Here is a 72,089-nt window from a genome sequence, read left to right on the forward strand (position 1 = left end):
CAAGTGTCCCTATTTTCCAGGGACAGTCCTGGATTTACAAAAACCGTCCTGGTTTCTGATTTGATCCTGGAATGTCCTGCTTTTCCTTAGGACATCCCTGTTTTCCTTAGTGAAATGTTGGAGGGTATGGAAAAGGACACCCCTAATTTCATTGGAGAAATGTTGGAGGGTATGCACTCCCACCTTTAGGGCAAGTATATGAACCATGATGGGCAAATCTGTCAATTTTAGTTCCTACCAGTTTCTCATTTTTTCAATGTTAAGTTCGGTTCCCTGTATTTCTGTATCAGTTTGCGGACATTCTCTTTCCTCAGGAAAACTCATGAGCATTTTAGTGCATACATCTCCTGGCACACACATTTTAGCAAAACAATATAGTGCATTTTTGTATGTGATGGTCAGCAATAGGTGTGTTCATTTGCATGCTTCCTAGCTGGTGAGTTGAGGGACAGAAAATGAATTCCTTGAACTACCTCTAAAGTGTCTTCTTGTGTGATGCTGTAATACCAGAAGATAAGAGCCTTCTGGATCAGGCCAGTAGCACATCTAATTCAGCATTCTATTCTCTCAGAGGCCAATGAGATGTCGATGGGAAGCACACAAGCAAGACCTGAGCACAGTTTCTGGCAATTGATATGAGGTTCTTGGGGAAATAAGAGCCACAGAACATTTGTTGCTGTTCAAACCAGTGGTCAAAGGCCATGTTCACACCATACATTTGAAGTGCTACTACTTTAAATAGTCATGGCTTCCCCCAAAGAATCTTGGAAGCTGTGGTTTGTTAAGGGTGCTTGGAATTGTAAGGAGACTCCTGTATTCTCTTCCCAGAGCTACAATCTTCAGAGTGGTTTAACAGTCTCTCCCTCTTCACAGAGAACTACATTGTAGCTCTGGGCGAGGTGGGGCAGGAGCGAATCGGAGTCTCTTAAAAACTCTCAGCACCTTTAACAAACAGAGCCTCCCAGAATCCTCTGGGGGAAGCCGTGTCTGCTTGAAGTGCCATCATAGTGTGTTAATTTTATGTTGTGAATGTGGGTCCATTTCCTGTGTCTCCTATTGAAAGCGGTTGAGGTGCATTTCAGTCTGTTCTAAGAGGTGGAGTCTATGTTAGGAGCTGGGTAGGAAATATTTCTAACACAAATACACACACACACTATGGTGACTATGGGGTGTGGCACTCATCTCACTTTCAGGCCAAGGGAGCTGGCATTTGTCCACAGACAGCTTTCCGTGCCAGTGTGGTGTAGTGGTTAAGAGCGGTAGTCTCGTAATCTGGTGAACCGGGTTCGCATCTCCGCTCCTCCACATGCAGCTGCTGGGTGACCTTGGGCCAGTCACACTTCTTTGAAGTCTCTCAGCCCCACTCACCTCACAGAGTGTTTGTTGTGGGGGAGGAAGGGAAAGGAGAATGTTAGCCGCTTTGAGACTCCTTAAAGGGAGTGAAAGGCGGGATATCAAATCCAAACTCTTCTTCTTCCGTGTCATGTGACCAGCATGACTAAACCGCTTCTGGCACAACAGAACACTGTGACGGAAACCAGAGAGCACGGAAACACCGTTTATCTTCCCGCCATAGCGGTACCTATTTATCTACTTGCACTGGTGTGCTTTCGAACTGCTAGGTTGGCAGGAGCTGGGATAGAGGAACAGGAGCTCACCCCATCATGGGGATTTGAACCGCCGACCTTCCGATCAGCAAGCCCCAAAGACTCAGTGGTTTAGACCACAGTGCTGCACACACACACACACACACCCCACATACACCCTGTATATACTGAATATGATACCTGTGCCAGAGAACTAAAGTGGATTCTGCACTGTGCAGTATCCTAGTAGAAGAAGCAAAGCCTTCTGAAGACACACATCAGTGCAGACAATCCTAACAAGACTTACTGGCGCAATGCCTATAGCATTGAGGGGGGGGGACAATTACTGTGGGTGTTCTCTCCCTATGTTGGCAGAGCAGGTGAGAGCCGTCTGTGTGTGTGTGTGTGTTACCTGGCGTTTGATGCTATCCAGCTCATTGCTTCCCCGCTGCACCCACCTCGCACCTCTTCCAGCATGAACAATGGCTGTGCAGAAGCAAACTAATTGGACGCCAAGCAGGCTATTATCTCTGTGGCATGCCAGGGCTCTACATGGGTGACTCCCATTAGCGGTAACGGACGTTCCCCTCCTTCGCGTTGCCTTTCCCAGACTCTCCGCAGAGATTACATTACTCTAACACTTCACTTACAGCAAAGGTCAGAATGCCGGAGGGGATTCCCTGCCCCCCCGCCCCCCCAAACCGCTCCCGCCTTTTCCTTTCTTATTCTTCCGAACATGTTCCATGTATTCAATTAAAAATAAGTGGCATTTTCATCAGCATTAATGATCTTCGCAATCACCGTAATTAAATGGATGCTCTAGCAGAGATATTTTAAGCGGTGCTGTGGCATTCTAGCTCATGACTGGGAGCCAGAGCATTCTGCGCTCTTTCAAGGACACATTGTCCCCCTGGGAGCTCCCCCAGACCGATGCGTGTTTCTTTTTAAGAGCAGCGGTTGTCATGCTGTGTTCTGGGGCGCTCTGGGGTCTGCAAAGGTTCGCCAGGGATTCCTCATTCGGAAGCTCAGCAGCAGCAGCAGCAGCAAACAAGCTTCTCTGAAAGTCAGTTTGCCTGCCACTGCTGATCTTCCCATTCCTCCTTCAGGTGAGGATGTTTACCCAAAAGGATATTTACCTTAACTCCATATATGCCCACTCTGCTGCTTCAATCGGCAGACCTGCCACTGCTACAGATGCCACATAATACCCATTCTGCATTTGTAAGAGGCTGATCTTTTAGTCGGGCAGCATCTACAGTTCGGAACTCCCTGCCTATTGATATCCACCAGGCATCTTCACTGTAGTCTTTTCAGCACCTTCCAAAAACATTCTTCTTTAGCCTACCCAAACGCTTTGAAAGTCAATGCAAGTTTTGATTTGTTTTCAATCTATCGTTACTCTTAACTTTTTGAAAGTTTTTAGTAACTGCTCTTAATTTTTCTAATCGATTCTTTTATTGTTTTATCTTTTTTTGTAAACCACGTTGAGGTTTTTTTTAAAACAAATAAACATTCAAGGGGTGCACAAATTTTGGAAATAAAACAATGTTGATGATTTCCTACAGTGAATTTACTGTACATGGTAAGAATCAAGTGGCCTAGCCAGTTCCTTCATGAATGGACCATGCAATTGAAAATGTATTTATTTATTTATTTATAAGCATCAGATAGATGATAGACGGACAGATCAGTGCCGGATTTACATATAAGCTAAACAAGCTATAGCTTAGGGCCCCACTCTCTTGGGGGCCCCAAAAAACTTTAAAGGAAAAAAAAGCTGGATGTACATTTCCAAAATATAAGATAAAAAACAAATAAAATAAAACCTACATACAGTTAGAGCTTAGTAATTATTTCACTATTAATATACTTCTTGGGAAGATAGGCGAACTAATACCAGTGTATTGGAAGAAAGAAAGATCACTAGTGTTGAAGCAATGATTCTTCAACATCAACTTCGTTGGACTGGTCATGTTGTGCAGATGCCTGATTATCGTCTTCCAAAGCAACTACTCTATTCTGAACTTAAAAATGGACAGCGTAATGCAGGTGGTCAGCAAAAGAGGTTTAAAGACTGTCTCAAGGCAAATCTTTAAAAAAAAATATGTCGTATAAACACTGACAACTGGTAAACACTGGCCTGCGAGCGCTCCAGTTGGAGAACAGCCTTTACCAAAGGAGTCATGGGCTTTGAAGACACTCGAACTCAGGACGCAAGGGAGAAATGTGCTAAGTGGAAGGAATGCTTGGCAAATCCACATTGTGATCAACTCTTGCCTGGAAACCAATGTCCCCACTGTGGAAGGACGTGTGGATCCAGAATTGGCCTCCACAGTCACTTACGGACTCATTAAAACCAGGTTTATGGAAGATAATCTTATTTGGCTACGAGTGATCAAAGAAGAAGAAGAAGCATGTACTAATGTGTAATTTGTAATTTTAGTAATGGGTATAATGATAATTGCATTTATCATTAATATTATTTAACTTACATAATGGAAAAGTAAGAGAACAGCCTACTCAGATACTAGATCCCCAATGTAGTCTTTGCCAGCATGGCAAGATGTTTTGTATTTATATTAAAAATATACTATTTCTGAATTTGCATCTATACATACAACTTAACAAACATTATGCAAATCTAAGCTGCCTTTTTTTGGTTATGCCTAAGTGCCCTTCTGCAATGCAAAAGACTCATGTCCATATATTTATTTTATTTGTTTCATAAAATTTAGACCCCGCTTGATTGTAAAACAAACAAACAAAGAAACAAACAACATCAAAGCAGTTTACAAAAAAAGAAAGAGTTTTCAACAAGCAGAATTAGCAACACTAATTTAAGACTTTCGAAAAGTTAAAACAGCAACCAGCTAAAAGCAGATTAAAAGTTGCATCAACTTTCTAAATATCTGAGTAGGCTGTGAAAATTGTGAATTCCACTCTAGGGAGCACTAGGAATGGGACTGAAAATCAAATTACCAAGGTTGTAATGTCATTATCCAAATCTATGGTGCAACTTGGAATACTGTGTACAATTCTGCAGTTCTGTGGACAGTTCCGTGGACCATTCAGGAGTGAACGGATAACTACCAGGTTCAATCATCATCTTCTCCACCAACTGATGCCTGTAGGTCACTAGCCACCAAAGGCAAGGACACAGATGATTACAGGCATCTTTCCCAACATCCGATCAACAGTAAAGACATAAGCTAAACAGATCAGAGTGGTGTGATGGGCTCGGTAACCCATGATCTAATTTCTGTGGGGCTTAAGCAATTTGCATCCACCCACTCCAGTGTGAAAACATCTTCCAAACAATGAAGAGATGCCCCTCACAACAACAAGTAGCTGAAATTAAGTGAAGGGGTGGAAATAATTGCCTGAGGCAAAGCAACAGCTCTAATTATAGATGAGTGCAGACAATTGTTGGTGGTAAGCAATGACTCTCGTATGAACCGGGGCAGGGGGAGGGGGCAGAATGGAGAGCATAAAGAAAAGAAATCCATTAAACAATCACCATCTATCTTTTTTATGGTGGGTGTTTATGCTCTTCAGAAATCAGCTTGAGTGAGAAGGGCAGGCAGAAAGATGGGTGGGGAAAACAGTCAGGAAATAAAGGCGACTGTTATGGCGTGAGTGTATACCTTGCTGAGTGGGTCTTTATAAAAATGGCACTATGGGATTTTGATAGCACCGGTCTCGGTCTTTTCAGTTGGGATGTGCATGGCATAATGGGACCCGTTTGTTGGTAACTGTTGATGTCATGTAACTGAAATGGAGCAAATTCAGACTACTAGTTGTTGTGTATATATGACAGTTTGAAAGCCATAAATTTGCCTGTACACTTATCTTCTGTTTAACCAGAGAGCCAGATCAAGATGTTAGAATTCAAATTCCCACTCAGCCATGCAGCTCACTGGGTGACCTTGGGCCAGTCACTCACTCACGGTCTAACCTACCGCAAAGGGTTGTTGTGTGGAAAAAGTACAGAGAAGAAATATCTATGCTACCCTGAGCTCCTTGAAGGAATATATATATATATATATATATATATATATATGCTTTCGTAGATTTTCACGGGTACAGGAATGCAGGTTTTGGTGTCCTCGGGTATCTTCCCGTGTAAAAGTTGGGGTGTCTAGGCGACGTTTCGACGAGGTCTCACTCGTCATCTTCAGGCTGGTGCTTTCGGCTTCTTGTTACTGGAACAGAGCAGGATCTCAGTGTTTGAGTTCCTATAAATACTGTTGAGGAGGTTCTGGGCAGAGAGGAAGTTCCCAGGCTAGTGTGCCTTTTCTTCTTTTGTTCCTTAATTGCTTGAGGGATATCTTGAGTGATTTCTTGAGTGATATCCTGAGTACCACTTAGGTGGGTCATTAGGTGTGGATTAGTTGCTAAAGCCTTTGTGTCTTGACCTCTTGAACTTTGTGAAGAGTTTTTCTGAGAAGATGGGTGTACTACATTTAGTTGTGCTCTGGCTTGGCTTCGTGTATAGGGGCGAGCTGTGGTTTTGTGGCCTGTGCCAGCCAGATCTGTGTAGGGATTGCAGGGGGGTGCAGCATCCGGAGGTGCCACCATGGTTTGGCTACTGGATGGTGTCTGTAATTTATCTGTTAACCCCAAGGATAAAATCCAGTTGGAAAACCAAGGGGTCTATGAAATACCCTGCAAAGTCTGCCCAGCCACGTACATTGGACAAACAAACAGACGAATAAATGCACGTATCGCAGAACACAAGAATGCCGTCAAAAAAGAAGAAAAAACTTCCTCTCTCTTCCAACACATGAAAGAAACAGGACACGAAATTAATTTTGCAGATTCCAAATTGCTCTCTAACATGGAACATCACCACAAGAGAATAATCATGGAAGCCATCGAGATAGAGAAACACCCTCACAACATGAACAAGCGTGACGACACATCCCGCTTGCCAGACATCTGGAAATTAGCCCTCCCCACAAAAACTGACACCAGATCCAGAGGCACACAGAACGCCATCACCAATCAACCACACCAGACCCAAACCCAGACCCTCTCCACAGATAAATTACAGACACCATCCAGTAGCCAAACCATGGTGGCACCTCCGGATGCTGCACCCCCCTGCAATCCCTACACAGATCTGGCTGGCACAGGCCACAAAACCACAGCTCGCCCCTATACACGAAGCCAAGCCAGAGCACAACTAAATGTAGTACACCCATCTTCTCAGAAAAACTCTTCACAAAGTTCAAGAGGTCAAGACACAAAGGCTTTAGCAACTAATCCACACCTAATGACCCACCTAAGTGGTACTCAGGATATCACTCAAGAAATCACTCAAGATATCCCTCAAGCAATTAAGGAACAAAAGAAGAAAAGGCACACTAGCCTGGGAACTTCCTCTCTGCCCAGAACCTCCTCAACAGTATTTATAGGAACTCAAACACTGAGATCCTGCTCTGTTCCAGTAACAAGAAGCCGAAAGCACCAGCCTGAAGATGACGAGTGAGACCTCGTCGAAACGTCGCCTAGACACCCCAACTTTTACACGGGAAGATACCCGAGGACACCAAAACCTGCATATATATATATATATATATATATATATATATATATATATATGGGATGCGGGTGGCGCTGTGGGTAAAACCTCAGCGCCTAGGACTTGCCAATCGCATGGTCAGCGGTTCGAATCCCCGTGGCGGGGTGCGCTCCCGTCGTTCGGTCCCAGCGCCTGCCAACCTAGCAGTTCGAAAGCACCCCCGGGTGCAAGTAGATAAATAGGGACCGCTTACCAGCGGGAAGGTAAACGGTGTTTCCGTGTGCGGCTCTGGCTCGCCAGAGCAGCGATATCACGCTGGCCACGTGACCCGGAAGTGTCTCCGGACAGCGCTGGCCCCCGGCCTCTTGAGTGAGATGGGCGCACAACCCTAGAGTCTGTCAAGACTGGCCCGTACGGGCAGGGGTACCTTTACCTTTACCTTAACAATGTATTGGGGGAAAAGCTAGGCTGGAGCTCTTGTCCCTGACATTCCAAATTTCCACACATAAAAGGGATGGCTGTTTTCTCCATAGGATTGGGCAGATCTGTCAATTCCATTTTGTTTTGTTTTTTTTAAAAAATCACTTTTCCCATCTGAAATTCAGTTCTCACATCTGTTTGAAAGTATGTGTATTCCTCATGAAAATTTGCAAACATGATACAGTAGTGCAAATTTCTCCTAATATGCACGTTGGACGCAATTTTGCCTCATATTTAAATTTTTGCAAGGCAATTTCCCCTCATTTAGCACATTTAAAAAAATATGTTATTTTCACTAACACATGTGTTTCAAAGCACTATTTTATTCTAGTATACGCATCTCTGCACATATTGCTTTGTTGGAGAACTGCACTGAAAAATCTGGAGAAGTGCGAATGTCAAAGGACGGCTGTGTTTCGATTCAGGTATTGTTTTGGAAGGCGTGGATTAGGTAGGTTCGCCTATAAATTCAAACTGAATTGACTGAATTGACTTCCTCGAGCATCCCTAGTGGTAGGTGAGCTGCACAAGTGATTATGCACCTGTAGCTCTCCATGGCCTTAAACACAGCCCTCAATATTTACTGCATGCCTCCTGCAGCTTCCTTGCTGTCACATCTGCCTTGCAATGAGCATGCATTATTAAAAGATGCCTGCTCAGAGGAACCCCATGATTTGAAAATAGTTTTCATTACAACCCTGCCAGGATACTTCAGAAATCTCATTTAGTTTTTCTTCGGGCTTAGCCAGAGGGTGGATGCTGAATGCACTGATTTGTAGCCCAGGGTTTAATTTTACTAGGTGGAATTCTACACCGTGCTAAAGTGATTGTCCCATTAGCACAAGTATACCTGATGGAACCATCTCCCCCCCCCTCCACCTGTGCACTCTTTTGAGGGGTCTCTTGACACCCACCCCTGAGCCAATTTTGGGGGTGCAGGGAGCACACAGGGCATGTGAGAGAGGGAACCCTAAGTGAGAGGCAGAGAACTGAATTATCTCCAAAGGTGAGAGACTGGGAGAGGAAAGGGAAAGCACCCAGGTGAGAGGTGGGAGAGTCTGTCATTTTCTGTGGGGGCCTGGATGAAGAGCTACCTTTGGATAGGTAGAAAATTCTGTATTTGTGCACCGTTTTTGTATCTTAGATATCCTGCTGCTGATTTTCTCCTCCCCCTATTTTTAAAGCCATTATGAGAATCTAGATTTTAGTGTGTATTTCTGATTTTTATAATTGAATTAATATAAACCTTTGGATTGTTATATATCATAGAGATTATGTTGAGCATTGACATCTGTTTTCCACTTGTAGGCTGTCCTGTGGTCTTTGGATGAAGGGCAGTATAAATCTAATAAAACAATAATAAATGTAAGATTTGGGGCTGTCTTTCCTCTGCTCTGTATTTTACATTATTTTTGTTTAGATAGTAGACACTGGTCGCATAAATGTTCCTACAATGAGAGAGTTTCAGTTTCTATTGTGGTCAAAGCTGGTGGCCAGTAGCCAGAGTGGGTAATTGGATTAATAGCTATCCTTGTGCCTTGAAAGCATGCCAAGATTGTTATTATGCCTAGTTGAGGTTCTGTTATATGGAGGTAGCTGAGGTTGCCTGGGAGAGTATATGTCAGCTCCTAAGGACGTGTGGATCCAGAATTGGCCTCCACAGTCACTTCCGGACTCATTGTTAAAACTGTGTTTATGGAATTCAATCTTACTTAGCTACAAGTGATCGAAGAAGGAGAAGGAGAAGGAGAAGGAGAAGGAGAAAGAGGAGGAGGAGGAGGAGGAGGAGGAGGAGGAGGAGAAGAAGAAGAAGAAGAAGAAGAAGAAGAAGAAGAAGAAGAAGAAGAAGAAGAAGAAGAAGAAGCGGCATTTGCACAGTGACCTAATGCCCCAAAACGAATCACCTTCCCCAGACTGAAGCCATCACTACCAAAAGCAGCCATCCACGAATGGCATCGTTTCACTTTTTCGTCGCCCTACTCCTTGCCAGCACATGCTATAGAACCTCCTGCATTTAGTCCATTTCGTAAGGCTTTATGATGAGCAGATATGTAAGCATGCCTTGGGACATCTGCATTATGTATATAGGATTAACTTCAGGCCCTTACCGTCTCTGGTTTTAATTTCGCATGCAGCAGGGAGCCAGTTAGAGTTTGGACTGCAAGGTATGCAACTTCCTTTATATCTCCCCAGGCCTCAGGTTTTGCCTTTGAGGAAGATTATCCACTCTCAGTATATCATAGGATATACATTTCCCTACGGCACCAAAACTTTGGCATCCGTGCTGAGCTTCCACCACGCTCCTTGCATGGTGGCCTGGGACAGAGAAACACTCAGATGTTTCCATGGGTTCTTTTACACCAGGTGCATTTTTGTCTTAAGTGCACACAGCGAAGAGGATCTCTAGACCAGCACTTAAATAAAAAACTATTGGATGTGGAAGGATTACCTGGATTTATGGCACCGCAGCAATTTGTCTGCTCTCCAATGACCCCTGTCAGAAAAACATCACCCTGACAGATGCTGAAAGGCAATCTCCTCATCTCTCTCTGTCTCTCTTTCCTAAAAGCCCCCTTAGCAAAAGGAATGGCAGTTTTATACGATTTTCAGTGGTGGAGCCGTGCTAACTTGTTGCGACAAGACAACACCGGTGTAAAGAGTCTCACGGCGTCCTAAAGCCTAAACAGTGTGTTGTACCTTGGCTTCTACGTTCCCTGAGGGTAAAAAAGTGAGGAGATTGAAAGAAAGAAAAAAGCCACACAACGCAAGTGATGTACTTAACCAGAGGTATGTCACATACATACTATGGGGAGTACAAATGATGCTTAAAGGTCTCCTGCTCATATTCCCAGACCAATTTGAACCCTGTGGCACATCCAACGAGTTCACAATGGAGTCAGAACATCTCCCCCACCCCTGTCTACTAGGCTCCCAACCCTATAGTGGCAGAAGGACATAATCAACATAGCTTGTAGCCATTGATAGCGCTATCGTCCATGAATTTGTCTAACCCTCTTTTAAAGTCAGCAGAATTGGTGGCCAACACTGCCTCTTGTGGGGAGGACTTCCATAGGGTGTGTGTGTGTGTGTGTGTGTGTGTGTGTGTGTGTGTGTATACACAATAGTACCTCAGGTTACATACGCTTCAGGTTACATACGCTTCAGGTTACAGACTCCTCTAACCCAGAAATAGTGCTTCAGGTTAAGAACTTTGCTTCAGGATGAGAACAGAAATTGTGCTCCGGCGACACAGTGGCAGCAGGAGGCCCCATTAGCTAAAGTGGTGCTTCAGGTTAAGAACAGTTTCAGGTTAAGTATGGACCTCCGGAACGAATTGAGTACTTAACCTGAGGTACCACTGTATATGGTTCTAAGAAAAACAGTGCAACACAGAATCTGTGGCTGAAATTAAATGAACGCTGACTGTAAAGAGAAACAATACCAGTCATAACAGAATTAAAAAAAATCGACTTTTTCGGGGAGACATGAAATAGCCACTCCATTGGGTGGTGGGAGGTGCCAGGGGACCCAGGATTTGAATTCAACCTATTAATAAAGCTCACAAAGGGAAATCAAATGTTGTCACGTTCATCGTGTTTTGCTGTGTCTCTTATGGCCCTGCGTTGGCACATCAGATGTTCAGAGAGGGCAGAGTCCCACACCTTGACCACCAGTGTTCCTTACCAGGGTGCTCTGGGGTTTCCCCGCTTTGAGCAACTTCCAGGGCTTCGTTAAGAAAACCTTCCATTTGTATGACTCAAATCTTCCAATATCCAGCTCCGTTGGATGACCCCGGGTTCTAGGTGTTATCAGAGGAGGAGGAAAACATTCTCCATCCACTTCCTCCACGTCCTGAATAATTGTACACACCCCGTTTCTCTTGCACACATTTTCTCTAAACTAAAAAGCCACAAACGTAACTTTTCCTCAGAAGGGATTTGCACCATTCCCTTGATCACGTCTGTTAAGTTGGTGGGCGAACATATCAGACGACACAGCGATTCTTCAGACAGCTCTTGTTTATTCACAGGCCAGAACAGAACTGAATTGAAGGGTTCAGCCAACCTGCTTATATAGAGCTCAACTACAAAGCAACAGTAGCAACATTCTGTAACTATCCAATCACTGAACGTCACTTTCAATTCCTTATTTGCATATGCGGACCTGTGTGAAAACAATCTACAGTATCTCCCTGCTGGCCCAGGGTGAGAACTTCAGTACATAACAATTTCGGTTGCTCTTTTTGAACCTTTCCCAACTCTACAGTACAGTGGTACCTCGGGTTACATACGCTTCAGGTTACATACTCTTCAGGTTACAGACTCCTCTAACCCAGAAATATTACCTCGGGTTAAGAACTTTGCTTCAGGATGAGAACAGAAATCGTGCCCTGGAGGCACGGCAGCAGGAGGAGGCCCCATTAGCTAAAGTGGTGCTTCAGGTTAAGAACAGTTTCAGGTTAAGTACGGACCTCCAGAACGAATTAAGTACTTAACCTGAGGTACTGTATCCTTTTTGAGGCGAGGCAACCAGAACTGCACACAGTGCTTCAAGTGTAGCCGCACTGTAGGTTTGTATAGTGCTGTTTGTATCTTGCCAGCTTTATTTTCAGCCTCTTACCTAATGATCCCTAGCATGGAATTTGCCTTTTTGGAAGCCTCTGCACCCTGGGTCAAGATCTTCATTGACTATGGCCCAAAAGGGCTTTTTCTTGTCATTTACCACCAGTTCTGCCCCCACGTGTGCCTATGTGAGATTCATCCTTTTTTGTGGGTTCTTCTGCTCCAATGTGCACCACTTTAGCCTTGCTTACACTAAATCACAATTGCCATTTTTACTACCCATTCATTCTTTTTGGACAGATCCTTTCATAGCTTTTCACACCAGCTTTTCTTTCAACCACCCCGATCCATTTGGTATCATCCAGAGCGATTCACACCTTTGTATGCCATAGTCACATCCCCTGTAGGAAGGCATCGGCAAACTGGCCATGCGGAACAGACGTTTCTGAAAACCCGAATAGAAAAACATGAAAGAAGTAGATTCTTTGCTGAGTGTTTTTGTCAGAAATCTGGTACCATCACCACCACAGGCATATTAGATCAGTTGTAGCCAAGATTTTCCTTATTTTGTATCATTAGTATTCCTGCTACTAATGTATTCCTGCAAGGGATGTGGGTGGTGCTGTGGGTTAAACCATAGAGCCTAGGACTTGCCAATCAGAAGGTCAGCGGCTCGAATCCCCACGATGGAGTGATCTCCCATTGCTTGGTCCCTGCTCCTGCCAACCTAGCAGTTCGAAAGCACGTCAAGTGCAAGTAGATAAATAGATACCACTTTGGCGGGAAGGTAAACAGTGTTTCCGTGCGCTGCTCTGGTTCGCCAGAAGCGGCTTAGTCATGCTGGCCACATGACCCAGAAGCTGTACGCCGGCTCCCTCGGCCAATAAAGTGAGATGAGCGCCGCAACCCCAGAGTTGGCCACGACTGGACTTAATGGTCAGTGGTCCCTTTACCTTTACCTTTAGTATTCCTGCTAATCATAATCATAATGCTGTTATATGTTTAATACTTAAGGCGGCTAACGTAAAAATGCAATGCAATAAAGTTAGCAAAGTAACAATACAGCGGAAGCAGACTGAACAATCAGCAAGCCTCAACCGATTAAAATTGCTTTGAAGCCTACAGCAGCAGAAAAACAAATCAACTCAATAGGCCCAAATACTGCCTAAATAAAAAGGCAGAAGCGTTTCAGAGCAGTGCTTCCTTTGGAAGCGAGTTTTTCGGAGCCTGGGGATTGTCACCATGGAGGCCTTTTCCTAAGTTCCTGCCAAACAGAGATCAGATGTTGGTGGTCCAGAGACTATCCAGAAGATCTCAAAACCTGAATCAGTTTGGGGGAAGTTCTTCCCATTTAAACACTGATGCTACCTTTTAAAAAGCCAGATAAATAAATCTCGGATTTTCATACGGTTTGGGGCATTTCACTTATTCAGATTTGAAGCTTTTAGATTTAATCAGCGGAGCAGAAAGCAATCAACATTCCTATGCTAGTTGGCTGGTACATGTTTTTTAGGGGGATTTTTTATTTTTTTATTTTTTTGGCAGAGCAGCGCTTTCTGCTCTGATTTGCTGAACAAAAACCAAACTCCAAACTCCTTCTAATGTCATTACTTAGTCACAGATCTTATTAAAACATTTTTTTAAAGACAGCTGCATATGCAAACTGATTAAATTTTACATTTGCTTAAAATCAGTAATGTGATTTTAATTATAATGGATCAAGGAATATAAAGGCATTAGTCTGATGTAATCACGTGTGAGCTGATTGGATAACAACATTCCGCTCAATTGGTAGCAAGCTAAGCTCACATTAAAATGCAAATGAAGAGTTCCGGCGCATCCTAAAGACTAATATGACAGGCGAGGAGGAAACACATTGTTGATGAGGATTTAATTTCCAGTGGAGAGTTCAGCACCATTTTGTTAACACCTCCTCTGCGATGGGTCCCTCCTTGCATGATAGGTTACAGGGGAAAGAGAGGAAAGGAGTAAAGCAGCTTAAAGGTAATTCAATTGCGTGTTTGCAAGGGCACCGCGGTGCAGACACAAGGGGCCTGGCATGAAGCTCATTAACACCAATGGGAGTCCATCAAGTCACTCTAATTAAGTGCATTTCCTTTGGCTTCTCTATTCCACTGTAGCTCCATGTAAAAGTCTCTCATTAACATACCGTCCACACACCAGATGAAAGATTTGTACTATTTCTGGCTCATGTTATCCCAGTTAAGTGCTAGTCTTCTTAATGCCCTCTGCTGATGCTGGAACAATCCCAGGAAGGCCTACCAATTAGATCCTGTCTTCCTAGGAAAAGGATCACCTGCTGATACTTCATGATTTCTGGCACGACTCGCTTCCAGAAGTGTCTACCACTTCCTTGCTTCCCTCCTGCTGAATCTTGTAAACGATCCATTTCAGCGCATTTAATGCACGGGATATTATTACACAGATATTTTTGCTATTACCTCTTCGTGTTCTGCTCCTGTTGTTGGGATGTTACTTCTTCCAAGCACCAGGTGTGCTATCCTTTCTACCGCATCTGCTAAGGAACACTGACCAGTAAGCTGTGGAACCAGGGGTGGAGGAAGGGGGTGTGGTGGGGGCGGTCTACCCTGGGTGTCACCACTGAGGGGGGTGAAGAAATGCCGGGCAGCACTCACTGTGGGGCCTGCAGCGCACCTGAGCCACACGTCTCTGCTGGGAGTGATGTGGTGGCTTGGGCACCCGCAGGCTCTGTTGTTGTTTAGCTGTTTAGTCGTGTCTGACTCTTCATGACCCCATGGACCAGAGCACGCCAGGCACTTCTGTCTTCCACTGCCTCCCACAGTTTGGTCAAACTCATGCTGGTAGCTTCGACAACACTATCCAACCATCTCGTCCTCTGTCGTCCCCTTCTCCTTCAGATTTCCTGATTTCCTTCAGAATGGAGAGGTTTGATCTTCTTGCAGTCCATGGGACTCTCAAGAGTCTCCTCCAGACCATAATTCAAAAGCATCAATTCTTCAGCGATCAGCCTTCTTTATGGTCCAGCTCTCACTTCCATACATCACTACTGGGAAAACCATGGCTTTAACTATACGAAACTTTGTTGGCAAGGTGATGTCTCTGCTTTTTAAGATGCTGTCTAGGTTTGTCATTGCTTTTCTCCCAAGAAGCAGGCGTCTTTTAATTTCGTGGCTGCTGTCACCATCTGCAGTGATCATGGAGCCCAAGAAAGTAAAATCTCTCACTGCCTCCATTTCTTTCCCTTCTATTTGCCAGGAGGTGATGGGACCAGTGGCCATGATCTTCGTTTTTTTGATGTTGAGCTTCAAACCATATTTTGCGCTCTCCTCTTTCACCCGCAGGGTCTAGACTGCCCTAAACAGACGGCCCGCTGCCTCCCCCTCAGCTGTAGGGTGTCTGTGAGGGGGCGGAGGTAGGCAGACTCCTCAGAGGCCCCACGGAGAGTCCTGCCGCAGCTCGCCCCACCCCCGCAGACGGCTGGCCCTGCCCCTGGACACAGGGCATGCGTGCCACCGCAGACGCCCGATCAGCTTGCTCCACCGCTGCGTGGAACCCTTGTGCAAGGCAGAGTTTTCCAGCGCTATGTTTTAGGATGCACATTCATTTCACGCAGAGCGGCAGGCAGGCCTACAGAGAATCGTTGTCCCAACCCGTGTGAACTACAGGCAAGCTCTGCAATGCATCTGAACCTCCTCTGCATTCACACCTTGCGGGAAACAAATTGGTCGCAACGAGCAAGTTGCCATTCAAGAAAGCCCCCTCTCATCACTCCTGATTTTGATCATGGAGGAATTCTTGCAAAGCTTCTAGGGAACCAAAACACAATCTGAAAGCCACTGCCTGTGAGGAATTACCTGCTTTGTGGAGCCCACATTGATCGTTCTTCCACTTTCTACCTTCTCGGACAACAAAACAGCCTGACTCATTTTACCGAGGCAGGGTTACAAAGAAACTCTTTTGTTTCACTTTCCAGAGTACCAGAGTGTTGAAAATTCCGCCTCTTAATTTACTTACCGCTTTCAGTTGGTTATGGGCTATAATGGCACATATTTGTCATAGCTTGTTACAGCCTCGGTCAATAGAATAATGGAATAATCAATCACCTATATTTTAGGAGGAGGCATAATAAATAAAGTGCAGAATAGTCAATCAGGTTCCTTCTCAGGGAAAGTTGAACAAGTACAGGGGTTGTCAATTGTAAAGTGCCTTTGATAAGTATGCAAACATTGACCCCAAGTGTTACACTGGAGAACATGGAAATTAAAATCATCTATCTTATTTGTTCGGAAGCCCCTTGCATGGCATTTAAGGAAGAAGCTTGGGCTGGGCTCAAGATTGCATCTCCCAGTTAGCTCAAAATTAAATGAAGTCAAAAACTCGGGAAAATACGGGTTTAATTAAAGACACTCCGCCAGCTCATAAATTATACATTATCCCTCCCGTTGAAGAAAGGTCCAAGCAGGATATTAATTGTTAGAATTACAGAAAATCGCCCACCACCCCAATTTCTTCCTTTCCTTCGTCCCCCCCTTTTGTTTCTGCTACATGTGGCTTATGAAGCAGATGCAAGAAATGAACGGCTAATCACTAAGAGTTTTCATATTAATGCCTTACCTCATTTAGCGTGGCGGCAGTTTTTATTAAAAGAGCTGCCTCCTTCAGATTGGCAGAGTTAGATAACCAGTGGAGTTGCCTTGTTTCCTCATCTTCGCAAAAGCAGCCCAGTGGCAACAGGCAGATTTGCTGACCACAAAGGGGATTACGGGCCTTTTCTGAGACAACTGCAGTTAATTCCATTTCCCAGTTATACAGGGCTAAAGGTAAAGGGACCGCTGACCATTAGGTCCAATCGTGACCGACTCTGGGGTTGCGGTGTTCATCTCGCTTTTTTGGCTGAGGGAGCCGGCGTACAGCTTCTGGGTCATTTGGCCAGCATGACTAAGCCGCTTCTGGTGAACCAGAGCAGCACATGGAAACGCTGTTTACCTTCCTGCTGGAGTGGTACCTATTTATCTACTTGCACTTTGACGTGCTTTCGAACTGCTAGGTTGGCAGGAGCAGGGACCGAGCAACGGGAGCTCAACCCATCGTGGGGATTCGAACCACCGAACTTCTGATCAGCAAGCCCTAGGCTCTGTGGTTTAACCCACAGCGCCACCCTATATGTCCCTATTTGTCTACAGGGCTAGCCTGTGGCATTTAGCTGCCTGAGGTGAAGCACAAGGTGTCGCTGTTGTTATGTTCATTCATACCCCACCTTTCTCCCTGAAAGGGACTCTAGGCGGCTTACAGATAAAAATAAGAACAGTTAGAAGCATTAGAGACCCAGCCTTTGGGTCAAAGCCCTGGAGCAAAAGAGCCATTGGCAAATCCTATGAACAAAAAAGAAAGGAATTGTAGCATTTGAAGACCTGTCTATAAGTAGAAGACTGTGTTTCCCCAGCTGTACATTAAATAAAAGAGAGAAGGGAAGATCTATTTCCATCTGCTGAGCCCATAACATACCAGAAGCCAACCTTACGAAGCTGAGGACCTTTGAGGCATTCCATCTCTTCTTAATTGGACCAGCACTGTGGTGGTACCACCTTGATAGGACATCTTGCAGCCGGTGTACAGCTTATTGTCAACTCTCTTCTTCGGCTGAGCCTTTTGATCAGCACAGCTTTGCGACGTCGTGGCAGCAACTGTCACTCACGACTGAGCAACAGGGAGAAAGCCCAGCCAGCTGTTGCTGAAGGAAGAGATGCGTTTGGCTTTAAAATTAGAAGAGAGATAACTCTGGCTACAAAAAGATCAAGAGCTCTGAGAAGCACAGAGGGGGGAGAAACAGCACCCGTCTAAGAAGAGAGGGCTGGATTGCGTGAACTGAGGGTGGGGAGCCTAGGGGGTTGAAAAGGCAACATTTCCATTCAAGGCAGAAAATGGACAAGGCTCTGCATGCCCATACATGCTTCTGCAGAACAACCATGTCAAAGAAAGCAATCTTTAGAAGGAGAAAAGTTTTACCATGTAAAAATCAGAAACTACCGTGGTTCAAAGGCTGAAATATTCCCCAAGAAGGATTCAGAAGAAGAGCTCCAAGTGGGAATGCTTATAGAGAAAGCCACTTCCAAGCTAGGGAGGAGGTGGGGTTGCGGGCTTCACGCCCACCCCACGTGCGCGGGGGCTGACTCACAGCCCCCACGAGACTGGGGAATCCTCGGTCATGTCATATCCCCGGCCAGCCAATCGGCTGGCCCAGGAGGCGTGGCCCACCCTATTTAGGGCCGGCGCGGCCAAGGATTTCCCTCTTGCCGCGCTACAGCTGGTTAGGTTTTTTCTCTGTCACTACAGGATTTTTTCTCTACAGGATTTTTTCTAGGTTAGGTCTTTGCTTCCCGCCAGCCTCGTGTGCCGGATCAACGCGTCATAGCTTGCCACCGAATCGCTGCTTGCCTCCGGGAGGGCTGCCGCCTCTTTCCGCGAGCGCTCCCCCTACTGGCGGTTAACCCTTGCTGGTCTTCAAGCAATCAGGCTGAAGCCGGTTAATTGATAGTACCAATGCCTAAGCCAATACCGCTCAATTCCTGTAATCAATAAAGTTGTGGCCTATTTCACCCATTAACCTAAAATACTGGTGTCTTGTGTCTTTATTTCCAAGGGGGAGGCGGGAACTCGCCACGCAATACAAAAGGAAATGCTTATGATGGAGAAACAAAAATCAGGTTGGTTCAAGGAGCATAACCACCATCGGTTTTCTGTGTTGTTAGCAGCACTTTTCACAGGGAAACTTCCTTACATGGTTGAAATACCCATAAAGTACTATTACCCAGAGCCATAGAGCCATGGTGCCTGTTCTTGTGTAATATTTCCAGGAAGTGTTTCCTAACCACTGAATGGTGAAATAATGTTGATTTAACTCTGCTACGGGTGGCGCTGTGGGTTAAACCACAGAGCCTAGAGCTTGCCAATCAGAAGGTCAGCAGTTTGATTCCCCCGACGGGATGAGCTCCCATTGCTCAGTCCCAGCTCCTGCCAACCTAGCAGTTTGAAAGCACATCAAAGTGCAAGTAGATAAATAGGTACCGCTCCGGCGGGAAGGTAAACGGCATTTCTATGCGCTGCTCTGTATTCGCCAGAAGTGGCTTAGTCATGCTGGCCACATGACCCAGAAGCTGTACGCCGGCTCCCTCGGCCAATAAAGGATGCCACAAGCCTAGGCATCCTGAGCTGTGTTCTATCTCCTCATCTAGCGGAAGCTGGGTTAACCATTCCCACTTCATCCTTTTCTGTCCGACCATCCCTGAACACTCAGTTTTCACCACAGAGAGCCTTGCGGTAAACGTTGTTTATGCTTGCTGTGCCGGCATGCAGAGCTGGTTCCCCCAAGGTTATAAAACAGCTTCCCAGCCCTGTGGTTCTCCGGCAGGAGTCCTGTTAAGTTGGGCAATATATATCTGTGATAGGAGAGGGAATTTCTAAGTTAAAAGAGAGAGCAAGCCAATGAAGTTTTTAAATTCCTGTTGTAAAAAGGTCCCGCCGTGGTACAATTAATGGGCACAATCCAACTAAAGTGAAACATTCTCAAGTCCCATTGATTTTGGTAGGAGAGTTAAGCTGCCCGTGTTTGGCGGGGGAGACGGGGGACGACGACTTTGTGCATCTGGGTATTATTCCAGAAGCACTGTAGTGATGGGGAATGCAGGAGAGCATGTTGAGTTTCACACCCATAAAGCCCCTTAAGCCCATCTACTCACACTTCCCAGTAATGAAAAATCAGACTGCAAAGTTGCTGGGGTGTGTTGATGTTTTGATTTTTAGCTCAATCCTAATTTCAGCAGTGATAGCTTTTCCCATTGTGGACGCAGCTCCACCCCCACCCCCCAGTGCATCACTAACCTCTAAAAGCTCATGGCCAATTGCATGTGCCATTGCTACCTGATCATTGCCTCCTATCTTAGCCAGGTCGCACAATCCCATTCTCTGTGTGCTCCACCAAAGAGAGGTGTGGAGAGTAGCCACATGAGATGAGACCTTTTCAGAGGTGGCCCCATTCTGTGGAATGCTCTTCCTATGGAGACTTGCCTGGCACCACCTTTGTCAGGTTCTTAGGCAGCAGGCTAAGACCTTTCTGTTAAGGCCCTGGGTTAATTAATGTTACCTCCTATGGTGGTATTCATATTTTTGTGGGATGGTAGGACTTGACCTTAACAACAACAACATATTATTTATACTCCGCCCATCTGGCTGGGTTTCCCCAGCCACTCTGGGAGGCTTCCAACTGAATATTAAAAACAATACAGCACCAGACATTAAAAACTTCCCTAAACAGGGCCGCCTTCAGTTGTCTTTTAAAAGTAAAATAGTTTTTTATTACCTTGACATCTACTGGGAGGGCATTCCACAGGGCAGGTGCCACTACTGAAAAGGCCCTCTGCCTGGTTCCCTGTAACCTCACTTCTCACAGTGAGGGAACCACCAGAAGGCCCTCGGCGCTGGACCTCAGTGTCCGGGCTGGATGATGGGGGTGGAGACGCTCCTTCAGGTATACCGGACCGAGGCCATTTAGGGCTTTAAAGGTTAACACCAACACTTTGAATTGTGCTCGGAAATGTACTGGGAGCCAATGAAGATCTTTCTGGACCGGTGTTATATGGTCTCGGCGGCCACTCCCAGTCACCAGTCTAGCTGCTGCATTCTGGATTAATTGCAGTTTCTGAGTCACCTTCAAAGGTAGCCCCACGTAGAGCGCATTGCAGTAGTCCAAGCGGGAGATAACCAGAGCATGCACCACTCTGGTGAGACAGTCCACAGGCAGGTAGGGTCTCAGCCTGCATACCAGATGGAGCTGGTATACAGCTGCCCTGGACACAGAATTGACCTGCGCCTCCATGGACAGCTGTGAGGCCAAGATGTTGCTGGGTGAACATTTTATGTATTTTTTTTTTTTTTCTTTTTCAGTTTTTCTGGTTTTAAATTGATTTTATGTGGTGTGTTTCATTTTGTCAGGTTGCTCTGAGGCACTTTATTATATAAAGTGACTGATAAATGAAAATAATAATGATGGTGATGGTGATAAATAAGAGAAACCATATGTGGTGGTGAGCCTTTGGATGTTACAGCAGCCCCAGAGATTGAACTCACGGTGGGAGACAGTCCTGTGTCACGGTTGTAACTGTCTCTGAATGGGATCCTTTGACCCTGGGCACTTTTTTCCCTTATGACCATGCAGCAAACTGGTTTTATAAGATATACAGGTCTCTTGTTGGCATCTGTCTGTCCCAGACAGCAATGGAGGAGTGCGCCTTTGGGGGTGAAGTTCTAGCCCACAACAAACAGGTCTTTTCTTTTCATTTCTGGTGCAAGAAGGAAATTGTGCAGTGCAATCCTAAAGCAGGGCTGGCTTTTGATTTGAGCAGGGTGCCCTGCCCCATATTAGTGACCCCAGTGAGTTTTTCTACCAGTGGCAACCAATGGCAGCAGTGCGGTTTGTATCAGGCAGTCATTTTGAATTTCCCTAGTGCCACACGTCTCCATGGCATTGTGGGGAATTTAAAATGGCATCTCTCAGCTGATCGGCTGGGGAGGTAGGAGAGTATCCTGGTTGATGCCCAAGGATGTCATGTACTGACTCTAGACTTGATCCTGCGCATGTTTACTTTGATGGAAGTCCCAGCATGTACTGTATTTTTCCATGTATAAGACTAGGTTTTTTCCCTTTTAAAAAAGGCAAAAAATAGGGGGTGTCTTATACACGGATCGTGTCTCCCCCCATTTTCTTAAATCTGAGTCCCCCAAAATCGTCGTCGTTGTTTAGTCGTTTAGTCGTGTCCGACTCTTCGTGACCCCATGGACCAGAGCACGCCAGGCACTCCTGTCTTCCACCGCCTCCCCCAAAATAGGGGGTGTCTTATACATGGGGGCATCTTATAGACAGAAAAATAAGGTATGTTTAGGATGGCAGTCTTTACAACGGCAAAATAAAGTTACATTATTCAGCATGTGCACTTCATTCCTGTCAGTGAAGCTGGGGTTTCTGGTCACAGAATCTTTGATTCTATAAACATGTTGTAAATTCGAAGAGAGATGTCATTATTCACCCAGCCTCAGAAGCTTTCCTGACAAGAGTCCCATCAATCGGCGAGAATCTCCTGGCCCCTGAAATTTAGCTTGCACTCTTCTCTTGTGTTCAGATCTGTTTGTTCCTCAGCTGTTATATTTGGCTGATTCTTATCCAAATTGCTTGCTCCTGGTAATTTTTTAGGGAGGAAAAAAGACCAGCCAAGTGTACTGAGGCTTCCCAACTAGTTCTAGTGATTAATGGGTTGTTGTCACTGGCATGTTCGGTATTTCTCAAAACGAATGAAAGAAGAAAGTCACAATGCATGTTTATTCCCCAAGGAAAAGGGGGGGGGACCCCACATTTCAATGTCAATATGCTGTAAGTTTCAAATTATTCTTTGTGTGCACAAGTCATAAAGTGAAAAGAACCATTTCCATAAAGATGAATGGACTACTCACAGATGGAAACCCAGGGGGAGGCTGGGAAAGCCTGTTATGCCATAAATACTTATTAGGCTCTAATCAGTACAAAGCACAGCCCCGCTATCTCATATTTAAGGAAGCAAATGTACCTTCCCCCCCCCAGCCTTAGTTTGAATAGCTGTACAGGCCTCCCAGTTTAGCTCAAGGTCGCTCTTCCCAGATGGTATTGAAAGGTCTGCAACGGAAGGTTTGATTCAGGCAGTGACACTACCAGGGCAGGACTTGGGGGCAAATGTCCAGGCCTCACTCAGCAGGGTGAGGAGAAGGGCCCACAATGGCAGTAGGGATCGGGCTGCCATATTTCAAGACCCCCCTCTCAACCTCACTGATGTAGTCCAAATAGGGTTGCCATTTGTGGAGGTTTTTTTAAGGAAAATTGTTCAGCTTTTAAGGGAAAAACCGAAAGATGTTGGGCTTTTGTTTACTCAAAAACATGACTTTTTGATTGACATACCTAAGATCTGGTGCCACATTTTAGAAATTCCCCCCAGACATCAATTCTGCCTTTGAAATGCCAGTAACGTCCAATAAAATCCAGACGTATGACAGCCCTAAGTAGGGAAGGCTTACCATACACATGGCCACTAGGCTCGGAGTCTAAAAATGACCTAACTGCACCACTAGTTTCAGAATTCTCAATGGCACAGGCAGGATCTTACCAATATTTCTCCCAGTTGAAAGATCCATGTCCTTTAAGAACAATATGTACAAATCTATTCTGTGCACGATCCACCTCACTCATGCTGGTAACTTCAAGAACACTGTCCAACCATCTCGTCCTCTGTTGTCCCCTTCTCCTTGTGCCCTCAATCTTTCCCAACATCAGGGTCTTTTCTTCTCATGAGGTGGCCAAAGTATTGGAGCCTCAGCTTCACGATCTGTCCTTCCAGTGAGCACTCAGGGCTGATTTCCTTCAGAATGGATGCGTTTGATCTTCTTGCAGTCCATGGGACTCTCAAGAGTCTCCTCCAGCACCATAATTCAAAAGCATCAATTCTTCAGCGATCAGCCTTCTTTATGGTCCAGCTCTCACTTCCATACATCACTACTGGGAAAACCATGGCTTTAACTATACGGACCTTTGTTGGCAAGGTGATGTCTCTGCTTTTTAAGATGCTGTCTAGGTTTGTCATTGCTTTTCTCCCAAGAAGCAGGCATCTTGATCAAATTGCAACTGAACATTAAAAGCAGGAGTGGGTGGCAAAAATACCCCTCGATGGTTCCGCTTAAATTGGGACATCCTGTTTTTGAGGGGGGGGTGCCTCCACATGACAGCATGGCTCTCAAAAATGTGTGAGACCACAGAACCCAAAATTGTGCACGGTGCCTAAAGACGTGAGATCTTGTGAGAGAGCATGGTGCCCAAAGACGTGTGTCTTCTGTGACCATGCTCCTGAGTGAGGCATGTGACCCAGAGAAGAGCATGGCGCCCGAAAACATGTGAGATCGCATGATGTCCCAAAACACGTGTTTTGGGGTACCGTGCTCTTGCGCATGTGGTGTGACTCAGCTTGGTCCCAGAAGACATGTCTCTCAGTTTCCCACTGAAACATGTTAGAGGGGATGTGGTAATGGTGGAGAGTTAGTGCTCTTCCAACTTCTGAGTCACTGCTACCTATTGAGAGGGGAAATGTGAGGTGGCAGGGACACCGGCGCTGTGGAAATGCAATGGAGCAGTATATATGGTCCTCAGGCCAGTGCATTTGTTCCATGGCAACCTCCCTCCTGCATCTCCCTTCTCAGTCCCCCTCCCGGTAGACAGCAGTGACTCAGAAATCAGGCAGTGAGGAGAGCAACAAGGCCCCACGATACCATACACTGCTGATCGCAAATATCCTTAAAAAGAAGAACAGACTTAACCATTTATTATTTTAATAATTATTATGTATTTACTTATACCCTGCCTTTTCTCCTGACAGGACTCAATAAAGCTTACGGTTAAAAAGAAGAATTGCTAAAAATATAGAAAAAACAAATAATTAAAAAACAATTAAACGTTAATAGAATTTAAACGACACACACACACACACAGTCATATCTTGGATCCCCAGCACCTTGTGAGTCAAATGTTTTGGCTCCCGAGCGCCGCAAACCCTGCAGCCAATCGGAAGCCGCACCTTGGTTTCTGAACGCTTTGGAAGTTGAACGGACTCCTGGAACAGATCCATTCATCTTCTAAGGTACGACTCTGTGTGTGTGTGTAAAACATACAGATACAATAAAAACAGCACAGCACCAGCCCTTTCATTAAAGGCAGTCAATTCCCAAAAGCTGGTTGGAACAAGAAGGATCTCACCAGCAGGTGGAAGGACAGCAAGGAGGAAGGCAGTCTAGCTTCTCCAGGGAGGGAGTTCCAAAGTCAGGAAGCTGCCACTGAGAAGACCATGCAGTCCAACTCCTTACTCAAGGCACTGAATCCTGAGCTAAAGCATCGCCCAACAAATGGCTGTTGAGCCTCTGCTTGCACCCTACTGGTTAGTGTGTTTAAAGACTTTAGCTTTGCAAGCTCTTTGGGGGTCGGAATCTGTCCTCTTCTACTTGGTGAAGTGTCATAGAACCATAGAGTCGTAGAGTCGGAAGGGACCCCAAGTCCAACTCCCTGCAATACAGGAATGTCAACATGACAAGTGGCCATCCAACCTCTGCTTTGAAAGGAAGGAGAATACACCACCTCTCACGGGAGTCTGTTCCACCATTGAACAGCTCTTACTGTCAGAAAGTTCCAATCTCCTTTCTTCTAACTTGAATCCATTGATTCGGGTCCTACCCTCCAGAACAGAAGAAAACAACCTTGCTCTGTCTTCCATGTGACAGCCCTTTAGACAGTGTCATCTACAATGACGTCAATGTACAATGTACAGATGCTTCAGGTTACAGACTCCACTAACCCAGAAATAGTACCTCAGGTTAAGAACTTTGCTTCAGGATGAAAACAGAAATCGTGCGGTGGCAGCAGGAGGCCCCATTAGCTAAAGTGGTACCTCAGGTTAAGAACAGTTTCAGGTTACAACTGGACCTCCGGAACGAATTAAATTCTTAACCCGAGGTACCACTGTATATATTGAGCAGCCATACAAGTACAGTTAATATAGAAAATTATATACATGATTTTTGTTGTTGTTATAGCCACACAATTCTAATAATTATTTCTTCATTGCCATACCTGCCCTTCACCATAAGGTCTCAGGGCATACTGCAGCAATTTAAAAATACAATATTGGCATCAGTTTTTGAAAAATTACATTACTACCGAATGCACCCAGTATTAATGCAGATATAATTAGATCTAACTCTGGTCTTCTTAGGATATTGCTATATCAAATTCCAATTGAAATATGTTTTCCTAATACTTTTCGGTTCTGATCCATATTCCTAAAATTTCGCAGAAACGTCTACACTTTGGTTCAGAGCGGGGTTAACCCCCCCCCCCTTTAATGTCAGGTCTTAATTTAATATCAAGGATGGATCAACACTTCAGTCTGGGGAGCAGGAGTGCTGGAGCTTAAAAAGACTTTGCTTATACACATGCCTTTTGTGTCAGTGATGGAAATTCAGCATGAGCCTTCCGAAATTTACATAGAGGGATTAGAATGCCAAGAGTGTCAGGACAAGAGATTACCAAGGCTCTTAGGATGTGTGATTAAGAGACCAGCAGGAGTTTATGATTCAAGTCATGCAGTCCAAGGAATTTGGAGCCAATTCCCAGAATACTGATAGGACATATTTTAAGAAAAACAGAAGGGCCCATGTCTTCAGGCCTACTTTTAAACCATCCATTGGCATCTGTCAGGAGAAGGTATTTCTGAATCACCTGAATGGGAAGCAGTCAATAGTTTTCTAAAAACCAGGGGGTTACTTTAAGAATGGTAGCCTGTGTAACTGAAGTGGGAGGCTGAAGATGTTGTTTATGTGACATAACACAATGGGCCTGGTGCCAGAAGCCAGCTGCCCATAGAGCACATCCTTGGGGAACCTGCCATCTTCCATTCTGTGGACAAGACCAAGCCAGCATAGACGTCACTGAAACAGAAGTACGAACATGCTGGGAATATGGGCTTGGAAAGAGCACATCTTTGCTTGAGATTCTGTCCTACCATGTGATGCCCCAAACCTTCCTGACACAGAGCATGTAGAAGGTGTTGAGGCTGTAAACAATAAATAAAACATCCGAAATACGTAACAAAATCGAACAATTTCCACATTAATCATAATAAGAACTAAAATAAAGATATGAAAAATTATTGTCAATAACAGCAACACCACCATCACCCCTAAAAGACACATATCTTGCTAAACAATACCCTAGATCTCTTGATGAGCCTGTGGTCTTCAAATTTAGGGTACTTCCAGACTGTTGCTAAATTCCGACGACACAATGACAACAGATTTGGAGCTATTGCAGAAGAAACTCACTTCCTCAAAAGGTCGATTTCTTTTCCAGTATGGAAAGTGATGAGAAATCGCACTGAAAAGTGTGAGATAATACTTGCCTTTGATGCAACATGATCTAACTTTCCCGCAAACAAATCAGAGTGGATGCTTTTTAGGCCAAGTTCATCAAATCTCCCCGCAAACAAATCAAGGTGGATGAATAGACTCTCTGGAAGTGCCCTTAATCGGTGACACCCTTTACCCCTCTGGATATTGCTGGCCAAACAGGAAAACAATACTTCTGGAGGCACCCACTGTAGGTGTGTTCACCTAGGAATGTATTTAAAGGTGAAGGGACCCCTGACCATTAGGTCCAGTCATAACCGACTCTGGGGTTGCGGCGCTCATCTCGCTTTATTGGCCGAGGGAGCCGGTGTATAGCTTCTGGGTCATGTGGCCAGCATGACTAAGCTGCTTCTGGCGAACCAGAGCAGTGCACGGAAATGCCGTTTACCTTCCCGCCTGAGTGGTACCTATTTATCTACTTGCACTTCGTGCTTTCGAACTGCTAGGTTGGCAGGAGCAGGGACCGAGCAACAGGAGCTCACCCCGTCGCGGGGATTTGACCCGCCGACCTTCTAATCAGCAAGCCCTAGGCTCTGTGGTTTAACCCACAGTGCCACCCATGTCCCTAGGAATGTATTTACCAGGCTGTTAATACATCCCCTCCCCAACGATGTTGAGTGTCTGTTGGGGTAGGGGAACCCTGGAAAGACAGGGGTTTTAAAACAGTAGCTGTATCTGTATTTTGTACGGAAAAAAAGAAAATAATGCTTTGTACAATTATTTGGGAATAACCCCATCAAACCAAGTGATCTGAATAGATCTGCATAGGATTGAAAACATAAGAAGAGCCTACTGGATCGAGCCAATGGCCCATTTAGTCCAGCATCCTGTTCTGGCAGTGGCAACCAGATGCTTGTGGGAAATCTGTAAGCAGGACCCCAGTAGAAGAGCAATCTCCCCCTCAAAGAGCTACAGTGCCCAGAGTTCCCTGGGAAATACGGATTGATTGTTAAAGCACTCTGAAAATTGTAGCTCTGTGAGGTGAATAGGGTTCTCTCAACGATTCTCAGCACCCTTAGCAAACTACAGGTTCCATAATTATCTGGGGGAAGCCGTGACTATTTAAAGTGGTGTCAGAGTCGATGGTGACAGCAGTCACGAAATTAAAAGATGCCTGCTCCTTGGGAGAAAGGCAATGGCAAACCTAGACAGCATCTTAAAAAGCAGAGACATCACCTTGCCAACAAAGGTCCGCATAGTTAAAACTATGGTTTTCCCAGGACGAGATGGTTGGACGGTGTCCTCGAAGCTACAAACATGAGTCTGACCAAACTGCGGGAGGCAGCGCAAGACAGGAGTGCCTGGTGTGCTCTGATCCATGGGGTCACGAAGAGTCAGACACGACTAAACGACTAAACAACAACAACAGAGTGCTTAGCTGTATGGTGTCAATGTAGCCTGAGTCTGTACCATTCGAGCTGTGGATGGGAGATAACACCACTTAAGGCATCCCATTTTTAATGCAACCACTTCACACTTCGAAAACTAGCCTAGGTTGCTTTCATATCTCTGTTCATGTTCTGTGTGTGTATGTGTGGAGAATGTTTTATGTTGGAGAGAAGTCACTCATGCAGTTTCCCCCACCTGCATTCTGAAATGGTACAGCCCAATAACGGTTTCGCTCATGTGATGAACTGTTGGCCTAGAGCAGCCGTTCTCAATCTTGAGGCCCCAGATGTTGTTGGACTACAACTCCCATCACCCCTAACTAGCGTGACCAGCATTAAGCATGATGGGGCTTGTAGGCCAACAACAATGGAGGAACTAAGTTCAAGAAAGGATGGCTTAGAGTGATTCTACACCCCTGACTGAGATGGTATTTCTTTTGAAAATACCCACGCTAGTTGTTAGTGCCCAGGATTCCAATAATCAGCTGAATTAGATATTTCTTTTCGCTAAAGATGTCGGGCAAGCTGGAATAGCTATTCCAGCGCCGACTTGTAACGGCGCCAGCTTCCTGTTCTGCTGAAGCTGAATCACCACTGTTTCATTTACGGCTTTCCTAGAAAGAAACCCACAGTTGCTCCAGACAGAGCACATATACACAAACTCTGAGGTATTTTGCCAACCGAATGTCAGCTTCCCTCCTTTGTTCTTCGGGAAGCAATCATCTCCTGCTGGGACTTTATGTGCAGATTGCTAACCCGCCTGCACCTCCCTCCCCCCCCAATACACTAAATAAGCATTAGTAATTTGAATAACAAATGCTGGAATTGACGACTCATCGCTGAATCAAGAGGCATTTGTGGAATTTATGGCAGGGTGAACAAGCAGAACAATTTTCTTCTAAAGAGCCTTTGTTCAAATGCGCGGCGCGCTGTGCGATTGCCAAACCTTATCCCGAGAGTTTCAACTGATCATGAACTTAAGAATGAGCATCTTTGAATTGTGGGCCACAAGATGCAGGAGTGCATCCTTATCTTCTCAAGGGAGCACTCCTGCTCAGGGTTCCAGACAGCTACTCTATCCAAGCAGGGCCAGTGTGGTGTAGTGGTTAAGAGGGGTAGTCTCGTAATCTGGGGAACCGGGTTCACGTCTCCGCTCCTCCACATGCAGCTGCTGGGTGACCTTGGGCTAGTCACACTTCTTTGAAGTCTCTCAGCCCCACTCACCTCACAGAGTGTTTGTTGTGGGGGAGGAAGGGAAAGGAGATTGTTAGCCGCTTTGAGACTCCTGAAGGGGAGTGAAAGGTGGAATATCAAATCCAAACTCTTCTTCTTCTTCTTCAGGGCGAGAAAGCAATTAATTTATGAGCTATACACTCATTCTCTCACACATGCATGCATTTAAAGCACATGCATCCCCCCAATAATCCTGGGAACTGTAGTTTGCCCACCAGAGCTACAGTTCCCAGACCCTTTGCAAACTAGAGTTCCTAGAGGGTCCAGTGATCTGGCTCAGGATAAGGCAGCTTCTTATTAGGAAAAGTTCAGAGGAAGGTCACATTCCCAAAGCCCCTGGTTTAGTCCCCAGTTGACGTAGTAGAAGGCAGCTTCCTGTGTTCCTATAGGTGTGTGTTTTTGTCTGAAGATACATACCTCCTCTTCACATGTTGCGGTGTTTGTCATAAATGCTGAAACACCTCTTTTCTGCATCACATGAAGTCATAGCTGTCAACTTACAGATTTGAAAATAAGGGACCAGCAGCCTCGAAAATAAGGGCTCAGCAGCCAAAATAAGGGATCAACAATTACTTTGATAAAATACATATTTCGTTGCATGCAAATGGCTTTAGATACCTATAAGGTCCATAAATTACCATATTCAACACAAAAAAACAGCAACAATTTGTTGTTGACAAAGGACAGCTGGACATAGAAAGGGCCTCATTACCTCCAGTAGCTTATTTAAGGGACATCATCAATAAGGGACAGCAGTGGGACATGGCGCTGGGATAAGGGCCTGTCCCGCCAAATAAGGGACGCTTGACAGCTATGCATGAAGTGCACATTAAAATCACCAATGAGACTGCACAGCTTGAAAGAATTCAAAAGACAGGAATTCCAAATTCCTTTTGCTTGGGCAGGTTATGACTCCTCCCTCTCGCCTGCATCTTTGCATGCTGATTGGGCTTGGTGATTTTATGCCTCGTAAGAATATGTGTTGTCATGTTGATTGATGCCCCTGGAGCCCAATGACACACCGCCTTATCTTCTACCCATTTTATGCTTCTCCACGCCTGCTCCTCGGGGGAGAGGAGGAATGCAGTCAAATGGATTTGTGCATTAGCAGCAGGCCAAGAATAACTCCTGCTTCTAACTAACACGGTAATTTCCAAGATGCTGATGCATCCAAGAGAAGTCAATGGAGCTTCACCGCTCGGCAACAGGTTGCCATTTCCTGAGCTGCAGCTTGGCTCCTTTTCTCTGATCTATTTCCCCGAAACCATGGAAGGCAAAGGAATCCCGAGTTTCAGTCCTGCAACCTGGAGAGCCAGGGGTGAAACAATTATTTTTCTGTATTTTAATTATCTTTTAATTATGGCCCGTGTCATTAGTTCGGCGAGAGCCGCTGGCTGTGTTATTATTTCATCGTCAGGGGCAAAGTCAAAGAAAAGCTGTTTCCTTGCAAATCCCTCGTCCGCCGTCTTGTTGTGAACCCGGGAAGCATCTTTTAATCAATTGATTTGTGCATGAGAGGACAGGAGAGATTGCCCTTCCCCCAAGGGGCCCTTTCAGCCGAGCACAAGAGCTGGAGGCCTTGGAAAGAGATGGTAATTCAAAGCAAGCCCGACCCCCAAGTCTCAGCAGCCCTCTAGGCTTCCATGTATTTTTTAAAACAGCTGCCGCTCCCTTGATTTCTCCCCACCTCTCGCCCTCCAATGCTCTTGCAGCCAGAGCTGTAAAGGCAGCCTGGACATTTCAAGCTGGGAAAATATTTTCAGCACAATCTGCTCTCAGAATATGAGCAATCTGCACGGAAGCTCCATGGAGTACTTGTTTTGGCCTATGCAGGCAGGCATCAGATTTGTTTCTAGATGTAAGAAAATCAGGTAATGGATCATGGTGATATGAAGAGAGTATGTGCATGATACAGGGAGAGCTAATGCCAGCAGAATTTTCCACCTGAGAGAGGCACTGGGGTTATTGTTTTTATTTTTTTGCACTCCCAGGTGCTATTCAGGAGCCTTTTCTGAGAACAAAATAGCATACGAACTGGGACTCCTCAAAACTCAGTGGCTTTCTAATTCTAAGATTCCCAGACCAGTAAGTTGAAAGCAGGTAGGTGTGGCCAGGTACAGAGCAGGCCAGTGCAAGACATTTTGCTGCCTGAGGCACAAAACAAGATGGTGCCCTTCTAAGAAAGAAGCCAGGAGGAATGGCAGTTGAGTCTCTGTGGCAGCACTTTTCCCTTGACATTTAAGGGAAGCAGGCGAGCTTAGAGGGTACACCACAGGTCATGCCACATGCACAACTCTATCCTCCAGTAGTTTGCTACCACTCTATCCACTAGCTTCTGCCATCTGAGGCAGCTGCCTCACTCTGCCTAATAGGAGGGAGACAGAGAACGGTCATAGACGGCATGAGAATAGCTCCATAAGCTGTATGCATCTTAAAAGCCCGTCCCCCCCAATAATTCCTCTAATTTTCCCTGAGTTCCTGGGGAAGAGGAATTGAATGTTAAACCACAGGCACCTCCCCACTTGTGCATGTTCAGCACACACATGGCTGCTGACATGCATGCCGTTTTTGGCACCGAAAGGGGCAGAGGCAGGACAGAGCGGGGCAAGGCAGAGCAGAGCAGGGTGGAACAGACATGCACACATAAGCAGGGATTCCCTTGCAGTGGCCTAGCATAGGTTGCCAGTGCCCAGGGCTGCAGGGAGGGAAATAAACGGAGTGAGCATGCACATTTGGCTACCTAATGGTGTCCATGTCACAGCTGCAGAGATAAGACATTGATAAGAAAGAAGAGCTGTTCTGTTGTCAGGAGAGGTCACTTCTTGGTTCACATGGAGAAGTCATTGTCAATGGAGCCCAATGATGTCAGTGCACAGTTATATTGAGGCAGCACCAGGTGCTGAAATTCTGTGCCCTCTAACAATTTTGCACCGGGGCAACTGCCCCTGTGCCCCCACACTGTTCCCTCGTACTCTCTGAATTGTAGCTTGGTAGGGGTCTCCTAAGAACTCTCGGTACCTTTTACAAACTACAACTCCCAGGATTCATAGCGGGGAGCCATGACAGTTAAAGTAGGTTCAACAGTGCCTTACAGGTATGGTGGCCTAAAAGGTCCATTTAGACCTGCATCATGTTTCCCACAGAAGCCAGTCACATGCCTTTCTCTCTTTCCCCCTGCCTCTCTCTTTCTCCTATATTGTCTGGCTTCATAAACTATTCATTTCCAACCTTCTTCCTTTTAGAACCATTGTTCCCCTCACATAAAGTGCACGGGTTATGAATAAAATAAATCAGCTAAGTCTTGCTCACACTGGAGTGACACCTCCCGCCGTCCCCCTCCCCTCGGGCACTTCAAATGTAAAACAGAGCAATCCGACTCTGTTAGCAGACTTGAATGGAGCTCTTGCCCTGTAAGCGAGCTTGGCTAAAAGTCCAATTTGTTCATTTGTCTAAATGTACTCAACCTCTCACTCCTGCTCAGAGCTGAGAGGATGCAGTCCGATCATAGCAACATGCGAGAAACAAAGAAAGATGGCCAACGTCGGGGAAGTTGTGGAGCGAGCCTGCATGGCTGCGTATTTTTTGATTTTCATGTCTCTGGTAACCCACTGCTGTAGTACTTATACCACCACCCCAAAGCAGGTGGAAGTTTGAGGACCATTGAGCTCTACAAATTCTCCCAATGCATCACAATTACCCAAACACCTGTGCTAAATAACTTTGCACTGAGCTCCTGTGAAAATTCACAGAGCACTCAATAGCCCTTGAAATTTCTCATTTTCAACTTCTGGCAGAACAGCTGAGTGCTCCTACATATATGGCGCCATGGACGAAGCATGTAAGGAAATTGGTTTGACCCCTGCACCCCTTTTCATTGTCCCAAAGCTGGGCAGACCCTCGGAAAACCCATTTCTTTCTTTTGTTCTCTAATTGTGAGCAATTCGGCCTGTGGCTGGGTCTGAAACTGAACACACCATACTTATTCGGATAGATTGTGACATTTTTTTGAAATCTCTTCAGCTCTGCCTGTGCTTTCAGAATTACTGGGGCTGTGATAGTTTACTGAGCCCTGGAGTTATGGTGGAGAATGTTTTGTATCTCTGAAGGGCCACATTCCTTGGGGGACGGTCTGCATGCTGTGGCAGTGGACATGGGGGATTTTCGAAGACCTGGGTTCAAATCCCCACACAGCCATGAAACAAAGTAGGTGACCTTGGGCTACACACTCCCTAAGCTTAATCTACCCTGCAGGGTTGTTGTCATAGAATCAGAATTGTACAGTTGGAAGGGACCCCTGTTTCTTTAATGCTTAAAAAGCTGGGTCAGCATGAGTCAGCGGCCTGCACCGGGTTGTATATATAGAGTGAGAAATGTTAGTTTGGTGTTGGGTTGGTTGGTTGGTTAGTGAAAGCTGGTAGTGTTGATGTGTGTACAGTTGGTCAGTCGTGTTTGCAGAAAGACTTTTAAGAATAAAAGCAGAAAGTACTCTGCAAGGATACTCTTCTCGTGGACTCTTTTATGCCGACAAGGGTCCGAGGACCAGGCTGAGGCAACAAAGGGAGGTCAGAACCTTTTTTTTCTTCTTCTTTTTTTACAAACACTGACAGGGTCAACTGGTCCAACCCCCTGCAATAGGGCAATCTCAACTAAAGCATCCATGGCAGATGGCCATCCAACCTCTGCTTAAAAAACCTCAATGAAATAAGGAAGAAATAATGGTGGCAGGAGGGGAGTCAGGTATGCCATCAGCCTGAGCTCCCTGAAGGACAGGTAGGATAGAAATGCAGTAATAAAAATAGAAAGAATAGAAATAAATTACTGCCTGAGGATGCTTGGGCAGGATGGCATTCACCCCATATGCTTGGTTTTATTTATGATGAAATATTTATATGCCACCTTTCTCAGTGCATCTCATCCAAGGCAGCTCACATAATAACAATTCAATACAGTATTGATAATACAGTATCTAAAAGGTCAGGCCTGCGGTTTGGGGTGCTGCTAAATCCATATACTGCTCTTTCATCCCTGGTTCCTCCAATATTAAAGAGTGACCAGATGACAGGAGGCCAGAAGAGGACTGGGCTCCTGTGGCTTTTAATAGCTAAAGAGGGAGTCTCAGCAGGTGTCGTTTACACGATGAGTTGAAATTCCCTTTTCTGCTCTGCTATTCAAAGTGCAGGAGCCTTTGCCTTCTTTTGAATCTGGCTGTCCTGATTCTCTGCAACTGCAGAATTCCTTACACAACCCAGCCTTCCAGTTGTCTCAAACAACAAGTCCCATCATTTCTGATGCTGGCTGGGGCTGATGGAAGATGTAATCCAAACATCTGGGTAGCCATATTAGGGAAGGTTGGAGTAAATAGATGAATGGTCTTTGGAATGTGACAGCTTCCCATAAGCCATGGAAGGGTAAAGAATTATTCATACTCGAGTAGCAAGCACAGAAGACAGCTATTGAGAGATGCTTGCCACCTTTGTGAGCCAGTGTGGTGTAGTGGTTAAGAGCGGTAGACTCATAATCTGGTGAACCGGGTTCGCGTCTCCGCTCCTCCACATGCAGCTGCTGGGTGACCTTGGGCCAGTCACACTTCTTTGAAGTCTCTCAGCCCCACTCACCTCACAGAGTGTTTGTTGTGGAGGAGGAAGGGAAAGGAGAATGTTAGCCGCTTTGAGACTCCTTAAAGGGAGTGAAAGGCGGGATATCAAATCCAAACTACTACTACTACTACTACTACTACTACTACTACTACGACTACTACTCTTCTTCTTCTTCTTCTTCTTCTTCTTCTTCTTCTTCTTCTTCTTCTTCTTCTTCTTCTTCTTCTTGTTTGTAAGCTTACCTGTCTTTGGCCAGATTCACACCAAACATTTAAAGCACCGTGATATCATTTTAAACACTTGTGGCTTCTCCCACATATTTCTAGGAAGTGTGGCTGGTTTAGGGCAGTGGTGGCCAAACTGTTTTGGAACTACAATGTCCATCATCCCTGACCACTGGTCCTGTTAGCTAGGGATGATGGGAGTTGTAGTCCGAAAACAGCTGGAGGGCCAAGTTTGGCCACCACTGGTTTAGGGCATTCAGAGACCCCTAGTCCCCTCACAGAGTGGTTTAACAACCACTCACTAGTCGCAGGGAACTCTAGGAATTGCAGTTCTATGAGGGCAGCAGGGATCTCCAAACAACGCCAACAGCCTTAACAAACTGCAGCTCCAATAATCCTATGGAGGAAGAGGTACCAAATTGCTTTATTTGTAGGGTGTGAATGTAGCTTTTCTTTGTTGGAAATGAAATGGTTACAGTTTTCCTCTTTCTCAGCTATGCCCAAACCATCTTTAAAATTTCTTCTCAGCCCTTCTCTTCGCTCCTGGTTATGCCCATTCACTTTCCCCCCTTTCCCCCCAAAGGGAAAGGTTTCCCCCTCTCTAGCAAACCCAGGGGGTGGAGGCGGGGCAGGTCCTGATGAAAATAGAGGAAAGGGTCTCATTGCAAGCCAGAACATTGTTGTTGTTTAGTTGTTTAGTCTTGTCCAACTCTTTGTGACCCCATGGACCAGAGTACGCCAGGCACTCCTGTCTTCCCCTTCTCCTTGTGCCAACACCAGGGTCTTTTCCAGGGAGTCTTCTCTTCTCATGATGTGGCCAAAGTATTGGAGCCTCAGCTTCACGATCTGTCCTTCCAGTAAACACTCAGGGCTGATTTTCTTAAGAATGGATAGGTTTGATCTTCTTGCAGTCCATGGGACTCTCAAGAGTCTCCTCCAGCACCATAATTCAAAAGCATTAATTCTTCGGCGATCAGCCTTCTTTATGGTCCACCTCTCACTTCCATACATCACTACTGGGAAAACCATAACTTTTACTATACGGACCTTTGTTGGCAACAAAGCCAGAACATTAGGTCGATAATTAGGTTGTTAAAGCATTTCCAGAGTAACTGGGGCATCTGATTGAGAAATATTAAAAGATCAGTGCCCAGTCTTCTTATTCTCGGTGAATGAATGGAGCCAGTGTATGTAAGTGCTGTACCAAAGTATAGCCACTGGAATGCAAGGGTTTGAATTTTGCGATCGGGTCACCTGTATTTATCTGACCGAGTTGGGGAGTTTAAATGTCCACCTCTTTCTTTAGCTGTGCCAACGTTTTGCTTCCAGAACCTTTATAATTCCCACAGAGAAGCAGCATTTCTCTGAATGGCCTTGTCAAACGATAAAAATCGCGACCAGCAGTTAGCAGCGGGGGAGGGCGCTATTAATTTGAGGAGCCGCTGTGTAAACCTTTTAAAAGTGATGAAAAAATAGCCTCTCGCGCGCGTGCTCTTTGTGATTGTGATGCTATTGATCACCAGTGGTTGAGAAAATGGTGTGAGAACCTGTTATAATGATGCATGGGGAACAATCAATATCGTAATAGACTGTTTGTTGGTTTTACTTCATTCACTTCACCAAAAAAAAAGAGAGAAAGGAAGGAAAGAAACGAGGGCCCTCCAGTCTTTCATGGTGTGTTTGTTTGTTTGGCTTCATACAAATGTGGGTCCATTTATTCATAGCTTCATAAGTGGGCTTGCCTGGTTGCAGCTTGTCCAGAGGCATGCAGAGGTTTAAATTCTCCAAAACTGTGGGAGAAAATCCAGCTGTGGCTTCTCCTACTTCTTTGTTCTCTGGACTCAGCTGCCCCCTCCTCCTCTGCCAATCTGTGGTTCAGACACACCCAGCTCAGGATGAGGGTGAAATTCAATTCAGTTCATAGATAAAAGGCAAACCCACCTAATTTACACTTTCTGAAACAATACAAGAACTGCAGCAGCCAAAAAATGCTATTCTAGGCTACATCAACTATTACTGTGCTGATCAAGGGAAGTAATAGTCCCACTCTATTCTGCCTTGGTCAGACCCCACCTGGAGTACTGTGTCCAGTTATGGGTGGCACAATTCAAGAAGATGTTTATAAGCCGGAACGTTTGCAGAGGTGGGCGACCAGTATGATCAAGTGTTTGGAAACCAACCCTTATGAGGAACGGTTGAAGGATCTGGGTATGTTTAGCTTGGGAAAGTGTCAATGGTAAGGCTTAGGGTAGGCAGATGAACCTAACAAGCCTATGAAAAATACTTGCCAGTTGCCAAACTAATTGCATCTTCTCCACTTCTGGATGATACATATCACAAAAATTAATTTATTGCAAAAGATGATTTGACGAGAGCAGTGGTGGGCACCTTGACATTCTCCAGATGTTCTGGAATACAACAAACATCGACCCAAGCCACCTTGGCCAGTCTTCGGGGTGAAGGATGTCATAATCCAATGACATCTTTGGGCATAGAGTGAGCCTGTGCCTGGATATACATGTGGCAGGGGATGCACACATGCACATGAAATTTCCATGTAGCAAAGCAATCTCACTTGAAGTGGCCTTAACTAGCATCCACCAGTGTGGACTTCGTATGAGAAAGCAAAGGTGCACAATCTGCGTTGATAGTTTGTTGCTGTTGTTTAGTCGTTTAGTCGTGTCCGAGTCTTCGTGACTCCATGAACCAGAGCACGCCAGGCACTTCTGTCTTCCACTGCCTCCCGCAGTTTGGTCAAACTCATGCTGGTAACTTCGAGAACACTGTCCAACCATCTCATCCTCTGTCGTCCCCTTCTCCTTGTGCCCTCAATCTTTCCCAACATCAGGGTCTTTTCTTCTCATGAAGTGGCCAAAGTATTGGAGCCTCAGCTTCAGGATCTGTCCTTCCAGTGAGCACTCAGGGCTGATTTCTTTCAGAATGGAGAGGTTTGATCTTCTTGCAGCCCATGGGACTCTCAAGAGTCTCCTCCAACACCATAATTTAAAAGCATCAATTCTTCGGCAATCAGCCTTCTTTATGGTCCAGCTCTCAATTCCATACATTACTACTGGGAAAACCATAACTTTAACCATACGGACCTTTGTTGGCAAGGTGATGTCTCTGCTTTTTAAGATGCTGTCTAGGTTTGCCATTGCTTTCCTCCCGTTGACAGTTTACTTAACACCAACTTGCATTGAAAATTATTCTGGAAATAAATTGCTGCTTTTAATTTTTCCCTTCCCCTCCACAATTTAAGTGAAATAAGGGGTGAAGCAGGTGACCCGCATTTAGTTTCCAAGTGCAACCACAGCTTGCAAGGTTTTGTTCATTAATTCAGCAAAGGAACATTTCCACTGTATTTTAAATGGTTTTTCCTCCTTACTAGCTGCCTGCAGTGCCTTCCAGTTCCTGATCTGACGAGTGATCCATAAACAAGTGCCTAATGTCTGTGGGGGCTTTCAGCTGTTCAATTAGAAATGGGAAATTCAGCGTGCTGTTTTATTGTATAATGACAGCAGTCAACTTTGGCTTGGCGCTTGGTCTCAAATGCTGATTCCACCTCCACCCCCAGATGCTTGCAGGCTTCAAAACAATGCAGTGAGGGCCTGGGAAAGGCATCAGGATTGCTCTGGCACAAGGCTTCCTGCAGATTATCTCCCAGGGCACTGGAGTTCCTATTTCACGAGGCTGCAGTGGCCAAATGGTGACAAGGCAGAGGTCGCGCCTGCATCATTATCACTCCCATCACCATAAAGGGCAGCAAGCAGTCTTGTCAAAACATTTGTAAATTGAGAGAAGTTATTAACCTCTCCGGGGGCTTGTTGCTGAACTGCTCGCAAACAACAGCTGAATGTAGCACACCTGGTGTGGAAGCATCATTAGGCCAGGATCCACAACAGAAGAAGCCGCTTAGCATGGGGGATGGAGGGGGAGACAGAGACATAGAGAAGATTTGCTTGGTGGGTGATATGTCAGAGGCCTGATTGGTAGCACCAGTTTATATCACCACTTCCCTAATAACTGCATCTTTCCCCTCAGCCAACGTGTCCTTTGGTCACATCACAGGAGGTCCATAGACAACGGCAACAGCTGGGGAGGCAGCAGCACAACCTCCCCAAGGCTTGGTGGTTGGGGGGGCACCTCAGCAGGGGTTTGCTTTATTTAAAAAGGCCCATGTCTACTGAAACCAGGAAGGGAGCACACCCCAAAACCTAGCTCTTCAATCTCCTGAAGAAAAAGATAGAAAAGATACTTCTTTAAATGTTACTTTCAAAGTATATTTTAATTAACATTTTTAAACATATTAACAGATCCCATTCTTGACAATAACAAACTGCTTTATGCTAAATAATAATTATATGATGGGGGGAGGGATTTGAGCCTCTGATAATTGCTGATACCAGATAGGGAAGGCTGTGTAGAGTTACAAAACCAATAAATTAATGAATATCAGACTCTAGCTAATATTTGGGATATTGAAGGGGGAAATGCAGGCTTCAGCAGTTCTCCTGAACTGTTCCAAAATAAATTCCTGTGTTTAGCCTAGGCAAAGTAGCCTAGGTATCTACACATCAAAGGAGGTACTCAGGTCTCTGCAAAACACAGGCTGCCAAGGTGATGGAGAGGGGAGGAAAGTGTTTTGCAGGAGACTTAGGTTTTGGGCAAAAGGTGTGCTGGGAAGGAGAACAACACCAAAACTCCATGACTGACTGCTGTTTTGGACCCAAGCTTGCAGAAGCTATGGGAGGGGCAATGAGAGACACTCTTGGAGTATAATGTTCTGCACCCCCTCCATTGCAGACTTCCAGGTGTATATGTGGGTTGGTTGGTTGGTTGGTTGGTTGGTTGGTTGGTTAGTTGGTTGAATGAATGAATGAATGAATCTTTATTGCTAAAAGCTATAAGCTATCACAATTGGTCACAATGCGTAGGATACAAATAACTGATTTACAACTCAACAACAACAACAACAACAAAGTAAAGCAAACATACAAAAATGCAGAAATCATTGTGCAGAGAGGCGGAGTCCCCCAAACCCTAGGCGGCCCCTGTGTGGAATAACGACTCAAGACAATGTGCTATGGGATTAAAAATTGGCCACAACTTTATTATGTTTCAGATGTGGGTAGGCCTTGGCCCAGGCATTGGGCATTTATCCCTCCCAGTCCCCCACCGGGGATCTGAGGAACATCAGGGGAACATGCAGGAGAATTCCTTTCTGGCCCTTCAACAATGACCTTGACGTAGCAGCGCCCGCGTACCTGTGGAGAAAAGGTTAACCTGCAGAAAAAGTCTTAACTGAGGGTGGATAGGGTGGGAGAAGCTCTTATCTCCCAGGTAAGATCCTCCCCTATTGTGTGGGCAGGGTGTCCCTCCCCCTACCTGGCCTGATCACCTTGGCAATGCCTCCACAGGTGGGATTGGGCAACTGGCTGAGGTAGGCGGAGACCTCCAGGTATCCCACCTGGGAAGGCGAAGCCAAGCCTGTGCTAATGGTGCCGCATAGGGTCCAGGGGGCTGCATGCGACCATGCAAAGGGCGCTCCCCCATTTAATGTGGGAAATGGTCACTCTTGCATAAGTTAAGCACTCCACGTTTCACACTCCCCTTTATGATACTTGTCTTGGCGCCTAGCTCTCAACTTACTTGCACCAAGGCAAATTTTGCAACCCGTGCAGTAGTAAATACATTATTGCCAGCCAGCAAAATAGAGATTTACTCAAGGTGAGTTCTGTTGGAAAGAGAGCAAAGGATGTAATTGAGGAATTTTTGTCTATGTGATGTATATAAAAGGCATCGTAACAAATAGTGTTGAATGTCCTCTATGTCTCCTGACTCACAGATGCAAAGTCTTTGGTGCACAGGGGTGTTATTGACTCTTCCCATTAGATATGTGGAGGGCATACACTGAAGACGCAAAGCTGTAAATGCTTTTCTAAGTGGTGTATATATGGGTTAATAAACCATATTTCTTAAAGGCACTCGCCTCCACTGTGCCTCAATCTTTCCAGTGGAAACACAACCCCTCCGTAAGTGACTGGAACCCCTGGAATCTCATGTAGAGATAGGGGTGGCATGGAACAATACTTTCTCATAGCACCGTAAAAGGATTATAGTCAACCCTTTCCCCTTCTTTACTGTTCCAACCTTCCTTAAACCTCCAATCTTGTTCAAATTTGTCTCTCTTCTGTTTCCTATTTTTAGACCAGTTTATTTCTAAATGCGCATCTTAGCTGGATGATGTCAAGCGATGGAACTCAGCGGAAAGTGGAAGATTGTTGCAGGATGTGTGTGTTCCTATTTGGGAAGCAGCAAAACAGCAAAGGTGTGCATCCTTGAGATATCCACCTGCATCCCACTGCTGGATAATCATCACCACAACATCCTTAGGCCTCACAATTGTGGGGGCACCTCATCAATTATTTGTTTGCTTGTTTAGTATTAAAAATAATAAACTGTCACCTGTACGGAGACCATGGAGGTTGTTTTATTAGATAGGGCTGGTGCCATAACCATAAGGGGATCCCAAAAACTTTACAATATTTCTGTGCCATTTTTCCGGAGGGCATCGCAACAGTGTACATGAAAATACTGAAGCAACAAAGATGGGTTAACCCTATATAATAAAGCAGCCGAGACAAACCACAAGGAGAGAAACAAGAACTCTCCTCCCCTCAGGGCAAGATGGTCCGCAGGTAGCCTTATGGTTCTAGCTGGGGTAGAGGGAGGCCACTACAGCACATTTGACACATTCAAGGCCAGCCTGGCCCTGTTGCCACACCACTTGTGAACTTGAACTACTTGTAGCCAGATACTTAAATTCAGACCACACCTTCAGAGAGATTGGATACTGAAGGTAATGGGGCCCTTTATATAGCAGGCGGGGCCCATTACTTACATCATAGGAGCCTACACAACACAAAACACTGTTGCTGTATGTAGGTTTTATTTTATTTGTTTTTTATCTTATATTTTGGAAATGTGCATCCAGGGTTTTTTCCCCCTTTAAATTGGGGGAGGGGGCGGCAAGAGAGGGGGGCCCTAAACTATAGCTTGTTTAGCTTATACATAAATCCGGCACTGATAACATTAGTGCACATTAGCACAGACTGTTTCTCAGGTGCACAAGGAAGACCAGCCGTTGCCCATTCCAGCATTTCAGAGCCTGAGCCTTTTCTCTCCTGCTGTTGCTAGCGTCCCCAATATGCTAAATGCCCTTTATTTGAGGAAATTGATCTGTGTGTGTTGGCGGTGGGGAGGGAGGGAGCTTTGTGCCAAGGTCCTGGGTGATGATGTCCCTGTGAACCGTCTGGGAAAGTGCAGTTCATTAGAGGCCTTGCTTGTCCTGAGCTGACCTGCCCAACTCTTGCAGAAGGTCGGCTGGCCTGCTGTTATCCAGTGGTCCAGCATTGTCTCCAGGGACTCATTAGCCTGAGCAGATGCACTTTGGGTCATTGTGTCTGGTGAGGTAGAAAAACAAAGATGCACTGTTTCAAGCTCCCTGAAAACACAAGGTCTACGTGGCCACAGAAACATACCCCTGCCGTATTGCTTAGGCTGTGCTGTGCACAAAACTTCCTATCTAAATCCACCTTGTAAGCAGGTGCCAGAAAATTAACTAGATCTGGAAAAAGATAAGATCAGAGAACTGCATCTCAGACTCCAATCAAGCTAGAACTTTAAAGCCTCTTCATTTTTCTACCTCAAGTGCGGAGGAACAAACCCAGTGGAACTGGTCACATGTCACAGTTAATAATCCTAATTGATCCTAAGAGACTTTTTTGCTCCTTCCTGCTTGCACTGAGTGGAAACAAACCACAATCCCTGAGCTCTCATTATGTCCGCACCAGAGGTGATGGTCTGTTTTGCTCCAACACACTGTGATCAGTAAGCCAAGAACAGCTCCAGCCGCAAATCATGTATTGTTAGATCTGAAACAAGCCATGATCTCTGGCTGTGTTGTAACACAAAGCCTGGATTCATGGTTTGTTTCATCCCAGCCAAGGCTGCCATCTTCAATAAAATATTTGGGGTGACCAGGTAAGCTCCATCTCTCATAATCTATCACATAATATGGCACACACGCACCATTTGAATGGCAATGCCCATCAACTGGGGGGGGGGTGGAGCGGCCCCCTCAAATATTTTATTGGGGAGGCCGAAGGAACCTCAGCCCTTAAGAGTTGGCTCCTATCATCCCAGCATAAGTGGGGAGGTGTGGAAGAGTGCCCATAGACACAATCATATTAACCATAGTTTACCATGATGTGCAAACTGGGATGGTGTATATGTATTGTTGCACAACACCCCAATCTACAAGTGGTGTGAGGAGAGGTTCCAGGGGTTCCAGGCACTTATTCAGGGTTTGGTTTCCTTGGAATGAGGGACAGCAGAGACTGTATATACACATACCTACAATCTGAGCCTATGATGGAGGAGCTTACAGCATCAACACCCCAGAAAATCTTCCATCTCTCATAGCCCCAGCGTTGGCATCAGGAAGAAATCAAGCATGGCTCTCACTCTCTGGTTTCTGCCTGCTTCTAGCCCAGCTCTCACACACTGGATTTTGTCTTTCTCACTACCAGGTAAGGCCATTTGCCCTCTAGCACAGAGCACCATCTTTTATCAGACTAATAAGCATACTTAGGTGGTAATTATGGTAGGGTTGCCATATTTCAAAAGTTGTTGAGCTTTTGAAGTTTTCCAGTCGACATTTTCCACATGGGGTGCCATACGCTCGGCTTTTGCTTGGCTAACTCAACAATGGAATTCTCCATTAGATTTTAACCCTTGCTAGACCCCCAGAATTACAAGGAACTCTGGCATCATAGAATTGTAGACTTGGAAGAGACCGCGAGGGCCATCTCATTCAACCCCCTGCAATGCAGGAATCTTTTGCCCAACATCATGCAAGCTAACCGCCCCTCGCCCCTCAGTGTAATATATTATTTGATACATCCTATGGCTGCACATTCATTGTACCCAGTGAGTTACTTGCCAGTCAACAAACTGATCGATCCTAAGCTGTAGTCGCGTCCTCACACGTAGTCACAAGAAAGGAAAATAATTCTCTTCACAATTTCAGGTCCTAAACTGGTTTGAATGTCAAGTAAGATCAGGAGAAGTACATTGAGTGATACAGAAGGAGGCTGAACTATCCAGGTAAGCACTGACTGATAAGAATTCCTTACTGATGAGGATTTCATGAGGAAATCTGCCACTTTATTGACATAGTTCAGGTGTGAGGAACCTTTGGTCTTCTAGCTATTGCCCAACAGCAAGGCCCACAAGCACCAGAAAGCCTAGCCAATGGCCAGGGATGACAGGAGTTGTTCAGCAACATCTGGAAGGCCAAACCTTCCCCACACCTGACGTACCTCAAAATGATACCTCAGATTGTTAGGAGGGTGGGATCCACACCTTGATTTGCATCTAGACATGCCAACTATTTGTTGGCACAAATGGGGGCAGGGGCAGGAATTGTTTCTGTGGCTACAGTTTGCATTCTCTGAAGTAGACCCACTTCATTTTCAATGTGGCGTTTTTGGAATTAGGCTGAGCTAAACGCAGCCTCTTCTTGTTCAGATGATCCACGAGAAGTGCTCAAGCTGACAATTTCATTTAAATTCCCAGTCTTCCGGCCAGCTAGTAATTGCATCTTGGAGAAAGATCAACTCCGCTAGGACGCTTGCTCTGATGGTCTGATTTCCCTTCATTAAAATGTATGCTCACTTCCCTCCTCAGCGGACTTCCTCCAATAATTAAATTTCCTTGCTTATTGTGTGCGTGTTTACTGTCAAGAGTAGCTGGGTTTTCATTCTAAAGTACTCTGTTTTGGTTGCAACTTTTCTGCCGTGGTCAATATTCTGATCTGTTTTGGAAGGGATGTCTACTTTGGAGCAATTGCAAATCCCCCCCCCCCTCTAGGGTTGTACAACAGCCAGGATGGCAGATGTAACCAATATAACAAGCCCAAAAAGTTGAGCAGTAGCAGATGGGCACAGAGGATGTAATTAAGGTAAGGAACGTACCACCCCGGATAAGATACTGGAGAATTTAGCACATAAGAAAGGGAAGAAGTCTGTGTCGACCTGCGAACAGGTTGGGAGGTGGAGATTTGGTGTATGCAAAAGAAGACAGCGCATATCTTAATAAGCAAAAGCAAAGCAAAAAAAAAAACAAAAAACAAAAACCAACCACACAGCAATTTTTCCAAGAGTAAAAAAACTTAGTCAAACTGGGGCTTCAAGTTTGCAGTGCATTTTCGTTTTCAAAATCTTTGCACCGAAGTTCATATAGTTTCATGAATATATTGCATGAAATAGTTTTTTTTATTTATTTATTTATTTATTTATTTATTTATTTATTTATTTATTTAAAAAATACCCAGATAAAATCAACAGAACAAGAATGTGTGACAAAACTACATGTCTGGATAGGCTCATCCGAACAAGTAAGTTTTCATTAGATGTCGAAAACAGTGTGGCAGAGGTGCCTCGCTGATGTTACTGGGAAGGAAATTCAAGAGCATGGGGGCCGCTGTGCAAAAAGAGAAATCCTTCGCAGATGCAGAAGGAAGATTATATGGCACTTGTAAAAGTGCAAGTTCCAGAGATCAAAGCCATCAAGTGGGTACGGACGAGGTAAAAGCATCTCTCAAATAAAACTGGTCCCAAGCTGTTGAGTTTTATATTGACTAAAAGCTACACCATGACCTTCGGCTACAGTCTTAGGCGGCAAAGGCTGAGTGCTGTTTTGAATTCGGATTAGCTTGGAAATAAGTCCAGTCATTTCCTAATTATAATTATTATTACATTGGTTAATGGCTCAGCTTATTTCCAGGCTAATCCAAGGTAAGCCATGGAGGGATTTGAAGCAATGTGAATAGCTATAGTTTCCCGAAGTTGTGAATAATCAGAGGCTGGCATGTGAATAATGTGGATTGGGCAGGAGGACAGACAATAGCAGGAGTGGTAGAATCCAATCTCTACTAGTGATGGGTGACTCTGCCAATTCTGGTTTCTCTCAGTTTCTCAATTTCCCAGTCTTCAATTAAGCTCTCCACATTTCTGCATCAGTGTGTGGTGGGCTTTTCTTCTTCTTCTTCTTTTACGTTCTCCTAAAAAATCATCAGCATTTTAGTGGGGATTGCTCCTAATTTGCACATTTTTAAAATGTAACTTCGCCATGTGTACACATTGCTGCAAAGCAATGTTCTGCTATATCAGGCATATTTTCACGCATCTATGCATTGTCTTGCACACTTAACCCTTGCATATGCATTTTTCTTCACATTGCTTAGCTGGAGAAGTGCATTGCAAAATTCAGAGAAGCGTGAATATAAAGAATGGCTAGGTTTTGGTTCGCATGTGGTTGTTGTTGTTTAGTCGTGTCCAACTCTTCGTGACCCCATGGACCAGAGCACTCCAGGCACTCCTGTCTTCCACTGCCTCCCGCAATTTGGTCAAACTCATGTTGGTAGCTTTGAGAACACTGTCCAACCATCTCGTCCTCCTCTGTCATCCACTTCTCCTTGTGCCCTCCATATTTCCCAACATCAGGGTCTTTTCCATGAGGTGGCCAAAGTACTGGAGCCTCAGCTTCAGGATCTGTCCTTCCAGTGAGCACTCAGGGCTGATTTCCTTAAGAATGGATAGGTTTGATCTTCTTGCAGTCCAGGGAACTCTCAAGAGTCTCCTCCAGCACCATAATTCTAAAGCATCAATTCTTCGGTGATCAGCCTTCTTTATGGTCCAGCTCTCACTTCCATACATCACTACTGGGAAAACCATAGCTTTAACTATATGGACCTTTGTCGGCAAGGTGATGTCTCTGCTTTTTAAGATGCTGTCTAGGTTTGTCATTGCTTTTATCCCAAGAAGCAGGTGTCTTTTAATTTCGTGACTGCTGTCACCATCTGCAGTGATCATGGAGACCAAGAAAGTAAAATCTCACTGCCTTTGTTTCTTCCCCTTCTGTTTGCCAGGATGTGATGGGACCAGCGTGCAAATGAGGTGAGTTGGCTTTTAAATGCGAACTTGCTCTGTTTTCTCCCTCCGTCCCTAACGGTCACTGCCATTTGGTAACCCCTGACATGCCACCAAATGGAGGGATCCAAATGTTCACCGTAGATCAAATTTTCAAAAAGCAATCCTTATGAGAGCCCATCAACATTTCGGTGTAAATGCCTCCTAATATGCATTGCGATGGCTCAGCTGGCAGTGTATTTGGACTGCAAAATGGATATTATTTATGCAATTTGCACTAACAGCAGCTGGATTGGGTAGCAATTATACCCAGGCTCTCTTATTTCCTACAAATGTAATTCTCAGTCCTGGTTGCTCCCATGCTTTTGGAAACCTTAAATGCTAGGCTCTGAACAAGCAAAAGTGGTAGCCAAATACATGGAAATGCTACCACCCAGCCATCCATGCTCTCCAAGGTATAATCATGCATGCTTTTAACTCAGTCCTAAGTGTTTACGTCTCCCCATGCTGCAGAATCAGTTCCTCTGCCACAAACCATGAAAACAATTGGTTTAGACCCAGAGGCATTTGGACTGTGAATTGTGGCAGTTGCGGATTTTTGCCTCAAGTTTATTTTGAGTCTTTTCCAGAAAACTGGAAGGCTGAGTGTTCGTGGTTCTACCTCGGGACCCATTATGAACTAGGCAGCTTTATACAAGTGTGTCATTTCCGAAAGCCAGGATTGCTTTCTGGCTCCTATCCTCGTGATCACAGGTGTTTGAATATTACTATTCCTCACTGTTCACAGCTGCGATCCCCTCAGCGGCACGACTGGGCTGCCACCCTCGGGCTCCATGTCTGTGCTGCAACATTATACTGTCAGGTCCATTTCCCAGCTCTCTGCATATCCTTGAACAAAACACAATCTTTCAGTTTGTTGTAGGGTTTCATCATTGCTCATTGTAATAACCTCCCTAGCCATTGATGGGCAACAAATCTCTTATGCATCTTCTTCCTCTCCACCACTGGACATTATAGGAGAAAGGTTTATTAGACAGGATAGCTAAAGACAGGCATAGGCAAACTCGGCCCTCTAGATGTTTTGGGACTACAACTCCCATCATCCCTAGCTAACAGGACCAATGGTCAGGGATGATGGGAATTGTAGTCCCAAAAGCATCTGAAGGGCCAAGTTTGCCTATGCCTGGCTAAAGAGAAACTCCATTCATGGAAACAATGCTATTCTGAGTGACAAGCACTGGAAACAAACATGGCTGTTTCCTTCAACCGCTTGCATGTGGTCTTCCCAGAGGAGGCATCTCACCAGGAATGGAATTCAGGGGGGCTGGTAGGCCAGCCCATCTATAAATTTTTATCTTGGGGGCTCCACATTATTAGAAAATGTGAGTTTTCTAAAAATAATAATAATAATAATCTTTGGGGGTTTTCTAAATTTTTTAACAATCCTTTTCTTAGACAGGAATAGCACGCCCACCATGACTGATTGGTTGGTAACCTCATGGCTGGAGTCATGTAATGTGCTCTATGCGAGGCTTGCCTTGAAACTGGTCTGGAAGCTGCAGCTGTTTTTACAGGCCTCCATGGGGGACGTTTTCACTTGGCGCATCTCTCTGGGGAGAGCATTCCACAAATGGGGAGCTATTACAGAGAAGGCCTGTTCTCGTGTTGCCACCCTCTAGACCTCAGGTGGAGGAGGCACACGAAGAAGGGCCTCAGACGAGGGCCTCAGACAATTAAAAATTTCGTTGATAGAGGAAGGCCTTCAGTAGTTACTGAAAAGACAACTGGGTGCCATGACACTAGAGGCCCGATTCCTATATTGTGCTGAATGGACCTCCTGACAAGACAGGTCTCCTCAGGAGGCTCCCCAAGCAGCTTGGGCAACAGGAGTTCGCCCTGGTGCCACGGACCTGTTTACTGCTTTTACGCAAAGTTCAGGATTCAGTTGTCAAGGCCGTTCCACATCTAACATTCTGCAGCAAAGTCTGTTCCCCCAAACAAGCAAAAGAGCCAGATGGAAACAAGTCGGGTCAAAGGGAATACGCGATGAAAAAGGGGGAAGCAAATAAGAGTTACGAAGCAAGGCTCCAAAGACTGCTTCTGACTTCTTTGCTGCGCTACCCGAGGGAAAATAAAAATAAAAATAAAAATCATCACGGCAGCACATTACTGGCGTTTCATGAATGTGGGATGGGAGAAACAAAACAGCCTTCATGAAAGGGAAACTCCTTAACAAACAAGAGCAGGCTCAGAGGATGACACATCCACCTCACGCACTGCGGGGGACTCTGAGGGGAAACTGGGACGAGGAAGCTCTTAGAATGCTGAAAGGTACCCGGGTCCTCCCCTCCTGCAGCATCCAGGCAGACATATTGCATATCACAGAACAGCCTTAGGGGGGGAGCCTTTGAACAATCTGGCATGATAGAATCCTGCTTGCAACAGGAGAGAGGTTGTCTTTTAACGCGTCTTCCTCTTGACGGCTCCGTGCTGGTAGCAAAGTATGTCAGGTTTGTGCTGCTTACTATGGGGAGGGGAGGCTGTTGGGGGGAGGGAGCCATCTGGGATGCTCTTTCATAGCATGCCCATTGCTTTTCGGAGGCTGGGGCTCAGTCTTTCCCATTTCCCAATTTTAAGCTGGAAAATCGACGGGATGCTTGTTTCTGGGACACTCCCATGTTAATTTTATTATTACAGTGGTACCTCAGGTTAAGAACTTAATTTGTCCTGGAGGTCCGTTCTTAACCTGAAACTGTTCTTAACCTGAGGTACCACTTTAGCTATGGCACCTCACGTGATTTCTGTTCTCATCCTGAAGCAAAGTTCTTAACCTGAGGTAATATTTATGGGTTAGCAGAGTCTGTAACCTGAAGCATCTGTAACCTGAAGCATCTGTAACCCGAGGTACCACTGTAATTAAATTTCTTTACTGCCCTTCATAGAAGGATCACAGGCCGGTTTGCAATATAGAAACACAAAGATACATAACATAGTAACAAACAAAAACAACACCCCCACCCCAGCTTAAAAAGCCATAGATGGCTTAATTAGCCTAAGGCCTGGGAGAAGAGCACTTTCTGACCATAGGAGGAACTTATTGGATCAGGCCAATGGCCCATCTTGTCCAGCATCCTGTTCTCACAATGGCCACCCAGATGCCTATGGGAAACCCTCAAGACCACATAACACCGGTCTTGAAAGACCTACACTGGCTCCCAGTACATTTCTGAGCACAATTCAAAGTATTGGTGCTGACTTTAAAGCCCTAAACGGCCTCGGCCCAGTATACCTGAAGGAGCATGTCCACCCCCATTGTTCTGCCCGGACACTGAGATCCAGTGCCGAGGGCCTTTGGCGATTCCCTCACTGTGAGAAGTGAAGTTACAGGGAACCAGGCAGAGGGCCTTTTCAGTAGTGGCACCCACCCTGTGGAACACCCTCCCACCAGATGTCAAAGAGAACAACAACTACCAGATTTTTAAAGACATTTGAAGGCAGCCCTGTTTAAGGAAGTTTTTAATGACTGATGTTTTAATGTATTTTTAATATTTTATTGGAAGCCGCCCAGAGTGGCTGGGGAAACCCAGCCAGGTGGGCAGGGTATAAATAATAAATTGTTGTTGTTGTTGCACAAGAGCACTCTGCCCTTCTGTGGTTTCCAGCAACTGGCGTTCAGAAGCATTGCAGCCTAAGACAGTGGAAGCAGAGCTTAGTCATTGTGGCTAGTAGCCATCAGTAGCCCCTTCCTCAATGAATTTACCGTGTTTTTCGCTCTATAGGACGCACCAGACCATAAGACACACCTAGTTTTTGGAGGAGGAAAACAAGAAAAAAAAATATTCTGAATCCCAGAAGCCAGAACAGCAAGAGGGATTGCTGCTTTCGCTGCCCAGCGATCCCTCTTACTGTTCCGGCTTCTGGGATAGCTGCGCAACCTGCATTTGCTCCATAGGATGCACACGCATTTCCCCTTACTTTTTAGGAGGGAAAAAGTGAGTCTTATAGAGCAAAAAATACGGTATCTAATCCTCTTTTAAATCCATCTAGGTTAGTGGCCATCGCTGCCTATTGCAGAAGCAAGTCCCATAGTTTAACTATGCACTGTGCAAAGAAGCACTTTCTTTTATCGTTTCTCCCACCTTACTGCCCAGTTCAGAAGGAAGGAAGTGATGGTACCATTAGCACGGGGCCCTTCCTTTTGTTTCTGTGTCTCTAAAAGGGAAGAATGCAGCAATGCTAGAGAACGCCGTTTCCCTTCTTAAACCAACAGGGAATGACAAGTTGATTCCTGAAGTTCGATCCAATATCATTCTTCTGTTTTACCTTCAGCATAACTGGAACCCTCAAGAGAGAGTCACTGGAAACAAGGCAAAATCAATTGGTGACCGGCAAGATTATGATGCTAACTATGCACCAGGGATACTGCCTTCTGTCAGAGGATAAAACGTATTTATACAGAAGTTTTAATGCTCAGCTAATGGGAGCGTGTCCACTGCCAACGAGTTTGCCTTCTTCTGAATTTGCTTCCTTTTGGAAGAGACTGAGGTAGCTTTCTATTTAAAATGTTAAATGGATTTAATTTACCCTCAGATATCAGGGATACAGATTGCAAAGAACTTATTCTTCATCACCCTAGGAAATATAAATCTATATTACATTGCATTAAAATGAAATTGCTAACATCAGAAGAAGTGCAATGCCACACATACCTACTCAGAAGTAAGCTCCACTGAATTCAACGGGACTTACTACCAGGTAAGCCTGAATTGGGGGACGCGGGTGGCGCTGTGGGTAAATCCTCAGCGCCTAGGGCTTGCCGATCGCATGGTTGGCGATTCGAATCCCCGCGGCGGGGTGAGCTCCCATCTGCGGTCCCAGCTCCTGCCCACCTAGCAGTTCAAAAGCACCCCTAAAGTGCAAGTAGATAAATAGGTACCGCTTTCTAGCGGGAAGGTAAACAGCGTTTCCGTGTGCTGCGCTGGTGCTGGCTCACCAGAGCAGCTTCGTCACGCTGGCCACGTGACCCGGAAGTGTCTCCAGACAGCGCTGGCCCCCGGCCTCTTAAGTGAGATGGGCGCACAACCCTAGAGTCGGACACGACTGGCCCGTACGGGCAGGGGTACCTTTACCTTTTTAAGCCTGAATTGGGAGGAATGATAGCATCAGAAACATATGAGAACCATGTTTGTAAAGTGTATATTGCTTTTCTTTTAAAAAAGAGAGAAAAGATTCTTATCTCTTAAATAATATAACCCATAGCCATAGTACAATGTCTGGTTTCAGAGAATTACAGGCAGCACTGCAGTTTATATGCCTTTTATTTCTAGCTGCTTCTTTAGACAGTAGCAAATGTTGTTTTGAAAGAAAAGTTGCAAGACGGGCTTTTTACTCCTCACTGCGTATAAAGACCAAATGTATTCACTGTTCCAAAGCAGAAAAGAAAAGCTGGGGGGGGGGGGAGAGAACAAAAACACATTTATTCTTTTCAGAGTCTTAAAGAAAAGTAAACAAACTGGCAAATTGCTTTGCAAAAATGATCAAATTGTTTCCCCAGATCTGATAAAAAATTATTCCATTTCCCCATATTCCCTTGTACAATAGCTTTGTAGCAGGGGTAAAACATGGCAGGTGTTCTTTTCTTCCTTACAATATCTCTGTCATTGGAATTATTACTATTGCTCGACATACATTCCAACAATAACATGAGTGGGCACATGAAATTGTTGCTAGCATAACTTTTTTTCAGGAGATTTTCCCACCCCCCTCTCAGTTTTGGCTGTTTCCTCAAAGTTCCCAACTTAACATGATGACGTTTTATGCAAGGACCTCAGAATAGTGCTGATGGCTGTCATCCCATTTGATCCTTACAACGGTCCTCTGAAATGGGTTAGTTGAAAGAGAGGCCCCACCCGCATACACTTAGAACAGTGTCATGCCCCTTTAAACAATCATGGCTTTCCTCCAAAGAATCCTGGGAACTGTGGTTTGCTAAGGATGCTGGGAGTTGTCATGAGACCCCTGTTCCCCTCACAGAGCTACAATCCCCAGAGTGGTTTAAACAATCAATTCACCTTCCCCGGGGACTCTGGGAACTGTAGCTCTGGAAGGGGGTTGGTAGTGAAGTTATTAATGTTGTACATATGGAAGCAATAAAAAGAATAAAAACAGACTCTTCTTGAAATAAAAATTGACCAGTCCAAAAATATGGTTCCATTTTTTTCCTAACAGAACTTGTTTCAAAACAATAACATTACATCAAAATAGTTGCACAGAATCTTGTGCTTGCCCAAGCACAGGCAAAACATCTTAGAAATGTGAAATTGCTTCAAACAGAGCTGAAAGCAGTAGCTCTGTCTCTGTCCCAGCCTCCATTACAGTCCGAGGCTGTGGTCCTCCTGGAGAGAATCATTTGCACACCTTTCTTCTACAGTGCTTGAGAACAAAGGTCAACGCCCACAAAATGGAGATTTGCAACTGAATACCTTTCTCATGTGATCGAAGTTAAACATGTGACAGAGCGGCAGAGATACATTAGCTGCTAATCATTAATCTGTTAGGCACCCAGAAAGCTTTCGTATAGCCCATTGGAATTCTCCAACGTTAGACCTTTAGCAATACACATACAGAGTTATGTTCCATTTCAATGTAGAATTAAACAACTATTCTTAACAGTAGCGGGTCTCCTGAACCATCCTCAGCACCCTTAACAGACTACAGTTCCCAGATTCTTAGGGTGAAGGCATGACTGTTTGAAGTGGTTTGATACTGCTTTGAATGTATCGTGTGGCTGTGGCCCCAGGTCATCAAGGAAGCTTCATGTCTGCAGCAGCAACACTGGTGGAGTTTCAGTGCCTCATGATGTGCTAAATTTAGGCTAAACAAACCAGAGTTAAGCTATAGTGGGAAGTGATGGCATCTTAACTCCTGCTTTGCTTAAGGATTTTGTGTGTGCACAAGCAAATTGTACAATTTGTGTGTTGCATGCAAGGCTTCTTCCTCCATATAATCAGTTAATAAGATGCTATTAGGGTTCCCAGACAAAGATAAGCAAGTGAGTCCCTTTATGGTAATTTCCCAACACCTCGTTGTTGGAGCAGGGAATGAATTGTATTAGAACACGGCCAGTAGTTCTTCCTGATGTACGTGATTTGCAGAAATTTGCTTGATGCCGTTTTGGAATTGATTACCTCCTGCCTACTCGCAACTATGCAGGCTGCACCCAATGTTTATTGGTGTGCTTCACTTACAATGCGGCGCATTATGCGCCTCTTCCCCTCAGTAGGCTTCGTTCATGCACAGTGTGTTTCACTCTTCCAGCCCCCCCCTCTTTGTATTACTGGATGCCAGTTAAAGGGCTTGGAAATAAACTCTGTATTTAATGTGTTAGAAATATGTGTGATAGATTAGATAGATAGATGAGAGAGAGAGAGAGAGAGAGAGAGAGAGAGAGAGAGAGAGAGAGAGAGGATAGATGATAGATGATAGATAAAGATAGATAGATGATAGATAGATAGATGATAGATAGAGATAGATATAGATAGATAGATAGATAGATAGATAGATAGATAGATAATAGATAGATAGATAGATAGATAGATAGATAGATAGATAGATGATAGATAGATGATAGATAGATAGATAGATATAGAAGATAGATGATAGATAGATAGAGATAGATAGATGATGGATAGATAGATGATAGATAGATAGATAGATGATAGATAGATAGATAGATAGATAGATGATAGATAGATAGATAGATGATAGATAGATGATAGATAGATAGATAGATAGATAGATAGATAGATAGATAGACAGATGATAAATAGAGATAAATAGATAGCTATAGATAGATGATGATAGATAGAGGACAGGATATGCATAATGTTATGGATACATATATAGAAGTACTTAAAATCAAAATTGCCGTCTATGCTTAGAGTCAGAATTGCTTGTCCAAAGCAGTGTCCGTAAACAGCAAGAACCTTGCCCTCAGCAATTATGTTCTTTAATAGGAGATTAATAGCTGGCCAGATAAGGAGGAGGAGGAAAACATTCAGCACTGTCTTAATGATTAATAGATCTCTGTTGAACCTACCTTGTGTGCCTGACTCCTCTTTCCTTTGAGGCTTTCGGCTGCCTACTCCAAGGAACGAACCCTAGGAATTTTCCTAACAAATGCATTCTCAGAAATACTGAACAACAGCAGCCAAAAAAGAAGGATGCCCTTATATATAGTTTATCAGCTAAGATCATGGCCACTGGTCCCATCACCTCCTGGCAAGTAGAAGGTGAAGACATGGAGGCAGTGAGAGATTTTACTTTCTTGGGATCCATGATCACTGCAGGTGGTGACAGCAGTCATGAAATTAAAAGATGCCTGCTTCTAGGGATAAAAGCGATGGCAAACCTAGACAGCATCTTAAAAAGCAGAGACATCACCTTGCCAACAAAGGTCCATATAGTTAAAACTATGGTTTTCCCAGTAGTGATGTATGGAAGTGAGAGGTGGACCATAAAGAAGGCTGATTGCCGAAGAATGGATGCTTTTGAATTATGGTGCTGGAGGAGACTCTTGAGAGTCCCATGGACTGCAAGAAGATCAAACCTATCCATTCTGAAGAAAATCAGCCCTGAGTGCTCACTGGAAGGACAGATCCTGAAGCTGAGGCTCCAATACTTTGGCCACCTCATGAGAAGAGAAGACTCCCTGGAAAAGACCCTGATGCTGGGAAAGATTGAGGCACAAGGAGAAGGGGACGAAGCTACAAACATGAGTTTGACCAAACTGCAGGAGGCAGTGGAAGACAGGAGTGCCTGGCGTGCTCTGGTCCATGGGGTCACGAAGACTCAGATACAACTAAACGACTAAACAACAACAACAAAAGGCCCAGCGGCACCCAAGGCTCAGCATGTTAAAATGTTGAGGAGGTGGCATTCAACTACTGTGCAACATTTCAAGCCTGCCTTTCCATCTCACCACAAATTTTTCGCTTCCCTTACTTTGCTGTGATGATAAACCTTGCACAAATGCTTACATGTTGTTTGGGGAAGGGCAGTAGCTCAGTGGCAGAGCATCCAGAACTTTGGGTGAAGAAAGTCCCCCAAGTTCCATCCCCCGACATCTCTGCATAGGAATGGGAGGGACCACTGCCTGAAATACTGGAGACTGCTGCCAGTCAGTGCTGGCAATTCTGGTTTAGTATAAGGCTGCTTCCTGCATTCCTAAGGTGCTGCCCTTGAAATCTGTTCAGAAGCTGCATTCGTTTTCAGCCTGCTCTGCATTGTTCACAGCATCTCGTAGTAAAAAAAAAAGAAAGAAAAGGAAAAAAAAGTTGAAAACTTCATTTGAATACAATTGAAAGCAAAACAAAATCAAAATCCAGACAACATACTAAGAAAATTGCTGCATCAGATGAATGAAGGGTGGTGAATATAGCTACATTTTCACATGGCTTTGAAACTTCATCAGTGTTTGATGCTATAACTATTTCCTGATGTGACTGGCTGCAGGAGCAAATTGAACCTCTCTTAGTCTGCCTATATCGGTTTCCTGTGTGAATCACACTCAGTGAAGGTAAAAAGGTAAAGGACCCCTGACCATTAGGTCCAGTCGCAGACAACTCTGGGGTTGCGGCACTCATCTTGCTTTACTGGCCGAGAGAGCCGACGTTTGTCCACAGACAGTTTTTCCGGGTCATGTGCCAGCATGACTAAGCCGCTTCTTGCGAAACCAGAGCAGCGCACGGAAACGCCATTTACCTTCCTGCTGGAGCGGTACCTATTTGCACTTTGACATGCTTTTAAACTGCTAGGTTGGCAGGAGCTGGGACCAAACAACGGGAGCTCACTCCGTCATGGGGATTCGAACAGCCGACCTTCCAATCGGCAAGCCCAAAAGGCTCAGTGGTTTAGACCACAGTGCCACCTGCGTCCCACTCAGTGAAGGTACTAGCTATTTATTTATGACCATTTCCGTATCCCTTAATATCTATTAAAAAAAACTATAAGTGATGAACAAGTAAAATAATATAAGAGCCTGCTGGATCAGGACAGTGGTTCATTTAAGCCAGCATTTTGGCTAGTTAAACAACCTATGGCCCTTTAAACTGTGTGCATGGGGAGTATTGTTTTGTTTGGTATTATGTTGCGTATTTTTGTGTTTTTCTATTGTAAACTGCCCGGTGATCCTCAGAGGAAGAAGAAGAAGAGTTTGGGTTTGATATCCCGCTTTATCACTACCCTAAGGAGTCTCAAAGCGGCTAACAATCCTTTCCCTTCCTCCCCCACAACAAACACTCTGTGAGGTGAGTGGGGCTGAGAGACTTCAGAGAAGTGTGACTAGCCCAAGGTCACCTGGCAGCTGCATGTGGAGGAGCGGGGAAGTGAACCAGGTTCACCAGATTACGAGTCCACCCCTCTTAACCACTACACCACACTGGCTCTCAGAGAGGTATGGCAGTATAGGAATTTAATAAATCAACAAATTAAATAGATAATGCTCTCCCAGGGGCCAATCAGGTGCCTACAGGAAACTTGCAAACAGGGTTCGAGCACAAGAGCACTCTCTCCTCCTGTGGTTTCCAGAAACTGGTATTCAGAAGCATTGCTGCCGCCAGCTGTAGAGGAAGAGCATATAGCCATCATGTCTAGTAGCCACTGATAGCCCTCTCCTCCATAAATTTTGTCCAGTTCTCTTTTAAAGCCATCTAGGTTGGTGTACATCACTGCTTCCTTTGGGAGTAAAGTTCCAAAGTTAAACTATGCACCGCATGAAGAAGTGCTACAGTATTAGAACTATACTGTAAAACTATCAGGACAAATTGCTAAAGCACCAGTAAGAGCATTGTAATATGCAAAAAGTCTTAATAGGGAAAGCTGGGGCAGGGGGCAAGGGAAGATGCATCTTTAGAAGACATCTGAAGCAGGTCATTGATGGTGCTTCCTGTATGATGGGAGAAAAAGAATCCCAAAGGACAAAGGACAAAAGCAGATAATGCCCTTTTATGGGTTCCTAACTCCTGACAAATAGGGACGCGGGTGGCGCTGTGCGTTAAACCATAGAACCCAGGGCTTGCCGATCAGAAGGTCGGCGGTTCAAATCCATGCGACGGGGTGAGCTCCCGTTGCTCGGTCCCTGCTCCAGCCAACCTAGCAGTTCGAAAGCACGTCAAAGTGCAAGTAGATAAATAGGTACCGCTCCGGCGGGAAGGTAAACGGTGTTTCCGTGCGCTGCTCTGGTTCGCCAGAAGCGGCTCAGTCATGCTAGCCACATGACCCGGAAGCTGCATGCCGGCTCCCTTGGCCAATAAAGCGAGATGAGCAACGCAACCCCAGAGTCAATCACGACTTGACCTAATGGTCAGGGGTCCCTTTACCTTTAATCTCCTGATGATCTATAATGTGCGGTTCCATTAACAAGAGCACCCCGGATGATCTGAGGTCTATATAGAGGCAGGCAATTTTTCACATGGTTCAAGGCTTTCTATATTAATAGCAAGACCTTCAACATGGTCAAGATGAACCGCCCTTTTTGTTCTGTGAATTGCCCTGAGACCTCGGGGTATAGGGCGATATATAATTTCAGTAAATAAAAATAATGATAATAGTGTCTCAGTGGCTGACTGGCAGCCAGTTATGACCTTTAAAGTCCAATGCTTGTGAGACTATTTCCTGCCATACTGTCAAAGAGAGCCAGAGAGTCATAGCTAATGGACAAAACTAGATGTACGGACAGTGCCGGATTTACGTATAAGCTAAACAAGCTATAGCTTAGAGCCACACTCTCTTGGAGGACCCCAAAAAATTTAAAGGAAAAAAAACCTGGATGTACATTTCCAAAATATAAGATAAAAAACAAATAAAATAAAACCTACTTGCTGCAATAGTGTTTTGCATTGTGTAGGCTCCTATGATGTAAGCCTGCTAGCCTGCTCCCTAAAATGTCACTGGTTTGCTCATTTCTATACAAAGTGGTACCTTGGTTCTCAAACTTAATCCATTCCAGATGTCAGTCCAACAAATACTTTGAAAAAATACATATTTTGTTATGTGCAAATGGCTTTAGATACCTTTTAGGTCCATAATTTACCATATAGCATATATTCAACACAAAAAACAGAGACAATTTGTTGTTGACAAAAGACAGCTGGATATATAAAGGGCCCTATTACCTTCAGTAGCTTAGGGCCTCAATCCGGACCTGTGTATGGAAATATACCAGAGCCCTGCAGAGTTTGGTTTAGCTATCAATGTCTTTTCCCTGGGAACTCTGGGAATTGTTGCCCTCTGTGGGGGATAGGGGTCTCCTAACAGCTCTCAGCACCCTTAACAAACCACATTTCCCAGGGTTCTTTGGGAGAAGCCATGTAAGCTTAAAGTGTTGTGATACTGCTTAAAACCTATAGCATAGGTGGTGGACTTGGTGAGGCCATATTCCAGAATCTGGCAGATCAAAAATTTGAGACCCGCCTGCTGTATACAGATCGCTTTGTTGCATCTTTATGTGATTTGAATACTATGTAATTATGTGATTGGGATATATCATCATATAAGCAGGCAGACAAAGTGGAAGTGAACTGCATGAGTGCTTCCTTTCTCGCTTGAAAGACTGGGGCACAAACTGCAGCTCCCACTCAGCAGTCCAAAGCTAGACACAGGCTTTCACTAGATATCTTAACATCAGTTTCATCTGACTAGCCTTGCTCTCCCCACCCCGCCTCCTTTTTTTGATAGCTTCTTGTTAGATAGCTGGAGTGCTTTGCTTGCCTGACTGGAGAATCTGATAGGGGCTGGGAGAGATAGTGTCTGATTGCATTCAAGATGGTTTCATGAGAATTTAGGGTGGCCGCATGCTGTGCATTACAGAGGGCAGTCCTCTATCCGAAGACATGCTCTGTAATTTACTTAAAAGTTTTGGTAAGTTGCTTAATATTTCAAATACATCTCAAGTGTCGCTTATAATTTATTATTTGTACCCCACCCATCCGGCAGGGTAGCCCTAGCCTCTCTGGGCGGCTTCCAACATATATAAAAACATAGGTAAAGGTAAAGGGACCCCTGACCATTAGGTCCATTCGTGACCGACTCTGGGGTTGCGGTGCTCATCTCGCTTTATTGGCTGAGGGAGCCGGCATACAGCTTCCGGGTCATGTGGCCAGCATGACTAAGCCGCTTCTGGCGAACCAGAGCAGCACACGGAAACACTATTTACCTTCCCGCCGGAGTGGTACCTATTTATCTACTTGCACTTTGACGTGCTTTCAAACTGCTAGGTTGGCAGGAGCAGGGACCAAGCAATGGGAGCTCACCCCATCACGGGGATTCGAACCGCCGACCTTCTGATCAGCAAGTCCTAGGCTCTATGGTTTAACCCACAGCGCCACCCATGTCCCAAGTATAAAAACATACTAAAACATTAAATCTTAAAAGCTTCCCAACATGGGGCTGCCTTCAGATGTCTCCTAAATGTTATATAATTACTCATCTCCTTAACATCTGGTGGGAGGGCATTCCACAGGCTGGGTGCTACTACCAAGAAGGCCCTCTGCTTGAAGGGTCCAAGGCCACTTTAAAGATAGAGAACCATGAGAAATCAGAGCAGCAGGGGGCTTGAAGTGAGCCCCCAGGCATTGGACAGGTCACCTGGTCTCCGGCTTCTCTGCTATGGTGAGATGTATTGCATTTCTCTTTTCAATTATGGCAAATATTTCTAAATTTGCAGTTATACATATACCTCAGTACAGTGGAACCTCTACCTGTGACCATAATCCATTCCGGAGGTGCGTCTGGAGGTCAAAATGGGTCGCTGGGAGAGGCACCGTTCTGTGCATGTGTGAACGGCGGCAAACCTGCCGGTTACTTCCAGGTTTGCCACGGACATTGGGCGAAATGGACACAAGTGGAGGCGGACGTAAGAAGAGGTTTGACTGTATATACAATGGCCTTCCTCATTCTCTTAAAGGAGAAGTTCGATCCCTGCATGGGACAGCTGCATATTCCTGCATTGCAGAGGGGTTGGACTAGATGATCATCAGGGTCCCTTCCAACTCTCATGGGCTGCACTCTAGCCCCAGAAAAGCACTTTTTCAGGGCTAGAGCGTGGTGTGGGTCATGTGATATACCCGAGAGTGCATCCCAGGAGACACGTGTCCCGGTTTCAGATCCGAAAAAGTTGGGCAGTATGGTGTGCTAAATGCATAAATGGAGATGTCATGGCTTGCTTTCCAATTAAAATCACCCCACATTTATGCATAAATATACAGAGAGAAAATAGCGATCTATGCCAGCACAGAGAGATGCTAAATCTAACTCCAAAGAAAGGCATCTTCCCTGATGGATACATCGGGAGATCAAAGTTGTGCTTTATTAGTTGTATAAAAAGTGTCTTTAGTTTGGTGTTGAAAGGGAAAAATTTGCATTTAAATAGAAAGATTAATGACTGCAATACATAGAGCTTATACTGCACAATCCCGCCCTCCCACCCCCCTGAATATAATATACATTGTTTTATATCAGGGACGTCCAACTCCTAATAGACTGCAATCTACTCACATTATAAAAAATCTGTCAGTGATCTACCCATTGTCGTTGGATGGACCAAAGTTGAGCTTTTTTAAGGAAGCCACAGTTGTCCCCCCCCCTTTGGGGGGGAAACTGAGGGGCCAAAGATCTACCAGGATCTACCAGGAAAACCCCCGCGATCTACCAGTAGATCACGATCTACCTGTTGGACATGCCTGTTTTATATAAACCGTACACCTCAAGACACATTGTGGGGGAGAGAAAAGAACAGATAACAGCAATATTTCAAGAATTCTTTTTAATACATTATAATTTTGTTATATGCTTACAATGCCCAGTTGTAAACATGGCATTTCCTGGTCAGGAAATTAAAAACAAAAACAGGAGAGCTTAATAGGCTCAAGGCAAAGGTTGGGGTCATTAGGAGGTGGTGTGTGTCTCTAGTAAAATTTTAGAAAGTTTTGGGCAAAATACATTGAGAAAAACAAGACTCTGACAAGATGTGGTTCAAGAAGGAGGGGATGATTCCAGACAATTTCGTCGAGAAAGCACTGAGAAAGGGCCTTTTCTGCAGTGGCTCCCCATTTGTGGAATATTCTCCCCAGAGAGATTCAGTTGGCGCCTTCATTATACACCTTTGAGTGTTCCTCTTTAACCAGGCCTTTGGCTGATTGACATCTGATGCCCCTTTAAAATGTGTTTTTTGGGGGGTTGCTGGGTTGTCCTTGTTTTTGTTTTGTATTTTCTGTTTTTTTTATATTTTATTTTTATATTGTGAGCTGCCCTGAGACCTACAGGTGTAGGGCAGTATACAAATTAAACAAACAAACAAACAAAACAGGACCTTTGGGGACCCCTGGAGAACCCACTGATTTGATTTTTAATAATCTAGCACCTCCACAATCTTAGGGCCTCATATGTTTTTGTACTATAGCTCCCATCATTCCTTGTCAGCGTGGCCTATGGTCATAGTTGGGATTTGGCCATCTGGAAGAGCGCCTGGGCAAAAATCACTTAACCGTCTGGGGAAACAAACAAATATAGACCCATGTCTATATTTTGGCGAATTTCCTTTAAAATAGCTCAAAAACTTCTCTCTTTTTTTGGAGATTTTACAAAAAGGAAAAAAGAAAAGAAAAGTTCAACAGCTTTGGACTAAACTTCTACTCTTTGAAATATGGCAACCGTAGTATCTCCATTTAAAAGGATCAAGTATACTGGGTAGAGTTCTGGTTGTCTTACCTTAGAAAGGTAGAGTTTTAGAGTTGGCAAAGATTCAAAAAAGGGCAAAATGGTGAAGGGGATGGGACCAAGCTGAGACTGAGCAACGGGAGCTCACCCCGTCGCAGGGATTCAAACCACCAACCTTCTGATCGGCAAGCCCTAGGCTCTGTGGTTTAGACCACAGCGCCACCCACATCCCTTCAACAAGTATCACAGAGCAATTTAATAGATCAGATACAGGCCACCATAACAGCAGCAACAACAACAGCAGCAGCAACAACAAAGCATTTCACTCCAAACTGAAAATAAATCACAGCAGTGGTTAAATGCACAGCTTTAAATGAAAGACAAGTGGAATCATTCAATTAAAAGCAGATCTGAACAGCCAGATCTTTAAAACCCACTTGAAAGCAGTCAGCAAAGTGGCCAAAAGCATCTTCTGTGGAAGCAGGTTTTCCAGTGATGAGGTCAACACTGCATATCGTCCGAGTGAAAACCAGAAAACAAAGGTTTTTAAGAGGTGCTTTTTGACATGAACATGCAAAGTAGGTAAGCTTTGGCTCACTTCTGTGGCTATTAATGCAACACAGCACCCCTTGGTTGGATTTCCCTTCTGAGCAATTGTCTAGGAGTCATGGTTTGGAAGGGAGAAAGAGGCGGATGTAGAAACAAATGCAAATTTCGCCATTTTATTGTCAGCTGATTTCTAGACACACCCACACATCTCTCTATCCTCCATCCACACAAAGAGAAGGCGTTTCCAGAGTTGAAGGACACATTTCAGCCAGGACAAACACTCAAGGAATGGCCATGCAGGACTGGTGAGGGGCATGGCCTGAAGAGAAGGGTTGTGACTGGGTAGTGTTGGGTTTCTATTCCTCTCACTGTGCAGATATTGTGTAGGATTGGTTCATCACATGTCTGTGTTATGCAGTCCAGCACCGACTGTTGGAATCACGGGAGCGGATGTCTACTGTACTCTGTTTCCGTTTGTTTTTGCTTTCACTTCTGACTTCTCTCTGAGGAAGACGAAAGGAGACATGTTTTCTTTTGTTCTGCCTTTAGCTTAATAAAGTAGCTTAGTGCTTGCAACCCCAGCCTAGCTGTGATGGCCTGGGAATCTGATTCAGAGGCTGATCCGGAGGAATCCCAGCCTTCACAGGAGTCCCCTCCTCCAGGGCCGGCTGAGCCAGGGCAGGGGCTTGAGCCTGAAGGGCCCTCACCTGTGCCGGATCCTCAGGAGCAGACACCAGCTGAATCCACTCTGGCTCCAGAGGTGATTGAGGACCCATTGCCTGCAGGTGCACCTCTCCCAGCCCTGTCAGGGGAAGGTGAGGCTGCCTCTGGCTCCAGTAAAATGGGGAGTCACATTTGGACTCTGGGCCTGTTCTCCACCCCTTTTGTAGCAGTTCATGGCTGTCTCTGTACTCAAGAGGGCACTATTATAAATCCACGAAAGGGTGGCTTAAGAAGGATGTTGACAAGTTGGAACATGTGCAGAGGAGGGCAACCAAGATGATCAAGGGTCTGGGAACCAAGCCTTATGAAGAACGGTTGAAGGAGCTGGGTATGTTTAGCCTGCATAAGAGGAGACTGAGAGGAGATACGATTGCCATCTTCAACTATCTCAAGGGCTGTCACATGGAAGAAGAAGAAGAAGAAGAAGAAGAAGAAGAAGAAGAAGAAGAAGAAGAAGAAGAAGAAGAAGAAGAAGAAGAAGAAGAAGAAGAGTAGTAGTAGTAGTAGTAGTAGTAGTAGTAGTAGTTTGGATTTGACATCCCGGTTTATCACTACCCTAAGGAGTCTCAAAGCGGCTAACAATCTCCTTTCCCTTCCTCTGTGAGGTGAGTGAGGCTGAGAGACTTCAAAGAAGTGTGACTAGCCCAAGGTCACCCAGCAGCTGCATGTGGAGGAGCAGGGAATCGAACCCGGTTCACCAGATTACGAGTCTACCGTTCTAAACCACTACACCGCACTGGCTCCAAATACAGGAACCGTCTGTAACCATAGCAAGGTCAGGCAGAGTTCAAGGAGGCAAAACATGGTTAGAACAAGCAACCTAGAATGCAAAATATGGTTAAACAAGATAAATTAGAGTAGCATGACAGGGAGTGAGGGATTGCTCTTCTGCTGACTGTGCTGAAGGTGTCAGGTACAGCCAGCCCTTCAGGGCAACCGAGAGGCTGGAATGAAAGCATCTGCTTCCAGGTCTGCCAGCAAGGCTCTGCCCCCTCAGCTGCCCATGACTGAGCAGTTCAAATTAGGGACTTTGGCAGGCAGTCCCACCTTCCAAGGCAGCCAGCCAGAGGGTCTTTGTTGGCCAGTTGTGCACATGAGTCTTGGCCGCTGGGAAAGGCAGCTGGCCCGCAAGGGGCCACAACCGCCGCCCACCTGGAACAGAGTAAGTGGCCATTTTCTCCAACATCCAGCACCTAAGAAGAGTCTTACTGGATCAGGCCAATGGTCCATCTAGCGTAATATCTGTTCTTCCAGTGGCCAATCAGATGCCTATGGGAAGCAGGACTTGAGTGCCACAGAACCCCCTCCCCCACTCACAATTCCTAGCAACTAGCCTTTAGAGGCAATCAACCCCTGGCAGGGGAGGTAGAGCATAGCCATTGCGACTAGTGGCAACCGATAGCCGTAATTCTCAACACATTTGTCTCATCTTTTTTGAAAGCCATTTGGGTTAGTGACAAGCGCTTATGGGAGCAAATTCCAAAGTTTAGCTATTCACTGTGTGAATAATTTTCTTTTCGGTTTCCCATATGCAGTTTTGGGAACAAAAATAAAATCAAATTAAAATGTGTCATAAACATGTGTTGATAAGGATGAGGGGAATCGCCCCCCCCTCCCCAATTCTCCTACTTAATTGGCTGTTCTTTTCTGTTTTGGTCTTCTGGTTTGCTTGTTAGCTGCGCACCCTTCAATAATTGAATAAATGCAGAGTGTACAGATCATTGTGTGCAAATATATCATTTTATATCATATTATATAATTGGGATAAATCATGCATGCAAATTATACATTAGACAGGCTACAAGAAACAACAAAAGGAAGATGCTGGGAGCCTGAAGGGCCCTGCTCGGCTTCTCTTCACCTGACTTGGGGCGGCGCCTGACAGACTCCATAAAGGAGTGCTTCTGCTGGGCAGAGAGGGCTCCATTTTTGTTTTTTAAATTGCTTTTAGTTTTTATCTATGTCATTTTAAATTGTGATTGATATTAATGCTGTACTCTATGGTTTCTTGCAGTCCGATCGAACTTATCCATTCTGAAGGAAATCAGCCCTGAGTGCTCACTGGAAGGACAGATCCTCAAGCTGAGGCTCCAATACTTTGGCCACCTCATGAGAAGAGAAGACTCCCTGGAAAAGACCCTGATGTTGTGAAAGATGGAGGGCACAAGGAGAAGGGGACGACAGAGGACGAGATGGTTGGACAGTGTTCTCGAAGCTACCGACATGACTTTGACCAAACTGCGGGAGGCAGTACAAGACAGGAGTGCCTGGCGTGCTCTGGTCCATGGAGTCACAAAGAGTCGGACATGACTAAACGTCTAAACAACAACAACAACTCTTAATTTTAGATTTTATGATTTATGTGGAAATTGTTTGCCATTTGGCTGTGTACTTTTTGATGTGTTTTATTTATTGAGTATGACTTTTGTTATGTTGGTAATTATGGAAATCTTTTCATGTTGTAAGACGCCTTGAGCATTGTTTTAACTATGGAAAGGCGGCATGCAAATAAAATGATGAGGATGAAGACTTTAAAAAGTTGGCCGCCATTACCAACACAAAATTTTGCAACTCAGTTTGTCTGTGTAAACAGGCCACCCAAAATGCAAACATCCTAGTAGTGCCAGCACATTTGCAAAGCTAAGCAGGGTCCAATATGGTTTCACATTGGATGAGTGACCATGTGTTGAGATCCCTACATTGCAGGGGTTTGACCCTCAGGGTCCCTTCCAACTCTACAATTCTATGTCACTATGACTTTCAGAGAAGGGATTGAGACTATGGGGTGGGGTGGGGCAGATCGAGAGCTGCCACATGACTCAGTGGTTTGCGGATAAGAGTAAGAAAGTATACTTTGAATGCTGGAGCTAAAGCTATGTATTCATCATCAAAATGGATGAAAGGCAATAGGAAAGTGTACAGAGATGGGCAGCAAGGACAGCAAAATGTATGGAACTGCTTCAAGAGGAAAGAGGGAAGATGCAAATGGAGATGTCATCTTCTCCCCACTCCTAAGTTCACATTGGATCCATAACATTACAGTTTTGAAACATCAGTCATGCAAAAACTACCTGAGCAAGTTTAGGGGTGGGGAACCTGCAGTTCTCCAGATGTTGTTAAACTCCAGCTCCTCTTACCCCAAACAGCATGGTCAAGGGCCAGGGATGATGGAAGTCCTAGTCTGGCAATGCCTGGGTGACCCAGGTTTTCCAGCCCTGCTGTACAGCAGTTAGGGATGAGGTAGGAATTTGATTCAGTTTGCACTGAAAGGCAAATCCACCCAATTCACACTTTCAGAAACAAGACGAGAATGGTAACAGAGCCATTCTTCAAGATTTGCACTGCTCTGAATTTTGCAATGCAGTTCTCCAGTGAGGTGTACAAAAACACTAAGGTAAAGTTGCATAAAGCTCATATATTACAGGGGCCCTTTACCTTTTTTTTTTTTTACTGCAAATAGCAAAGAAAAATGCACAACGGTAGGAAAACCAGCATGCCAAAATGCGTGCATTGGGAGGGATTTGCACTAAAATACTGACGAAGGCATGTTTTGCTTCGTTTAAAAACAAAATCACAAACTGGTGTGGGAAAGTGTAGAATTGAACTTAAGGCTGGAAAAACGAGAAACCGAAATTGACAAATCCACCCATCTCCAGCAGCAAAAAAAGAAAAGGAAATCCAGCTGCCTCTGCTAAATGGGTATAATAAAGACTTCACGGGCCAATAAAAATGTCAATCGGGTAAATAGTTACATTGGACACTGTCTTATAGCAGATCATATTATTTGCCCACCTCCTTCACTATAGCAGCTCTCCAGGGTCTCAATAAGGGACTTTCTCATCATCAGACATTGTCCATGAAATATTTGGATTCGTACACTGCATATGGTAAGCCTGCCTGGTTGGTTAAAACGAGTTAGATTACTGACTGACATGTGTAAGCCTATTGTGGCGCCCTGCACATTCCTTTTTCCGATCTCTGCACAGCCCTTTGTGGCTTCCAGAGTAACCGACCCACCACGATCAAGGATGCCAGGCACAGTGCAAACCTGAATGGAATTTTTCTGAGGGTGCTTAGCCATTCCAGGCATCCTCCGTGGAGCTTTGCATTTTGGCTTCCTGCTATTTCCGGAGTGTGACTCTGGGGTGTGTGCATGTGTGAGGCTGCTAGGCAATTCCCTCTTGACGACCCCACTCTAATTAAGAGGTCTGTCTGGATAAGGGTTTGGATATTGCAAAGGAGCCATCAATTAAACCCTGTGCGTCTTCTGCAGTTGTGCTCAAGGTATCACCGTAGACAGAGTGCTGTCTTGTGTGAACTGAGGGCTTCATTAAGCTGCCACCAGAGTAAAGGGTTAGCAACACTTTTGTTATGAATCATAGAATTGTAAGTTCAAAGGGACACCAAGGGTCATCTAGTCGATGCAGGAGTCTCAGCTAAAGCATCCATGACAGATGGCTGTCCAACCTCTGCTTAAAAACCTCCAAGAAGGAAAGTCCACCACCTTCCACTGGCAAATAGCTCTTACCGCCAGTAAGTTTTCCATGGAGTTTAGTCAGAATTTCCTTTCTTGTCACTTGAAGCCATTGGTTCGAGGCCTACCCTCTAGGGCAGGAGAAAACAAGCTTGTTCACTCTTCCAGTGTGGTGTAGTGGTTAAGAGCAGCAGACTTGTAATCTGGTGAACCAGGTTCGATTCCCTGCTCCTCCACATGCAGCTACTGGGTGACCTTGGGCTAGTCACACTTCTCTGAAGTCTCTCAGCCCCACTCACCTCACAGAGTGTTTGTTGTGGGGGAGGAAGGGAAAGAAGATTGTTAGCTGCTTTGAGACTCCTTAGGGTAGTGATAAACCAGAATATCAAATGGCGTGGCAGCAGCTGGAGTCCCCATTAGCTAGAATCATAGAATCTTAGTTGGAATAGACCACAAGGGCCATCGAGTCCAACCCCCTGCCAAGCAGGAAACACCATCAGAGCACTCCTGACATATGGTTGTCAAGCCTCTGCTTAAAGACCTCCAAAGAAGGAGACTCCACCACACTCCTTGGCAGCAAATTCCACTGTCGAACAGCTCTTACTGTCAGGAAGTTCTTTCTAATGTTTAGGTGGAATCTTCTTTCTTGTAGTTTGGATCCATTGCTCCGTGTCCGCTTCTCTGGAGCAGCAGAAAACAACCTTTCTCCCTCCTCTATATGACATCCTTTTATATATTTGAACATGGCTATCATATCACCCCTTAACCTCCTCTTCTCCAGGCTAAATATGCCCAGCTCCCTTAAGTGGTACCTCAAACATGCCCAGCTCCCTGAAGTGGTACCTCAGGTTAAGAACAGTTTCAGCTTAAGAATGGACCTCCAGAATGAATTAAGTTCTTAACCTGAGGTACCACTGTACAGATATACACCCAATGCCTGAGCCAAAGGCCACCTACAATGATTCCTCAACACCTGCAATGATTCCTCAACATCAACTTCATTGCAGTGGTCATGTTGTGCGGTTGCTTGATTATCGTCTTCCAAAGCAACTACTCTTCCAATCTTAAAAACAGAAAGTGTAATGCTGGTTATCAACAAAAGAGGTTTAAAGACTCTCTCAAGACAAATCTTTAAAAATGTAGTATAAACACCAACAACTGGGCAACACTGGCCTCCGAGTGCTCCAATTGGAGAACAGCCTTTACCAAAGGTGTCATGGGCATTGAAGAAGCTCAAACTCAGGAAGCAAGGGAGAAACGTGCTAAGAGGAAAGTACGGTTGGCAAACCCTCACCGTGATCAACTCCTGCCTGCAAACCAATGTCCCCACTGTGGAAGGATGTGTGGATCCAGAATTGGCCTCCACAGTCACTTACGGACTCATTGTTAAAACCGTGTTTATGGAAGACAATCTTACTTAGCTACAAGTGATCACCAAAGAAGAAGAAATCTGTAATCAGTAAAGTTGTGGCAATTTCTAACTCAGATTGTTGTCTTTTTGAGTTTGTTCCTTTGCTCCTTAGTTACAGCCTCTGCACAGGGAGGTGTGGCACTGTGACTGGGACAGAGCACAACTGGTCAAATGATCCAGTCATGGCATACATAGTAATTGAATTGCAGGGTGACCAGTTGAAAGCAAGTGGGTGGGGCAAGGGGCGTTTATGCCATTTCCCTAAGTTGACATATCCTGTGCTGAGAGAGGTGAGTAATTCTTAAGAGATATTTTCATGGTATTGTACTTGACGGGAAAGTTAGTGAGGCAAATGTTCGAAGAGGTGAAACAAATTAAGGAAATGCTAGTAAATTTTAATGCTTAGTTCTAAGTGCGAAGTTCACTAATTTAATTAAGAATTGTCACCACAAATGGGAGAGAGCTGGTAAGAAGCCAATGTGTTATTGCAATTATAATACGTACAGCTTGATTCTAGGCAAGAGTTCAGTGAGAATACTCCCCAATAAGTGTGCACAGGATTGCACCTTTAATTACTCTCAGTCTTTTCTTTTCTTTTCTGCTGTAGTAATTAAAATTATCATGTTCCATAAATAGAAGGAAATGCAATCTGGTCAAACCGCGTTGTATACTACAACTCCTGTGCCTTGTCAATTTGCTCACTATTTTTCTATTAACAATACTGAATTTGTGATTTGTTGTTTTATGGCATTTATTAGAAATATTAGCTCTGCAAGGACGCTCTCACAGATGGGCACAAAAGTGGGACAAAATATTTTTAAAATAAATATTTTGGCTACCAAGTGGCCAATTCTCAATGTTAGTGGGTTTCAAGAGGCTCAATGGGTTCCACAGAACCCATTTTGATCAGGGCTCAGTAGTACAAATACCAGCATAGAACTGGGCCATGAAACGTAGCGTGTCTATGACAATACAGTGGTACCTCGGGATGCGAATGAGATCCGTTCCAGAGCCCCATTCACATCCAGAAGCAAACGTAACTAGTGACGGCACGTCTGCGCATGCACACGTCGCTTTTTGACGCTTCTGCGCATGCGCGTGACATCATTTTGAGGGGCTCCGTTACTTTTGGGTTGCCACAGAGCACTCAAACACGCTCAACATGAAGCATATTCAACCCGAGGTATGACTGTAATCCATCTTTTGCCAACATCAAACCATAAGGTTGCCCCTCAGCTGACTGAATGCTCACTGATTCAGTGGAGGTGTCTATGAGCAGAAAATGAGGGCAGACAGTTCTGGATGATTCTCCTTTCCCTCTGCATTCCCATCTCACAAAGTAGTTCAGTTCAGCTAGAACTCATCACATGCCTTGTGACTACGTGCGTATGTATTTGGCTTCACTCTGAGCAAAAAGCACAGCAACAGTACAATTAAAGAGAGGAAGGTCAAGCTGGGAATAAGTCAAGCTCAGGCCCAATATCTTTTTATTCAGAAGAAGCTCCAGTGCAGGCATAGGCAAACTCGGCCTTCCAGATGTTTTGGGACTACAGCTCCCATCATCCCTGATCACTGCTCCTGTTAGCTAGGGATGTTGTAGTACCAAA

The 72,089-nt window shown here is 45.0% G+C and overlaps 1 long non-coding RNA gene across 1 annotated transcript; it reads left to right on the forward strand.

Moving 5' to 3' along the window:
* The first annotated feature begins 30,787 nt into the window (after nt 1–30,787).
* On the forward strand, nt 30,788–42,094 carry LOC114592778 (uncharacterized). Its single transcript, XR_003705535.2, has 2 exons — nt 30,788–31,115; nt 41,826–42,094. It is a non-coding gene; the product is annotated as an uncharacterized LOC114592778 (long non-coding RNA).
* The last annotated feature ends 29,995 nt before the right edge of the window (nt 42,095–72,089 follow it).

The sequence above is a fragment of the Podarcis muralis genome, chromosome 2 (genome assembly GCF_964188315.1).
Source record: "Podarcis muralis chromosome 2, rPodMur119.hap1.1, whole genome shotgun sequence".
In the NCBI taxonomy this organism is placed as follows: Eukaryota; Metazoa; Chordata; class Lepidosauria; order Squamata; family Lacertidae; genus Podarcis; species Podarcis muralis.